The 72,089-nt window shown below is 33.9% G+C and overlaps 3 protein-coding genes across 3 annotated transcripts; all 3 read right to left on the reverse strand.

Moving 5' to 3' along the window:
• Positions 1-17,079: 17,079 nt before the first annotated feature.
• Positions 17,080-19,427, reverse strand: LOC115696472 (uncharacterized). The gene is made up of 2 exons (XM_061118927.1): positions 18,348-19,427; positions 17,080-18,178 (listed from the first exon to the last, which is right to left on the reverse strand). Exons 1-2 carry the CDS (start codon positions 18,642-18,644, stop codon positions 18,050-18,052), a joined length of 426 nt encoding a protein of 141 aa, XP_060974910.1. The 5' UTR covers positions 18,645-19,427; the 3' UTR covers positions 17,080-18,049.
• Positions 19,428-20,316: 889 nt separating this feature from the next.
• Positions 20,317-22,416, reverse strand: LOC115698199 (berberine bridge enzyme-like 8). The gene has a single exon (XM_030625389.2). It carries the CDS (start codon positions 22,197-22,199, stop codon positions 20,595-20,597), a length of 1,605 nt encoding a protein of 534 aa, XP_030481249.1. The 5' UTR covers positions 22,200-22,416; the 3' UTR covers positions 20,317-20,594.
• Positions 22,417-31,965: 9,549 nt separating this feature from the next.
• On the reverse strand, positions 31,966-32,628 carry LOC115696473 (uncharacterized mitochondrial protein AtMg00310-like). Its single transcript, XM_030623375.1, has one exon. The coding sequence runs from the start codon at positions 32,626-32,628 to the stop codon at positions 31,966-31,968; it is 663 nt and encodes a 220-aa protein (XP_030479235.1).
• Between the last annotated feature and the right edge of the window lie 39,461 nt (positions 32,629-72,089).

Here is a 72,089-nt window from a genome sequence, read left to right on the forward strand (position 1 = left end):
ATTTCAAATTTCAGTAGAAACTTGATTTCTCTTTCATGTTTACAGTTGCAACAATATAAATTGAATTTTTCGAGTTTTAATGTTATTATTTTTCGTAATGATATTGAAATTTGTGTTGCATCTATAGAACAAGGGTGTAATGACCGCTCTAGTAATGTGGATTAGAAAAGGCAATTAGTACTAATTTTTTTATTATTTTATTATTATTTGTGAATTAATTTTAAATGTGGACCCCAATATTTAGAAATAAATATTAGAGTTATAATTTCTCAATTCCGGAGATTTTATTAAACTCTAGGGGTATTATTTAGTTTATATGTGAAATATGTTAATTTTGTAATTTTGCTCGGCGACAACGGAAAATGCGATGGATGGCTAGATTGATCACATGGGTAAGTTTAGAACCCTATTTCATAGTAGGAAATAATTTAGAGAAAATAATTATCGGGATTGAGCGGGGTTATGGAAATTGACCATTTTACCCCTAGCTTTAGAAATACCCTAGTTTTAAGTCTAAGGGCATTTTAGACATTTTGTTAATGGTGGATTAGGTGGCTGTCCCTCTAGTTGACACCTAGCACATGATTTTTCAGCAATGAATTAATTGAGGAAAAACCATTTCATTTGAGGAAAAAACAAAGGAAAAACCAAAAATTCAAGAGAAGCTCTTTCTTCTCTCTTTCTCTCTTCGAAGGCAGCAAGGGCAAGGGATTTTGGGAGCTGAATTCTTGTGTTTTCAGCAAAGGATTCAAGAGGAATCAAGGCAAGGTAACCCTAGTTCTTCTCCCCTTAAGTTTTTGAAATTTTAGTTTAGTTTCACTATGAATTTTTAGGTTTAGTGGCTGTTGGGTTTTAAATTGCTTAGGGTTCGAATTCTGGGGTTAGGTTGAGTTGATTTGAGTCCCTAGCTATTGTTTTTGATGCTTGAGAATGGTTTTAAGCAAGCTTGAGTTTTGAAACTCAAGCTTTGAGCTTTAATGGCATAATTTGAATTATTGGTTTGTTCTGTGATTTGTTGGTTGGAAATGGATGTTTATGCATTGTATAGGTATACTGGAGAGTTTGGTAAGGTTTGGGATTGATTTGAATTAAGGGGGATGATTTTTGGTTCCCGGCGGAGAAGGAATTCGGTTACGGGAGGCCAATACCAACCGGTCGACCGGTTGGTGACCCGAAACCGGGATGCGGTTGGGAGCCGTGCACTTTGTTGGGGAATTTCCAGAACCCTAGTTTTGGCCAATTTTGAGATATTTAGGGTATTGCCAAGAGGTTTATCGATAGGGAAACTTTTAGTTTCAAGTTTAAAGTCCTGGAAAGTGATTTAGCGAGTCACTCATCTGTATTGCTATTATTGTGATTAGGGCATCCATCTAGCACGTGAATTCCGTTCAGGTCGGCCAGCACACTTGAATTCGGAAAACAGGTAAGAACTGTGTATAATGTATGATGTGATTATCTGAATGTGTGTATATATGTTTATATATGCATGCTTGAATTATGTTAAACACTACCAACACTTGTATGAATAAGTTATAGAGTGTATTGGTACAGTGATTGTTGTGATTGTGAGTACGATACAGTGATACCAACACAAGCATGGGAAAATGCTAAGGTGTGTGGTACATCACTCAGTGTTACTCAGTGATCGGGATAAACCCTACCAACACTCGTACAGTGAGGTACGATGTGTATGTGGTATAGTGGTTGTACCCTGGTATTGAACGTTCATACTCATACGGTTAAGCTACGTAAATAGGTGTATGGGCGCCTATTTACGGGTCGGAAATTATATGGTATGTTATATGCATTTCTTGCGAGTACGGTGACTCACATTTTCTGCTTCCATGTGTAGGTAAAGGAAAGGCGAAGGCTGAACAGGAATGAACCTGAGCTCGGGTGAGATTGTACATGTCAAGCGGCGCGACCTGGAGTGTTCGGTCTCGGGACATCTGGGAGTTATATTTTGAAAGTCGCTGTGCGACCTGGAAGTTATATATTTTGAGATGTAAAGTTGAATCAGTAAATTTTTAAAAGCTTGAAATCGGGATCCCGGGATTTGTAAATAATATATTATATTACAAAGTTTAATATTTAAAGCAAAAGTTTTAATTTGACACGTTTTTCGAGAAATTTCTTTGATTAGCAAAGATTGCACAATAATTGAAAAAGCACTGTAGCGTGCCTTAGCATTAGGGCGTTACAATTTTGGTATCAGAGCCGCCAAGTTTGTCTACCGAAGCTTGCTATGACATGTACAATCTTCATCAGAGAAAGCTCGGTTCACGGTTCAGTAAGCCCGTACTTGTTTAGTATTTTAAATAAGTGTGATGTGAAAGCATGTTAGGAAGCATATTAGATTTAAATTAAATATATTTTTTTTTTAAAAAAAAAGAAGAAAGTGTGTTGCCTTTAAGTTATTATTATTAAGAGCGGTGTTAATTTTGATCGCTGTCTAACCTGCCTGGCTTATGGATTCGCAGGCTAAGTCCTATTAAATGGACGCCCCGCGAAATACAAGAAGTCAAGGTGGCATGGTTGAGACCGAAGGCGGTCAGGGGAATCCTCAAAATCCTCGTGGTCGCGGCCGTGGCCGTGGCAGAGCTCAGGGTGGTCGCCCTGTAAATCCACCTCAAGATCGTCCTGATTAGGAGCAAAGATTTGCTGAGATGCAAGATAGAATCCTCCAGCAAGATGAAGAGATCCAAAGGTTGAGGCAGCAGGGTCCTCCTACCGTGCCTCCTCAAGTGGTTCAGGCTGTTGCAGTTCCTGCGGTGCCAGCAGAACAACCTGTTGTTGGCAACCGTATGGAACCGTTGTACGAAAGATTTCGAAAACAGGCACCTCCAGTGTTTCTGGGAGGCCCTGATGTGATGAAGGCCGAGCAGTGGCTTTCAATGATTGAACGCATCCTTAATTTTATGGGAGTGGTTGGAAATGACCGGGTGACCTGCGCCACTTTCCAGTTTCAGGAAGATGCTCTCGTATGGTGGGAGTTGATAACCCTCACTCGGGACGTCACGGCCGATGACACAGGAAGAATTTAAGGAGTTATTTAACTCCAAGTATTACAACGAAGCGGTCCGCAGTGCAAAGCGGAAAGAGTTCACTGATCTAGTTCAGACTGAGGGAATGTCAGTCACTGAGTACACAACGAAGTTTGATCGGTTGGCTAAGTTGGCAGCAGGAATTGTGCCCACTGACTTCAGTAAGAAAGAAAAATATTTAGTGGGTTTGAGTGCAAAGATCCGGCATGATCTGGTTATTACCACTACTGAAGCAACCACGTATGCAGATATGGTTGAGAAGGCTTTGAGAGCCGAGGGTGCAGTAAAATTTCTTCAGGAGCCCCGGGTGACTCCGAGTGTTGGTGGAACCCCCACTGTTCCTACTCCTGTTTATGGTAGGGATGGTGGTGACTCCACCACTGAGCAGAAAAGAAAAGTTGTTCTAGCTTCTGGTGGCTCGGGGCAAAGCAAGCGGTGGGAACCAAGGCAGAGGAGGACGCCAGGGTTACTCTTATCCTGAGTGTCCAAGGTGCAAGAAACATCATCCGGGAGAGTGTAACCGGAAGACATGCTTCCTGTGTGGCATGGTGGGGCATTTCAAGAAAGATTGCCCCCAGGCAAAGAAAGAGGAGCCGAAAGCTGAGGTGAAACCGGTTCCTGCTCGTGTGTTTGCCATTACCCAAGCCGATGCTGCGGCCGGTCCTTGTTGTGACGGGTCGGCTTCCGTCAACAACTTGTTATTTACAGTATTATTTGACTCGGGAGCTACACGTTCATATGTGGCTACAAGAGTGATTGATCTTTTGGGTAGGCCTTGTGATATTTTAGAAAGAGGGTTTGGAACCCTAATGCCTAGCGGGGAATTGGTTATCTCTAATAGGCGCATTAGGTCTATGCCGATTAGGATCGAAGATAGGGAATTGAGTACTGACCTTATAGAATTGAAATTAACTGAGTTTGATATTATACTGGGAATGGATTTTCTATCCAAGTATTCGGCCGGTATAGATTGTAGGCGTAAAATGGTGACTTTTCGTGGGAAGGTGAAGATCCATTTGTTTATGTTGGATCGGTTCGGGGGTCTCGGATCCGGTTATTTCGTGTTGAGAGCTAGGGATTTACTATGCAATGGTTGTGTAGGATTTCTAGCGGTAGTATTTGACTCCGGCGGACACGAAACATTTGGGCTCGAGGTAGTCGGGTGGTGAAAGATTTTCTTGATGTGTTTCCCGAGGAGTTACGGGATTGCGCCACGGCGAGAGATTGACTTTGTAATTGATTTGGCACACGGAGTCGAACTCCGTTTTTAAAGCTCCATATAGGATGGCTCCGGCGGAACTCAAGGAGCTTAAGTTACAACTTCAGGGGATGCTTGATATTGGGTTTATTCGACCTAGTGTATCGCCACAGGGAGCTCAGGTTCTTTTTGTGAAAAAGAAAGATGGTTCCCTCAGAATGTGTATTGATTATCGGGAACTAAACAAGCTGGCGATTAAGAATAAGTACTCGTTGCCCAGGATCGATGATCTGTTCGATCAGCTTCAGGGAAAGACAGTGTTTTCAAAGATTGATTTACGGTCGGGTTATCATCAACTCGGAATTCGGGAGGAGGACATACGAAAGCTGGCATTAGAACCAGATATGGGCACTATGAGTTTCTGGTAATGTCATTCGGATTGACTAATGCTCCTGCAGCCTTTATGGATCTCATGAATAGGGTGTTCAAGGATTTCCTCGATAACTGCGTTATAGTGTTTATCGATGACATTCTTGTATACTCTCAGTCAGAAGAGGAGCACGAGCATCATCTTCGAATGGTGTTACAGCGACTTAGGGATCACAAGCTGTATGCCAAGTTCAAAAAGTGTGAATTCTGGTTGTCCGAGGTGTCCTTTACGGGTCATATTGTTGGGAAAAATGGAATTATGGTCGATCCAAACAAGATAGAATCGGTGAAGAATTGGCCGAGGCCCAAGTACGTGACGAAGTTCGAAGTTTTCTCGGGTTAGCAGGGTATTATCGACGTTTCGTCGAAGGATTTTCTAAACTTTCTATGCCCCTAACCGAATTGACCAAGAAAAATCAGAGATTTGTGTGGTCAGATAAGTGTGAATCAAGCTTTCAGGAATTGAAGCAGCGTTTGATAACAGCTCCGGTGTTAGCTTTGCCATCAGATCAAGAGAAATTTGTTGTTTATTGTGATGCATCCAGACGAGGTGCAGGATGTGTTCGATGCAAGGCGACGAGTCATAGCTTATGCCTCTCGTCAGGCGAAGGATTATGAGCGGCGTTACCCAACTCATGATTTAGAGCTCGGCTATTTGTGGTTTTTGCTTTAAAGATATGGCGACACTATCTTTACGGTGAAAAGTGTGAAATTTATACTGATCATAAAAGTCTTAAATACTTTTTCACCCAAAAAGATTTGAATATGAGGCAGAGAAGGTGGTTGGAGTTAGTTAAAGACTACGATTGTGAAATACTGTATCACCCTGGGAAAGCCAATGTTGTGGCCGATGCTCTAAGCAGAAAAGGTCCCGGTCAAGTGTGTACTGCGGTTACGATAGCTCCTCAACTAGCCTCGGAAATGGTTAGTGCAGCAATTGAGTTCGTGGTCGGGAAATTACATAATTTAACCCTCCAATCTGATCTGTTGGAGAGAATCAGAAAGGCACAACTAGAAGATCCCGAGCTAGTTAAAGTTCGAGATGAAGTAGTGGCTGGTCGGCCTAGAGGTTTTTCAGTCTCGAGCAGTGGAATGTTGTTATATAAAGCTCGAGTTTGTGTCCCTAGTGTTGATGAGCTTAAGAAAGAGATACTTGATGAAGCTCACACCACGCCTTATTCGTTGCATCCGGGAACCACCAAGATGTATCAGGATTTGAAACCCTACTTCTGGTGGTATGGGATGAAAAGAGATGTGGTGGACTATGTGTCCAAGTGTTTAACCTGCCAGCAGATTAAGGCTGAACATCAGAGGCCGGTAGGGTTATTGCAACCTTTAGTCCTTCCAGAATGGAAGTGGGAGGACATCGCAATGGACTTTGTAACTGGTTTACCTAGAACTACAGGGATGTATGATTCTGTATGGGTCATTGTGGATAGATTTACAAAGTCGGCTCACTTTCTACCAGTGAAAGTTACCTATTCAGTGGATCAGTATGCTGAATTGTATGTGAAGGAGATAGTTCGTCTCCATGGAGCCCCTAAATCTATTGTATCAGATAGGGATCCAAAGTTCACATCGAAGTTTTGGGTGAGTCTTCAGAAGGCTATGGGTACCAAGTTAAAGTTTAGTACAGCCTTTCACCCTCAGACTGATGGTCAGTCAGAAAGAACTATCCAGATTTTGGAAGACCTATTGCGAGCCTGTGTCATGGACTTTGAGGGTTCATGGAGTAAGTACTTGCCTTTAATTGAATTCTCCTACAACAACAGCTACCAAAGTACAATAGGGATGGCTCCCTATGAGATGTTATATGGTAGAAAATGTCGTTCTCCTATTCATTGGGACGAGACAGGAGAAAGGAAGTACCTGGGTCCAGAGTTAGTGCAAAGGACCAATGAAGCTATTGATAAGATCAAGGCTCGGATGCTTGCTTCTCAAAGCAGGCAGAAAAGTTATGCTGATCCGAAGCGCAAAGATGTTACATTTCAGGCAGGGGAACATGTTTTCCTGCGGGTTTCACCAATGAAGGGTATTAGGCGCTTCGGGAAGAAGGGTAAGTTAAGCCCTAGGTTCATTGGGCCATTTCAGATACTCGAGAAGGTCGGGCAGGTAGCATATCGGCTAGCCTTACCACCAGCATTATCAGCTGTTCATGACGTATTTCACATCTCAATGTTAAGGAAATACGTGTCAGAATTGACTCATGTCTTGAGTTATGAAGCCCTTGAACTACAACCAGACTTATCCTATGAAGAGCAACCTGTTCAGATTTTGGATAGAAAAGAAAAAGTTCTTCGCAACAAGACTATTGCACTAGTTAAAGTGCTCTGGAGGAACAGTAAGGTGGAAGAAGCCACCTGGGAATTGGAGTCAGATATGAGGACTCAACATCCAGAGCTATTCAGGTTAGATTTCGGGGACGAAATCCTATTAACGGGGGGATAATTGTAATGACCGCTCTAGTAATGTGGATTAGAAAAGGCAATTAGCACTAATTTTTTTATTATTTTATTATTATTTGTGAATTAATTTTAAATGTGGACCCCAATATTTAGAAATAAATATTAGAGTTATAATTTCTCAATTCCGGAGATTTTATTAAACTCTAGGGGTATTATTTAGTTTATATGTGAAATATGTTAATTTTGTAATTTTGCTCGGCGACAACGGAAAATGCGATGGATGGCTAGATTGATCACATGGGTAAGTTTAGAACCCTATTTCATAGTGGGAAATAATTTAGAGAAAATAATTATCGGGATTGAGCGGGGTTATGGAAATTGACCATTTTACCCCTAGCTTTAGAAATACCCTAGTTTTAAGTCTAAGGGCATTTTAGACATTTTGTTAATGGTGGATTAGGTGGCTGTCCCTCTAGTTGACACCTAGCACATGATTTTTCAGCAATGAATTAATTGAGGAAAAACCATTTCATTTGAGGAAAAAACAAAGGAAAAACCAAAAATTCAAGAGAAGCTCTTTCTTCTCTCTTTCTCTCTTCGAAGACAGCAAGGGCAAGGGATTTTGGGAGCTGAATTCTTGTGTTTTCAGCAAAGGATTCAAGAGGAATCAAGGCAAGGTAACCCTAGTTCTTCTCCCCTTAAGTTTTTGAAATTTAAGTTTAGTTTCACTATAAATTTTTAGGTTTAGTGGCTGTTGGGTTTTAAATTGCTTAGGGTTCGAATTCTGGGGTTAGGTTGAGTTGATTTGAGTCCCTAGCTATTGTTTTTGATGCTTGAGAATGGTTTTAAGCAAGCTTGAGTTTTGAAACTCAAGCTTTGAGCTTTAATGGCATAATTTGAATTATTGGTTTGTTCTGTGATTTGTTGGTTGGAAATGGATGTTTATGCATTGTATAGGTATACTGGAGAGTTTGGTAAGGTTTGGGATTGATTTGAATTAAGGGGGATGATTTTTGGTTCCCAGCAGTAGAACCGGAATTCCGGTTCTGGGAGGCCAATACCAACCGGTCGACCGGTTGGTGACCCAGGCTTAGGGATGCGGGTTGGGAGCTGATGCACTTTTGTTGGGGGAATTTCCAGAACCCTAGTTTTGGCCAATTTTGAGATATTTAGGGTATTGCCAAGAGGTTTATAGATAGGGAAACTTTTAGTTTCAAGTTTAAAGTCTCGGAAAGTTATTTAGCGAGTCACTCATCTGTATTGCTATTATTGTGATTAGGGCATCCATCTAGCACGTGAATTCCGTTCAGGTCGGCCAGCACACTTGAATTCGGAAAACAGGTAAGAACTGTGTATAATGTATGATGTGATTATCTGAATGTGTGTATATGTGTTTATATATGCATGCTTGAATTATGTTAAACACTACCAACACTTGTATGAATAAGTTATAGAGTGTATTGGTACAGTGATTGTTGTGATTGTGAGTACGATACAGTGATACCAACACAAGCATGGGAAAATGCTAAGGTGTGTGGTACATCACTCAGTGTTACTCAGTGATCGGGATAAACCCTACCAACACTCGTACAGTGAGGTACGATGTGTATGTGGTATAGTGCTTGTACCCTGGTATTGAACGTTCATACTCATCTGTTAAGCTCTGTAAATAGGTGTATGGGCGCCTATTTACAGGTCGGAAATTATATGGTATGTTATATGCATTTCTTACTGAGTCTGCTGACTCACATTTTCTGCTTCCATGTGTAGGTAAAGGAAAGGCGAAGGCTGAACAGGAATGAACCAGAGCTCGGGTGAGATTGTACATGTCAAGCGGCGCGACCTGGAGTGTTCGGTCTCGGGACATCTGGGAGTTATATTTTGAAAGTCGCTGTGCGACCTGGAAGTTATATATTTTGAAATGTAAAGTTGAATCAGTAAAAAGTTTGAAATCAGGATCCCAGGATTTGTAAATATTATATTATATTACAAAGTTTAATATTTAAAGCAAAAGTTTTAATTTGACACGTTTTTCGAGAAATTTCTTTGATTAGCAAAGATTGCACAATAATTGAAAAAGCACTGTAGCGTGCCTTAGCATTAGGGCGTTACAAAGGGTTTATGTTCTTAGACCAGATGAACCATTTTACGCTTAATACAAACTGTTTAAGATAGCTAAACCTAGAAACCACAAAAGGCAAAAGATCGATAATAAAGACGAAACATATCTATGGCACTTACGTCTTGGTCATATAGCCTATGATAGACTTCACAAGTTAACCAAATGCGTTCCATTGAAAAATGTCACCTTAGGTGAATTATCAGTTTGTTAATCTTTCCTAGAAGGCAAAATGACAAAACGTTCTTTCTCTGCAAAGCGAGAGCGTGCCAAAGAACAACTAGGAATAGTGCATTTAGATCTTTGTGGACCACTGAATGTCAAATCTAGAGGTGGTTATGAGTACTTTGTTACTTTTATTGATGATTACTCTAGATATTGTCATATTTACCTTATGCATAAGAAATTAAAAACATTTGAGAAGTTTCGAGAATTTCTAGCATTGGCTCAAAACCAATTGGGTAAAACTTTAAAGACCTTGTGAACTGATAGGGGTGGAAAATATATGGATATGCAGTTCAAAGATTATTTAACTGAACTTGGAATTGAATCCCAACTGACTGCCCCTAGCACTCCACAACAAAATAGAGTTATAGAGAGAAGAAATCGCATGCTTTTGGAAATGGTTAGGTCCATGCTTAGCTATTCAACTCTACCTATGTCCTTCTAGGGATATGCTATTCAGATGGCAACTGACATTTTAAATGTTGTTCCATCTAAATCAGTCCCTAAGACACCTATTGAATTATAGAATAGTCGTATACCCAGTTTACGCCATTACAGAATCTAGGGGTGCCCTGCTCATCTCTTAAGAAAGAAAGATGGAAAACTAGAAAAGCGAACTGAAGTTTGCATGTTTGTTGGAATTTCTAAGGAGACTAGGGGTGGACTATTTTACAGTCACAAGGATGATAAAGTATTCGTTTCTACAAATGCCACTTTCCTTGAAGATGACTATGTTAAGAACTTTAAGCTGCAAAGTAAAGTAGTATTAAAGGAAATGCTTTCAGAAATAACTCCAACTAATGTTCCATCATCTTCTTCTCAAGTAGAGGATTATCCCACTCCCTTGGTTGAACCAATGCAAGTTTATACAACTGAGAAATCTACCACCAATGTTCCTATTCAGAAGGTCACGACTCCTCATCGTATTCCCTGGTTAGTCATCCTAGGATTTGTGGGATTTTCTTGGACATTTTCTCTAGCACGGGCTTCCTCATTCCTCCTAGTTCTCAACATTCTAAGCCTTCCCCAAGACTACCTCGTGGATGTGTTTGGTTTAGTGAGAGGTGCATCACTGCGTGTCGCTCTCGCAATCGTAGCCTCGCACTCTAATTAAGTATTTCTCCGATTTGATTCTGCTAGTCTCTATCGATCTATTTTCAAATTCCACCAAAGGAACGTATCTCGTTGGATCATATGCATCCTAGGTACGCTTTTTAGGGATCTCGTCATCAGTTTGTTTGAATCCCCATTCAAAAACTGTTCTCCCCGAGTGTGGTTTCTTAGCTGTGTTCGTTCCCTGAGATTCCTGAAGCTCTTTCCCAAGACACTGAGTTATTTCTCTCAGTTGATCATTGTCGTCTTGAGTAGTATTTTCCATGGTTGGAAAAAAAGAAAAGACTTGAATGTTATTTAGGGTACATAGATGTGTCTTCTGAGTTTTTTTTTTTAAAACAAGACTCTCGATGGAAGCACCAAACTGTTAACACTAATTTTTTTTAATCGATAAAAGAGCCTAAATTTAATAAATATACTTTCAGAATGATAATAATAATGATAATAAATACTTAACAAGAAGATTTTTACATAGTTTAGAAGCTAATTCTTCATAGTCTATGAGCCCATCTTAAAATCAAGATTTGATGAATATATAGAGTACAAATAATATTTTGTATATTCTCTTAGGATTTAGAATTTGGTCGTCCTTTAGTCTGGGAATTCTTCCCCTATTTGTAGGTGTTTAGGGGTGACAAATATTCTCTACTAATCTTATCTTTATAGCTATTCGTGAAACGTGAATAACTCCCACGTTTCATATATACAGCACATGGATAAAGGAAATAATTGATATTAACTGCTTTTGTATTTATCCAAAACGGTTGTGCTGACTACGTTTTGTCGTGACGTGGTAGTACATCTTGTTTTATGTCTCAAAGTATACTACATGGAATGACTTTGACGAGCTCTCTTTGGCCTTCTTCTTGCATTAGCTAATGAAGTCTTTATATAATATTTATAAATAACTTATGATAAGCCTTTTGAAAGTGTATTTATTGTGCTCCTTAGGTTAGAGAGCTGCCTCATCTATCACATAAATTATCTTGTCTTGCGTATCCTTTATTCTGTACTTCTTGAAATGAGCTTGTACTGTTAGGGCCTGGTTTATGTGCGATGGGGAAAAGCAAATCGTGTCTTGTGGGAAAAAGCAGCTGTAGCATAACTGTGGAAAAAAGCTGAGCTGAGTGTTTGGTAAATTATAATTTTTAAAGTGATGGGAGTTGTTAAAATTCTATTACAATAATGATAATATTTTAATCTAGTTCATTATAATTACAAATATATATAAAAAAATATGTTATATAAATTTTTTATTTTTTTATATATTTTTAATTATTTTTTTTATAGTATAAATTTATATGCATTTGATAAAAATAATTTTTAATATTTTTAAATTATATTTTTATCACTTGCAAAAGATAAAATTGTAGTTTATAAGAAACATAAATTGATATTATTTGTTAATAATAAAAATATCAATATAAAATATTTTTTAAAATAAAATAAAAAATTAGAAATTTAAATATTATTTATTTTTAAATATATTTTCATTTAAAAAATATTTTTATTTTTTATAATATATAATAAATAATTAAATAAATTTTTAGTAAAAATAATTTATTATAAAGTCTTTTAATCAAAACAGCTTTTTCTAAAAGTTGGGTTGTACCAGCTTTAGCTTTTAGCTGTAGTTTATCCATAATTTCTTGATAAAATTTGTTTTTTAATCGCTTGCAAACACCTTTTTGTCACAGCTTTTTTGAAAAGCAGCTTTTAGCTTTTCCAAAAGCTGTGCCAAACGGGCCCTTAGTTTTTTTTTTAACTTCTTGGTCTTACAAAATGACAGTCGGTATTTATAACTCTCCTTAATTTATTAGGAAGAGATTTAAATACGTTTACAATTTGTATTCTCCGAGGCGAGTTATTTAACATATTTATTTCTTCAATATTCGAGCACGTTCGTTTTTGAACCTTTTAACACGTGTCGTGACCATATTTGTTACTCGAAATATGGGATAACAGAAAATTACAACATTATAAAAATAAAATAACACAACACCTCTTCTAGAAAAACTAAACCGAACAAATATCAGTGTTGTTCGCATTAATATTAAAGCTCAAAACCAAATTTAATTTGAAGAAAAGAATTTTAAATTGAAATCTCAAATAAGTTTTCTCGTTTAGTCGCAAAGAATGAAGATATCTTTCCCAACACTGATGTTGAGCAAATTTGAAGCTACCATCTACGCCAAAAAAAAGGAGCTCTTTCTCTTTTAGTCCTATCTACCATTAACGCTTAAGAGAGAATTTTAAAAATTTGTGAGGGAGGAGACCGAGTGCATGTTTGGCATCATAACTAAAAAATTGTTTTTTGTTTTTAAAAACAGAAAATTGATTTGGCGTGTTTGGCATTGTTTTTTGAAAACAGTTTTCAGAAAACAAAGTTATAAAAAACAAGAATTTTGAAAACAACAAAATGTTATTTTCTGTTTTAAAAACCAATTCACTTTTGGTTAATATTTTTTTTTTTCAAAACACTAACCAAACGTGACTTGTGTTTTAAAAACTTCAAAAAGTGTTTTTTGTTCTCATTTCTAAAAACAATTTTTTGAAAACGAAAAACAGAAAACAATACCAAACATGCTCCAAGCATGTGGGGACTCGATGTAACTCATAGAGATTCAGAGGACTAGAGTTGGGTATATATTTCTTTAACTGTTGCAACCTTCAACTCCTTCTCAAATATTTTTTTTATTTATTTAATATATTTTTTTCAAATGAAAAGTTTTTTTTTATTGTTTTAATATATTTTTTTTTTTGTATTTTGAATTAATTTTTTTTTTTTTGTAAAAGAAATAATTATTTATTTAGCACGTTTATTTTAAAAGAAGTAGAAGTCTATTTTTTTTTACTAAAATAAAGTTTTATTACAAATATTATAATCAGATTGTTCACGTCTTAAAAGTATTATAATAAGAATTTAAAAATATAAAAATAAATTATATGTAAATATTAATTAATTTTCTTAATATAGTTATTTTATTTATAATTAATTTAATCAAAAAAAATCCTTATTAATAATCTATTATTACAAATTTAAAAAATTATTAATGTACTAATATGATAACATTAAATATATAATTATTAAATAATTATTTGAGATTTTTACAAAAATATTAAATTTGAGACAAAAATTTACAATTTTAATGTTATATAGAAATTTTTATACAAATATTATCTTTTTATAAAATAACAAAACATAAAATTAAATCAACAGTAAAACAATTAAAAAATAATAGTAAAATAATAGTAAAAACTTAACTCAATATAAAACTTACATTATATTTTTTTTAAAAAATTTACTCCACAATAAAAAAAATAAAAAAATTAAAAATTATAATATGTGGTGCATAACAATCAAAGTACGGCCACGAAAATGTACACACTCATTAATTTTTTTTTTTTTTGGAAAGAGGTACACACGCATTAATTGAATACACAAAATGGAGCCGGACACTCTGTCATATTTTCTTATTTAATTTCCTGTCCAACCAATGAAAAGAAACCAGGCCAGATAATGAATTAACACCAGTAACTCACCACTCTTATCTTCTTTCACCCTCAACTCTAGTAACACTCTTATGCTAATGAATAACTAATTGGGCCCACCTATTTTTTGTCCACAAATTTCTCTTTATTACTATTTGTTTTTTGTTTTATTTTTATGGGCTATTTACAAAAATATGGAAAAATAAAGATAAGTTTTGATATATATGGCATAAAAACTTAATTACACTAAATATGGCATTTTTTAAAAAAACTTACAAATATGGGAAAAAGTCTTGAGTAATGCCATAAAAAACTTAAAATTTGTGTTTCTTTTTATTTATTTTTTCTTTTTTAAAAAAATAAAATACTAAAATAAATAAAAAATGATCTCAACTATAGATATTATTTTTTTTTTTTACAGAAATTAAACTTGTTTTTTTTTTTTATTTAAACTACTATTTTTTTTCTTTGTTTTTTTGTTAAGAGCTAATTATTTCATTAAAAGCAACAGAAAAAAAAAAACCAGTTTCATCAACATCATCCTGAAGAAAAAACAATATAAAAAATTATAATCTAAAGATAATATGAACTTTAAAAATCAATTTCATCAACATTGAAAGAAACTATTAATTTCATTAAAAGAATAAAAAAAATAATTTCATTATGTTATTAGAATTTTTTTTCAAGTTACTTTTTTATTATTTTGTTTCTAGGTTGGAAACTTACACTTATATTTTGTTATTAAATTATTGGTAGACATTATGTGTTGTTTTGATTATATTTGTGATTAGTATTTTTTTTTTTTGTATATTTGTGTGTGTGTATGTTTTTATTTGATTGTCTGATGAAACTAGTTTCAATTAACTTTATTATTAACATTTGTATTTTGTTATGATTTTTTATAACGTCAAAACTGGTTTCACATGTCGAAACTGGTTTCACATGTTTTAACTATTCTGTAATGGGGTTGCTCAATTTTTATGATATTATTATATATTTTTTCGTTTGTATAAAACCAGTTTTATTATTGTATGATATTTGAACAACAATTTTTATTTTATTTTAATTAATCAGTTTCTGACATACATATTATTTTATTATTTTCATAACTGGTTTTTTTAAGTAATTAATTTTTTTTATTGTTGTTCATAATTGAGTTTTAATCAATTTTTTATTAATTTATCTCAAGAAACTGGTTTTTATTTGTTTGTTTTTATTTTGGTTGTTTTACTAACTGGTTTCTCACATTCCACTGTTTTTTTTTTGTTATTCTTTTATGGTTTTTATTGCACTTTTGTCTCTTTAATTTTCTTTGTTTCTTTTTTTTCTCTTTGATTTTAATTTGTGATTCTCTTTGTTATATTTGCTGCATATTGTATGTTTAAATTAACTCTAATTTTTGAGCAAGCAAATAAAAAATTAAATGCCAAAATAAAGAATGAAGTTAGAAGTTTGATTATTAGGTATTGATATAAATTTTATATGTTCGAAACTGGTTTTTAAATTTAGTATCGTTAATTTGTAAAAGTTTAGTTATTAGGCATTGTGTATTTTTTATTATGTTATTGTTGAAACTATTTTTTTTTTTTTTTTGACTTTTTTAATGAAATAATTCGTTTATTTGAATATTGATGAAACTGGTTTTTAAAGTTAGTATCGTCTTTAGATTGTAATTTTTTTCATTATCTTGTTGATGAAACTATTTTTTGTATTCTTTAAATGAAATTATTAGTTTCTTTCAATGTTGATGAAACTAGTTTTTAAAGTTTGGATTCTTTTTAGATTATGATTTTTTATATTTTTTTTTCGGGATGATGCGATGAAGCGGTTTTTTTTCTGCTGTTTTTAATGGAATAATTAGTTTTTAACAAAAAAAACGAATAGTAGTTTAAATAAAAAAAACAAGTTTAATTTTTGTAAAAAAAAATGAAATATAAAAATGTACACTTATTATATATATTAAGAGAAAAAAATTAGGTTGAGAAAAAGAGAAATTAGAAAAAAAAAAAATAGAGAGAGATAAGCGAAAGAAAGAAAAAAAAAAGTAGCAACTGACTTAAAAGTTGAAAAGAAAAAAGAGAGCCAAAATTGACTAAAAAATATATAAAAAAGACAAAAAAAAAAACTTTTTGAAGTTTCAATAAGTAAAAAAGAAAAAAAAAATTAATAAAAGTATAAAAGTAAAATGTTCTTGTCAAATTAAAAATGTAATGTTTGAAAAAAAAATGTAGTATTTGGTGTAAATTTTTCAAATAAAAAGAAACCCTAAAATGTAAGTGTAAAATAAATTAAAAAAATAAATAAAACTAATTAAGCTAAAAACAAAAACATAAAATATGGGATTGGATAATAAGTTTATAAAAATATGGCATATCAAATACCATAAAAAACTTAAATGTGAAAAAATGCCATAGAAAAGTGGCAAACCTAAAAATGCCATATTTTTCTAACTTTGTTATGAAATCCCATATTTCATGTAATTTTCACTATTTTTATCCTTATAGTTTTATAACGAGTAGTTTGTTGTTTTTTCGGAAGGAACGATTTTTTTTTAACTTCAAATTCCTCTGTCTTAATAAATTGTTGCTCTACTCCCTCCCATGGCAGATTCATATAAGTATAACAAAATTTTTGCTATAGTTTTACTTCTGGTAAGGTATCTGTATTTATAAACTTTTCATGTATTACATTGGTAATCATAAAAATTTGAGTGATAGTGATATCTAATTAAGCTGAGCCACTAATTTTTTGTTGAGAAACTTACAAAAATACTAGTTTTGAGCAAATTTTTACAATTTTACTGTCACAAGGTAAAAATAACATTTATACGGTCTTATTTTTTTTTTCTTTTATACTGTTAACACAAAAAAAAAAAGAGACTTCCATCTTCTACACCCACAGACAAAATTACTACACAGCAACACTATAACAACCAAAAAATAATTATTAATTCCAACGAGATGAAGCAGAAATATTAAACTATTAATACTGGGACTATCATGGTTTTTTTTAATGTTGTTTTTAGGTTGTTCTACTGTTGTTTCATATGTTTTAACAAATATTGGTTTCAAATTACACATGTTAAACCAACTACTAGAATGAAAAAATCATGGACAGTAATAGTCTTACTTTCCATTAAAAGGGTGAAATCTACAAAACCAAAAAAACAGATAGAAGTTGGCTAGGAAAAGAAATAACATAACAAATACAGCAAAAAATGGGGAGCTGAGACACAATAAGAGAACATACAAGAGAAGACATCAAAAATGAAAAGAAGTAGAACAACTAAAAATCAACAGTGGAACAACACGGAGGAAAACTGAATATATATTGGAGCATAGGATACTAAAAAAATAACTTACACACAAATTTAATTATTTTCCTATTATTATTAAATATAGAGCAGTACAATAATATTTGAAAAAATGTAATAAAAACAATGAAAGAAACAACAGTAAAACAACATTAAAATAATAATAAAATAAACTAGTAACAGAAAATGGTAAGTTGGAGAAAGATGATGGACTTAGAAGTACGGTAGAGATGGAGCCAACGTTTTGAGACTAAAGAGACTGAAGAACATGAACTTTTTTTTTTTTGAAATAAAGCGTTTATATATTAGAAGAACAAAGCAGTTAGACCTCACGGTCATTACAAAAGATAATATTCGGAATAGTAGAAACCTCTACCATACCAGAAACATTATTGGCAAAAGCCCATTTGGCCACATTATGTGCCGCAAAATTACAGTTTCTAGAAATAAAAGAAAAATTACAGCTAGTGAAAAAAGTAGAGAGATGCTTGCATTGTCTTGTGTAGTTCTCAAGCCTCCAAAAAGATTCGACACCTTTTAGGTTCTTGACCACCATCTCGGAATCACTCTCCACCATAACAAAAGAATGATGCAGTTTGACTGCCGTCTCCAATGCTAACATACAAGCCGCCGCTTCCCCGATAAGAGGGTCAAAGAAGTGAAGCTTGTTTGTTGCCACCCACAAAATCGACTCCGTATGATCTCTCGCAATCACCACCGCACACATGGTTTCCACTCTGACTCTAACATCACAGTTGATTTTGACCCAATCCTCTGGCGGGGGAGACCAACCCAGAGTACCATCAACCTGGTGAGACTTGAACAAACTGGATCCATAATCTGCATAACAATAATATATAGAGTCAATATAATGTTTCAAGCTACCCAAAGTGTTATTATGAACCTTGTCATTTTGAGCCCTCCAAATCGTGTCAACCACGATTGAAGCGCAAAGAAATAAACCATCAGTATCCACTCCTCTGGTCCTAAGGTTCCAAAGAAAGCTAACCCAGTCCCACATGCGGGCCCCAGACTCCACAACATGCATAACCCCCCAAGGGGAAGATCTCCAAAGGTGAGACGCCAGATCCCAGTAGAGAAATAAATGCTCCATAGTTTCATCACCATTACCACAAAAGGGGCAAGAGATCTCATCAATAACCATTCTCTTAGAAAGGATAGCCCTTACAGGTAGATCATTCGAGAGGATACTCCACCAGAGGACTTTGTGACACTCCAATTTTTTTGAATTCCACAGCTTGTTCCATAAGTTCGGAGCTACATTACACAAAGGAGCCCGTCCCATGACTTGGATGAGATATGCTGATTTAGTAGAGAACCTACCATTAGAGTTCTACAAGAAGCTCGTCACAAAGCAAGCTCTCAATTTCTCTCTCTCACACACAACCACACCTTTATCTTTCTCAAATCTTCTTCTTTTTCCTACTTTACATACTCTTTTTTTTAGTTACCCACTACAAAAGGAGAGGGTTAGTTTTTCTTTGGTTAATGTTGTAGACATAGAAAAAAAGAAGAAGAAGAAGAAGATGAACAGGGAAGATAAAACTCAAAAATAATGAAAAATAAAATAAAGAGTATTTAATTATTTGCTTAAAAGTAATATATATGTAAGCATCTCCAAAGAAATACTAAATTTAGTGTTACACTATCACCAAATTTAGCGTCAAAAAATATTTCTACTCCAACCACAACACTAAAACTTACACTAAAAAAATATTCCTTATTATTATATTAATTTTTTAATAAAATAAAAAATAAATTAATATCATATTAATTAACAAAAATTACCACAATTGTTATATTTAACTAATTATTTAAATAAAAGAAACGCGACAAAAAGTTTGAATTTTATTTTCGGTGTGTTAAATTTTTTAAAAATTTTCAAAATTGTTCAGGATGTATTAAATAATTATAATGTACACGACCATAAAAAAAGACTAAACAAGTCTCCCGAATGCCGAAACAGGTAGGAGTATATCATTGCGCCACTTTTAAAACAGTGCATTATTTTCGACGTATTAATTTTTTAAATTTTACAGGATGTTTTAAATAACTATAATATACACTACTATATATAAAAAAAATAGACTAAAAAAGTATGTTGGGTGCCGAAACAAATAGGAGTAGTTTCATACATTACTTTTAAAAATATGCATGGTAAAATTTCCCAAAAAATAATTCTTCATTTTACAAATCAAATAATATAAATATATATAAATATTAATTAAATAATAAAAAAAATTAAAAAAAAAACAATGCCGTGTCTACAGTGCACGGCATATATGCCGTGCAACTACAAAATGCTGCAAGAAATGCAACCTCCTTGGAAGATATATACACGACATACAAATTTTTTGCAATCTCCTTGGAGCTGTTCTAAATACATAAATACTATATAAAAATGGGAGTTCACGTGAGTGTGCACAAATTTCAAGAAAATAATAAAAACTAAAAAAAAATTTGGTGGCGTTTGGTAATACTTTTTTAATCAGTTTTCTGTTTTTAAAAGTGAAAAAATGAAAATATTTTTCAAAAACATGTTATATAAAACTGTTTTTACTTTTCAATTTTATAATTAGAAATCAAAATTTTAAAAACAAAAAAAAATCACTTTCAATATTTTTTTAAACAATTTTTTTTTCTTAATCAATCTTTTGGATTACGACCAGAACCGGACCCAAATCCCCTTACCATGGTCCTGGCGCTGAACCCGACTTCTGACTTGAACCCGAATCCGACCCCGGACCTAGACCCGACTTAAATAAAATCAAAAAATAAAAATAAAAATGAACTTTACAGAACACACTTTTGTTTTCTGTTTTTAAAATTAAAAAACAAAAGTGGTTACACAACGTATTTTTGTTTTTCAAAAATAAATTTTTTAAAAACAAAAATTTTACTTCCATTTTGTGATTAAAAAATTAAAAAACAAAAGTGTTACCAAACGGCACATTTAGTTTAGTAATTTACATTTGGTGAGAACTTTTATTGTTTTGTTTTCGTACACCAATCGGTACAATCTTCTCCTTGTTTAATTACTATCACTAGAAAATAGTACCACTCACTTATACATGATTAAATCAAACCAGTGGCTCTTATAAATAGGTACTGACCAACTAAATTACCACTATTTTATTCGGCAAAATTATAATTAAATACACTTTTCAACCGATAATACTTTGTAAAACCATATGAATAATAATAATAATAAAAAATCACTCAATAGTGTTCCAATTCATATACGAGACTCAAGAAAATGAACCGAACCAAGCTTCTCCAATGAAATCACAGGAATGCTCTGTTCATTCCTGAAAAAATTTGTTGGATCTACCCTTCTCTTTATCTCCACCAATCTCCCAAAATTCTCCTTAAAATAACTAACCCCAAGAGCATTAGCAGTTCGATAATTATTAGTCTTCCAATCGTGATGGTTGATTCCCAAATCAAGATCTCTGTAGTTCAGGTAAGACTCTCTGGGGTTGTTTGACACGTACGGAGTCATGTGGTCGTACAGTTTCCTCATCAAACCAATGTAGTAACACGAAGCCTCTATTCCCGATTCCTCCCAATTCAACACATACTGAATCTTTGCTAGGTTCAATCGATGTGGAAACGGCGTCGCATTGGGTGCAATCTCAGCCATTCTACCACCGTAAGGATTGAAAAGCAGAGCTGGATATTCTAACTCCACCATTTTCTTGAAGATTTCGTTTAGACCATATTTGGAAATTGGTTTCTTCAAATAATCAGATTTTCTTTTCAAGTGAACTAGCTTCTCTGGTTTTCGACGGAGCAAGTACTCTTCGGGAGTCCCCATTGGAATGTCGGAATAGAAAAAAATGGATTGGACCCAATTTGTTTCAATACAGTCAGACTTTCTCAAACCCATTTCTGGAAAACTATTTCTCATAATAGAGATCAGTCTGTCTGAGTCTCCGAGAAAAAGAGCAACGAACGAAGCTCGGAGAGTCTTTTCTCCAGTTTGACTTGATTTGACCACGTCTAAGATCATTCTAATGAAAAGGTCTTCGTCTAGCTTAGGTGCCACCTCCTGCCAACGGAAAACGACGTCGTTAACCGCGTTCTGTTCTTGAGTTCTCTCAACTCTGAAAACGGTCACCGTTTCTGGGATACGAACGAGGTTTATCTTGTAAGCCAAAACAACGCCGAAGCTCGCTCCTCCCCCGCCTCTAATGGCCCAAAACAAGTCTTCCCCCATTGACATTCTGTCAAGAACTCGACCTTCCACGTTGACTAACTGAGCGTCAACGATGTGGTCAACGGTGAGCCCGTACTTTCTCATCATGTTTCCGTAACCAGCGCCGCTGAAGTGGCCACCGACACCGACAGAAGGACATACTCCGGCGGGGAAGCCGTGAACTTTGCTGTTCTGGGCTATCTTGTAGTAAAGTTCGCCGAGTGTAGCTCCAGTTTGAGCCCAAGCCGTTTCGGTAGCCATATCTAAATCAATGGAGCAGAGCTTCTGCATGTCTAGAAGAAAGAAGCGCGTTTCTGTGGAAGAAGTGTAAGAAAGGCCTTCATAGTCGTGGCCACCGCTTCGGATCTTCATATGCAGGTTGTGCGTTCGGGCAGATATGACAGCGGTTTGGATGTGGGAGACATGGGTTGGAACGACAATAAGGAGAGGCTTTCGTGTCGTTGAATTATTGAAACGGAGGTTTCGAATGTGGGATTGAAGAGTCTGAGTAAACGACGTGTCGTTTTGAGTGTGGATTAATGCTTTGGATATTGGGTGAGAGGAGTTGGAGTGTTTGGTCAACAGTGTGTTGATGAAGGCTGAGGTAAGTAAGGCATCGTTGTCCTCCATGTTTTTCAGCATTGGAGCTTTGGAATTTAAGTTGAGATGTGATCACATGAAAGAAATGAATAAATGAAAATATGCCTGTGTGTGCTCATGTATAGTGTGTGTGCCTTTTATGGATATCAAATAATAACAACCATACTTTCAAAATATAATAATAATGTACCAAATAAATTTGAATGTGAGGGAATTCATCAAACTAACTTTTTTAAATAATTATGGATGAGGCAGCTTTCAATTATTGGGGCCAATGGCCAGGTTGAGATGTAAAATAGTTTTAAATTTAAAAATTTAGTAAATGTTTTTTTTTTTTTTTTTTTTAAATAAAAGTGACCAAATATAATAAATGAGTAAAAAAATTATAAAAATTTATTTATTATATATATTATTTTTTTTAAAAAAATATATAATAATTAAATTAAGTTATATAATTTTTTTAATATCACATATTATTATATTGTGATAAAAATAAATAAATATGTTAGATCATTAAATATATACAATAATATTTAATATATCGTATCACTGAAAATTAATATACCTTAATAATAAAATTATATACCACAAAAAAATTATAACAATACTAAATTAATACTCAATATATATATATATATATATATATATACTAGCAAAAATTACGTGCAATGCACGTATATTAAATTTTATGTTAGTTTTTTTCTATGTTATTTGAAAGTGATACAATTAACAATTAAAAAAAAAATATTATTAGTTATTAAGTGAGATTATTATTATGTGTATCTAAATATTATAGTTTATAATGTTGTCAATTAAAAGTGAATACCGAAGGCAATATATTAGTGTTTAAGAAAGCTTGATGATTTAAATATGTTCTTAAGTTAATCCAAAAATAAATTAAAAATTGATGTTCCAATACTTGAAGAAACATTACTTAAATGGGTGTAAGATAAAAAGAAAATTAAAAATCAATCTCTAAATTGTTGATAATTGAATATAGCATTTGTCTAAAAATTGTAGATAAAAAAACTAATGATAGTCATTGGTGGATTTCAATCTGCATTTGCTTCGATAGAGACAATAGTGTAATTTTTGTATTTTGCACTTTTCATTCTAGTCGGGTCCGCATATATGTGGATTGTCTATTTTTTCGTTGATAAATTGAATATGGTAGTGTCGACAAAAAGTAAAAACCATGTTTAACAAAAAGTGATAGTATTCTATAACAAAATACTATTAAATTATTTGAATTTAAATTATTTTAAAATACTATATTTTATTAAAATAAAACTCTATACCATTAAAATTTCATATTTATCTTTATTCAAAAAGAAAAAAAAATTGATAAAAAAAAGAAAAAAAATGAAAAGTTTCTATTATTATCTCTACTGTCTTTCTAGATGTGAATAATGATCTCTTCTTTCTTCCATATTCTTCTTTATTTTTTGTATATTGTGTTTGTAGCATATATGTAAATTATTGCGTAACTTTAAAAAATTTTGCTCCTGAAAACTAATGCATATGCCGAGCACTTAGAATCATTTGTTAGCTGTAAACTTTGTTGGATTTTTTTTGCCATTGATGCTTGGTTTTGTGAACTTTGATAAAAGTCAAGTTTCTTTTTTATTATTATTAAATTATTACTTATATATTTTGTTATTAAGTTGTGAAGAAGAAAAAAGAAAAGTGTGGATTGGAATATTATATGTGATTACATGGGAATTTCCAAATTGTAATAGGAAAAAGAATACAATAAATAATTAAAGAAAACCCAATCGCATTTTTTTTTATTTAACAGGATTTATTTTATTTATTTTATTATATATAAATAAAAAAGTGATCCATGAATTTCTCATAAACTATTTTATTTTTAATAATAAACCATTTTATTTTTAATATAAATTAAAAGTCATCCATGAATTTCTCATAAACCAAGAATTCTGTTATATAGACACACTTTATATAGAATAGATATATATCATGCCAATAAAATTATATATACTACTATTAAAATATGGATACATATATTCCAATCTTCCAATTTTCTTTCAAAATTACCTCTCTTTTCAATACCCCCATTCTCTCTAGCTCCCTTTTTCTATCCTTTTTCTTCTCACCAGTGCACCATACTAGACGAACCCTCGAACCCACGCCCCTCCCCATCGAACCTGCCCCCCTCCCCCTCGCCCACCCCTGGCCCCCAGAATTGAACCCACCAATCCACCATTCGAACCCACACAACCCACGACAACCCTTCCAACCACTCTCGACCCAAGCGACCCACGAGACCCCCAACGACCGACAAGACCCACGAGACACCCCAGATCGAGTCTCTAATCACCTTCCTCGCCTTCGTCCACGACACCAACTCCGAACCAAGTTTGTTTTTTTTTTTTCTTTAATTTCAACTTTAAAATTGCAAAGTTTGATTAAATTGAAATGTTCTGATCGATTTATAAACTTTTGTGTTTGGGGATGAATTTGGGTTTTAGGATATAGCTTTTTTTGGAATTTTCTTTGCTTGTGTGACATTATGTAATGTTGAGGTCCGGCTGAGGTCGTGGTGAATGGTGGTCTAGCTAGTTTAGGTGGGTGGTGGGAGAGAGGGGGTAATTTTTTTTTAATTTTTATTGAAGGATATTTTGGGAATGAAAATAAATTAAAAGTACAGTTTAAATACTACATTATATGGTTGTATAATATCACACCATGTGTAATGAGTCCAACCACCCTTCGCCTGTCGTGCTCCGCCTCTGCTTCAGGCGGAGATGCGGTGTCCAGAGAAAGATGTACAGAAGCAGATGAAGTGCGTGTAAGAGAGTATCGATAGAGGAGGAGGAAGAAGAGTCACAGGCGCTGGTGACGGAAGAATGGGTATCAAATTTTGTAACCATTTTGGAGAAACAAATGTGATCTTTTGCTTTTGGGGTTCCATACGAAGGCGATGTATCAGATCATAATTACAGGAATTTTTGTTGGACGACACTTCAAGTTTTAACTTATTCACGCTATAGTCAGACATAAGTTTTCATTATCTCTTTACTTTCATTTTATTGGGTTGGTCTTATTAGTTTTTTGAGTTATATAAGTTTTTGGGTAAATACTATTTTGGACCCTGTGTTTTGTAAAAGTTACTGATTGGACCCTGTGTTTTGTTAAATGACAAAATGAACCCTGTATTTTTCAAAATAGTGAAAATAGGACCCTGAGCTTAATTTTTGACAATTTTTTTTTTAATATAATCAACTTGAAAACAATTCCTAATACGAACAGATACAGAAAATATAAACAATTTTGTGATAATACTTTTAGATCGGATTATAATTAAATTTTATTTTGATAAAAAAATCAATTCAGGGTCCTATTTGTACCATTTTAGAAAATACATGATCCATTTTGTTATTTAACAAAACAGATGGTCCAATTGATAACTTTTGCAAAATATAGGGTCCAAAATGGTGTTTGAATTCTTTTTTAAGTTTAACGTTTATGAAGTTTTATTTTGGAAATTGTAATCATGTTAGAATGAATTATTTTATTTGAATTAGGGATATGATACATATGACATTTCAGAATACTGTGGATTCGAAACTTCTAATATGAGACAATTTGGCTCCAATGTCCAAAGTGTTTTACCAATTCTCAGTTTTTCCATGAAGTGGAGACGATTGATATGGTAGTTGGGCTTTGGTTGGTGATGGTGACCCTTGTGAATCTTGAGTATTCGAATATTGCCGCATATCATGTAATGTCTTCCTCCGTTAATTATTTTGATTTTATTTAATTTATAAGTCAATTATATAATCATATTAATAGGTTTTAATTTATTTATTCTTTTTATATTTTAATTAGGCAATATAGCCGCTCTTCGCGCGACTATTTTAATTTTATTTTAGTATAATAATTTAACAAAAAATTACTTAAGAAATTAATAAATAATAACTTAAAAAATTAATCTAATATATAATAATATTAAAATTATACCATCGAATTATTTATTAGAAATAAAATTTGAAAAATTCTATTTTATTTATTAAAAAATTTAAAATTTATATGAATAATGTATACATAGAATTTTAAATTTCTGTATTAAAAAAGTATTAATATAAAATAAAATAAATAGGGTAGTATAAAGAAAAATTAGATTATTATTATTATTATTATTATTTAAGTAAACAGTCTTTCCCGCAATCAATATTATAAATTATATCTCAATTATTTAAAATCGTTGTCAATTAATTATTGTATCTCACCAGTTGCCATCACCATATTCCACTTATAGTCGTCACCATTATTATCCCTAATAGATTTAATCAATACATAATAATACAAGTAAATAATATAATGAAGTGCTAATATAGATGAAAAGATTAAAAGTTAAAACAAAAAAATTAAACACTACAATGTCATATCCATAAAAGTAAGATTAATAAGAGATAGTGTAAAAATTTTATAGGGAAGAAAAGATTAAAAATTGAAAAAATTATAAAGAAAGCACTTAAGATTAAGAGATCTTTATTATTATTAATAAAAAATTTATTAAAATATTAAAAAAAAATAAACAAAATAGTTTGACTCTCAAATATGTGGTTAAAAAATTTATAGTTATGTGTAAATTAAAAAGAATATATATTTAGATTTAGTATGATTAATTTTTATTTTTTTGTGATCTAATTAAAACACAGCAGCATATTGTAATATATAATTGATTATGTTAATATTTTATTTATTTTTTTAAGGGAAGTTTGCAGCAAAAATACTTATTTTATTTAATTTGTTGCTAATAAATACTCAAATTCTAATAATTGCGGCAAAAATACTCAAAACTAACTTCCTTTAAATCTGTAGGTACCTTTTTTAACAGATGTTATAATTGCTCTCAAAATGTCACATGCCAATTTCTAATTAGTCTAGTTATTTAATAAAAAACTAATTAAATTAAAATACTTAAAATTGAAACTTTAGTATTAAAAAGAAAAACAAATTTTTTTTTTAATTATTTTTCTCTCCCCACATTTGCTTCTCCTTCACTGTGAGCCACAATGTTCATCATTCTTTTCTTATTCTTCTAAACCCAGAAAATGAATTTGTTCGATCATTCATGATTTATTTTGCCACAATTTTAAAATTGGGGCCAATGGTTGAAATATTCTCCACTCCAATTTCTTAAATGCTATTGCTATAGCTACAGTACTCTTTGTCGGTAATAAGATGACCTTATAAAATTGAAACCCCCATAAAAAGAAAGGAATCATTGTGGCTCTACTCCATATATTTCAGAAAAATATATATTTTCCAGAAACAAAGAATTATTTTAAAAAAATAAAAATAAAAAGGGATGTTGGCGGCTAAACCACTCGAACTTTATAATTTATAACACTTAACTACAAAAACCGAATTTTTGGCAGTTAAACTACCTAAACCCTGGTTCCGTTTTGGTCTGCACACCTCCGTCCAAAAATCACAGTTAAGTGACACGGTGGTGTGCAGACCAAAACCGAATAAGGGTTTAGGTAGTTTAGCCGCCAAAAATTCGGTTTTTGTGGTTAAGTGTTACAAATCGTAAAATTCGGGTGGTTTAGCCGCCAATATCCCTTATAAAAAAGAGGCAAGAAAAAACATAATCTTTGCCTCCTTCTATCTACATCAACTCTTGTCTCTACACACACTAGCAATCAACCAATAACAATCAATATAGATACCGATTATATGAAGAACATTAAACACTTAATTTTATATATATTTGAAATAAAGTGTTCTATGAGATTAAGTGTTTATTGTTCAGAGAGGTGATTGACTCAAGAAGATTCACGTTACTCAAATACAACGATTGTGGCCCACAGGGAAGGAGAAGCAAATGTGGGGAGAGAGAAATAATTAAAAAAAGTTCTGGTTTTCTTTATAATATTAAAGATTTAATTTTAATTATTTTAATTTAATTAGCTTTTTATTAAATAATTAGACCAATTAGAAATTAGCATGTGGCATTTAAAAAGCAATTATAACATCTGTTAAAAAAAGTATTTACATATTTAACGAAAATTAAGTTTTGAGTACTTTTGCTGCAATTATCAGAAATTGAGTATTTATTAGCAACAAACCAAACAAAATAGGTATTTTTGCCGCAAATTTCCCTTTTTTTAATTACGATATATATATAAATGTTAAATTTTAATTTTATTATGTAACATATATCATTTAAATATAAATAATTCTTACTAATGAATAAATCATAAATAATTCAAAGTTATCGACAACGGTGAAGTCATCGATTATAAAAAAATTATACTTCTCCAACTTATCGAGAAATATTTTGATGAGTGAAAGAAAGATTGTGAATCTATATATATAAATCTATATATATATATAATAGAAAAAAAAGTAAAGAGAATATTGACAATAATTTGTAATATACAAAGAAATATATTATAAAATATAGAGAAAAGAAATGCTAATAGAAAATCGATGTTTTGATGTTGCTCATTGATGTCACAGCTACTGCTCATTATTTGTCAAGAATTAAAAGTTGGTTAAACTCTTTAACACACAAAAAGAAAAAGGTTGTAATATATCAAAAAATATATTATAAAATATAAAGAACATAAATACCAATAGAAAATCAATATCTTGATGTTGTTCATTGATGTTACTGCTATTGCTCATTATTTGTCAAGAATTAATAGTTAGTTAAACTCTTTAACACACACAAAAAAAAAAAAAAATTAAATTTGAGAAAGATGGAGAGTTGGCATTAAAAACAAAAATAAAAAAAAAATAAAAGAAAAAAAAATGCATCGAGAAAAAGAAAAAAAAAGATATAAAATTAATTTTAGGTTTAGGGTTATATATTTAGGGTTATATAAGGGGAAAAAAAGAGTTACGAAAATACATTAAAAAGAAAAAAAAAGATATGTTTTAGTTATTTATTTTTAGTGTATTTTCGTTAGTTTTTTTCTTCTTCTTTTTTTTTATCTAAAAGATTAAATTAAAAATTTCACGTAGGATGGGTTTTTTTTTTTTTTTTTTTTTTTTTTTTTTTTAATAATATAGGAAAAACTATAAATGAATTACTTAATTGTTTTTAGAAATTTTTATTATTATGATTTTAGATAATTAATATTTATAAACCTATTAAAAAATTAAAAAATGAGAGAATTAAAGAGTGAATAGAAAAAAGCCATTTAGAGTGATTTGAGAATGTCACATCACCGTATTATACTTCTCCTTTATATATAGATTTTATTTTTGTAAAGTTTTTCTAATTTAATATGTTATATGTGATTATAAATATAGTATTAATAATTTTATTATGTGGTTATTAGGATTTCATTTAATTAATTTTTATATGTGATGTTATTATGTAATTATATTACTTTGTTTGTCACTCATTATTTATATTATATATTATTTTTTCTTTTTTAATGCGTGATTGATTTCAACTTTAATTTTTAATTTTTTATTTAATATTAATTATAAATGATACTCATTAAATTATATTAATTGAAATTCATTTCACACACTCATTTAAGTTATTTTAATCATTCTTACCATTTATATTTACATGTAATATTTTAGATCTTCATACTACTATTTTTCACTTAAAATTTTATTATTTTTTCAAAAAGTCTAATGTTATTTTTATGATATCTTTTGCATTTATTATCCATTAGTTATTTAGCACCATAATTAAATTTTTTAAATTTGTTATATTTTTATATATTTGTTTTTATATTAATATTTAATAGTTTTTATTAAATATTTTATTATTAACTTTGAATATTTTCAAATGTTAATAAATACTACTTAATCAAAATGTATTACCAATAATAATCAACAACAAATCATGCTCATATAAGTTTTTGATAGTTTTAATGTTTTATTTTATATATTTTTGTACCTTTTATGGCATTTCTATCATTTATTATGGCTTGTCCCTATTCATTTAGGGTGGTTTGGTGGTATGGTGAATGGGCATAAGAATTGATCCATTTTATGCTCATGTTTTCTATTTAAATGACTTTTTCACTTTTAACAGATAAGTATTTTAAGTCTATTTAAGCCTTATCATTAATATGGTTTGGTTTACCATCGCTTCTTTCATATTACCTTTCCTCATTATATTGTGTAGTAATAGATTTTTATTTTTTGTTATTTTGTAGGTTATTTTGTGAAGGGTCTATGATTACAGAAAATTTATCGATAAGTTAAATTTTAAATATAATCTATTTGATATTAATTTTCAACATTTTTAAATTAGGGGGTTTCTTATTATTACTAGCCAAAGGGTAATACATTTGGCTAGTTTTTCTTATAAATTTTGTTAGTTTTTTAGTTATTTTGAGTTGTGATATGGGTTGTGTGTTTTATTTTGAGTTTGTATATTAACTTTTATTTTAAAATTGTCATTATAATATAATGTGGTTTTGGTTTGGTGTTGTGATGTTTTTTCAGTTTTGCTAACTCTGGCAACAACTATTAATAAAGGGAAAGTATTTTTCAATGTGATGGGGTGCTGATTGAAGATGTTATAGCTTTATTGTCTATATTTCCGGGGGTAGTTTTGTCCCAAGTGGCTCGCAATTAATATTCTGCAGCTCATGGTTTGACAAAACATGCCCTTCGATTAGACAATGAGCTATCCTGGTTCGAGAAGATTCCACTGCCGATTGTGGTTTGCTGCATTGTTAATCATGTGTGACTTTGTTTCACCACGTCCAAAAAAATATGGATACATATAAATTTTTATATATATATAGATATATATTTTTTTTTTGAAAAGAACCTGTATCCATTAATAAGAACATCAAGTACAAGATACATGATACAAATAAGATTGGACAGAAGGGTTCATCCAGAAAGCTTCCTGCTCTAAGCCCAAAGCTGTCTTAGCTAAACAATGGGCAGCATGATTTGCCCCTCTTGGGATGTAGCTAAGAGAAACATTAGAGAAATAAGAGAGCAAGCTCTTAATCTCAATGACAAATGGGTTAAGATGCAGATTATGAGTATCATTTTTACAAATATAATTGACTAACATATTACAATCTGAAACAATACTATCCGGATAAAATGAGTGTTCATGGCACCAAGCTAAAGCTGAATGAAGTGCTTGTGCTTCCATAAGTAAAGGTGCAGTGATTCCACTTCTAGGCTTGGCCAAATTTAGGAGAACTTCACCTGTATTGGAATGGATGGTCATGCCAAAGCCCATTTTGAGGAGTTGGGAATCTTGGGCAGCGTCCACGAAAAGCCGATGATGGAATGTTGGAGAAGATGTGCGGCTATCATTGGGTATGAAATGATCATCATGGGCTGGAGAAGGTGTTGGAATCTTCTTGGTGCAGATCTTGTATTGCTCAAAGTAGGTGGAGGCTTCACGAATAATCTGATCTGGGGAGAGGGATAGACCCTCATGTAGCCAAGTATTCCTGCAGTTCCAGAGCTTCCACAGCAAACAAACAAAGAAATGATAATGTCCAGTAATAAATTCAGTGGCAGCAAGATATAATAAATCCATACAGTTAAGTGAAGAGTGTGTAGAAATAAAAGCATTAAAATCAGTTAATTTCCATACCTTCTGGGCAGCAGGGCATCTGAAGAGAGCGTGTTCTAGGGTCTCATCGTGATAGTGACATCGGCTGCAATGGGGAGAGTATAGAGTCTTTCTGTTGAATAGGTTTCGGCTAGTAGGGAGTATATCATAACAGACACGCCAAAGGAAGTGTTTAACTTTAGGAGGCAAAGGGAGGGTCCAAAGATTTTTCCACCATTCATTTGAGGACTTGTAATCCGAGGGGCTAGGTTAATTTTAATGAAGCTGTCTATGGGCAAGGTGGTAACCTGAATTGACCGTGTATGAACCATGAGGGGTGAGGGACCAAAAGTGTGTGTCTGGAGTGGAAATTGAAGGAAGGGGAATAGCCATTATAGCTTGTGTAATGTCTGTAGGAAAGAGGGATTGGATAATGGCATGGTTCCATTGTTTGTTAGGTGTGATAAGATCAGCCACTGTCATATTGGCATTTGAATGATATCTTAAATAGTGCAGTTTGCCATAACCAGGAATCCAAGCATCATTGTAAATGTTGATGGTAGTACCCTCACCAATTGACTTCTTAAGGCCTGACTGAAGAAGTTCTTTGCCCCAAGTAATACTAGACCAAACAAGAGAAGGTCTATGGCCCTTGCCAGAATGAAGGAAGCTAGTGTGTGGGAAGTATCGAGCTTTAAGGAGTGTGGCCACTAGTGAATGAGGATATTGGAGTAGCCGCCAAGCTTGTTTGGCCAACATCGCCTGATTGAAAGCTTTCATAGAACGAAACCCGAGACCACCATGGAATTTTGAATAGCAAAGAAAAGACCATGTTTTCCAATGGATTTTCCTGTTGGTCTCAGTGCTGCCCCACCAGAACCGAGCCATAAGGGATTCAATCTTAGAATGGAAAGATGCAGGAAGCTTAAAGCAAGCCATGGCATAAGAAGGAATGGCTTGTACAACTGATTTGAAAAGGACTTCTCAACCACCTTTGGAAAAGAATTTAGAATTCCATTTATTTAAGTGAGACCAAACATGATCGTTAATGTAGTTGAAGGCATCCTTTTTAGATCTTCCAAATGCTTGAGGAAGACCCAAGTACTTATCCATCATCTCACGAACGGGGATGCCAAGAAGGGTCGCGATTTCATGGTGAAGCACAGGAGTCGTGTTTGGAGAAAGATATAAGGCCGATTTAGTGAAGTTAACCAGTTGTCCAAAGGCACGGCTGTAATCGCAAAGAATTCTATGGATGGTGGTCGCAGCTTCAACAGAAGCTGAGCTAAAGAGGAGGCTATCATCACCGAAAAAAAGATGTTAGATGGTTGGGGCTCGCCGAGCAATTTTAATGCCAAGGGAATGACTCCGAGGTTGGCGCTGCTGGGTTTTATAATGGATGAGCGAAGAAAGACCCCCAGAGCAGAGAAGAATTAAATATGGGGAGAGAGGGTCTCCCTGGCGAATGCCTCGAGTAGGCTTGACTATTCCAAGAACTTGTTGATTAAGGGAGAAAGAGAAGGTAGCAGTGGAGACACAAGCCATAATTAGTTCAATGAAACGCCTGGGAAATAAAAATCTTTCCATAACCTTGCGAATGAAAACCCATTCAACCCGATCAAAGGCTTTGGCCATATCTAGCTTTAATGCCATCCAACCCAACCGACCGGATTTACGATGAGAGAGAGAATGCATAACCTCCTGACCGATGATAATGTTATCCGAGATTAAATGGGAAGGAAGAAAAGCACTTTGTGTGGGAGAAATGATACGACTGAGAATGGGCTTAAGACGATTGACCAAGACCCTTGAAATGATTTTGTAGAAGGTGGAGCAAAGACTGATGGGTCGATAGTCAGTTATCTGCTCAGGATTTGTCCGCTTTGGTATAAGAACAATGAGCGTCTGGTTGATGGCCGCTAAATCTGCATCCCCGTTGAGGAAGTTGAGAGCAACAATGGTAACGTCATGACCCAGTAAGTGCCAATTCTTTTGGAAGAAACTGCCACTAAAGCCATCTAAGCCTGGAGCTTTATCATGAGCGAGTTGGAATGTAGCAGTTTTAACTTCATTAGCCGTAAAAGTGGCCTGAAGAAGGTCAATTTCAGCAGGGGTAAGACTCTCAGAAATGCCTGAAAGAACATATTCAATGACTTCATTGTCAGGCGATTGACTTTGAAAAAGGTTAGTGAAATATTGTTCAATGGTTGCCAAAATGGATGGCGTATCAGTAGCCCAGGAACCGTCCAGTCGTTGAAGGGAAAGAATTTTATTGGTGGTTCGTCTCATGGAAGCCATACGATGGAAATAACGGGTATTTTTATCACCCAGTTGGAGCCATGTGACTCGAGATCGTTGTTGCCAGTGTACTTCCTCTTTTTGCAATAAGCCACTCAACTCTTCTTCAAGCTTTCGACTCTGCTCTAATTGATCATTCGTAGGTTTGGGTAAAGAGTTAATCAATTTGAGCTGGGATTGGACAGTACGGATTTGAGTAGTAATCGGGGGGCCTAGAGACTTCTTCCAATGTTTGAGTCGAGAGGAACAATTTGTTAGTCTTTCATTGAGACCAATTAAAGGATTGGAGTGAGCATTTGAAGTGGTCTGAGTCCAAGCATCGCGCAAGCAATCCTCGAATCCAGGTTCAGACATCCAAAGCTTATCAAAAATGAAACGGGGGGAAGGGTTGCGATGATCGCTCGTATGATGCAAGGTGAGAATAAGAGGGCGATGGTCAGAACCAAAAAAATCGCCATGATTTAGACGGGAAGCCGGAAAGATGGCATCCCAAGCATCATTGGAGAGGCACCAGTCAAGCCGTTCCTGAGTGTGATTTTGTTGCTTTTGGCGATTAGTCCAAGTGAAGAGATTACCTAACGGCGTGAGAGGGTGAAGTTCATGATTGTCTATGAATGATTGAAATTGCGTGGATGGAGCTCGAGACATATTACCCCCAATTTTGTCTGAAAGAGACAGGTAATCATTGAAATCGCCCATAATGAGCCAAGGCTGGAGCCGAGAGTTAGAACCTAGTCGATCTATTAAATGCCAGGAGTGCAATTTATTTTGAGCGTGTGGTGCACCGTAGAAAGCAGTAAAAGTAAACTCAGTAAAATTAGGAAACTTAAGATAACAGTGAAAATGACTTATATTATAGGAAAGCAAGGTTACATCCACATCATGTGTCCAGAGCAACAAAAGACCACCACTAAGCCCGACACGTGGGACCTCTAAACCATTAGGAAATTTAAGACTCGAAGCAAACTTATTTAAAACTTCAACAGAAGGGTTTAGACTCCATTATATACAAAAGTGTTGGGCGGTTTTGCTTCACCAACAGGGAGAGAGAACGGAATGCTCGTTTACTCCCCAATCCACGAGCATTCCAGCTGATGATGCTCATGGCTCTAGGCGGGTAGGCTGAGCGTCAGCCGCCTCTTCAACAGTCTCTTCCTTAAGGGACTTGGCTAGATTGCGTGTGCGTTTGAGCATTCTTCGAAATTCAGCAGCGTTCAGGCAATCGGGACGCTGAGCCTTGAACTTCCTAGCCCTTGAGGAACTTGGAGCTGGGTTGGTAGAAGAGCCCACAGCGAAGCGAAGTGGCTGAGATGGGTTCAGGTCCGCTAATATGGTAGAAAAAGCTTGGGAGACCGGCACCACATGTTGAGGGGCCCCAGTGGTGGCCACAAGAGCCTCGGGAGAAGTGGAAATGGGCCTAGGAAGTGGTGTTGCAAGTTGTTCAGCAATGGTGATGGGTGGAAATGGCGGTAGGTTAGGTGGAGCAGTGTTATTTGGTGAGATAGCAGGGGAGTTAGCTTGTGAAGGAATGGTTGCTGTAGCAGCAACAGTTTGGTGAGCCGGCCAAATAGTGGTAGTGGGGGGGGGGGGGAATGATTGAGATTGAAATGGGGTGAAGAGAGATTAGTGTGTAATCCCATTAGTGTAGTTTGTGGCTGGCTGAGATGTTGTACTCCATAGGCTGAGGTAGGCTCATTGAAAGGGCCTTCAATGATAACGGGGGCTTGGTGAAACCGGTAGGGAGGATGTGGAGCCAAAGAAGCGGGATTGGCTATATGAGGCTGCAGTCGGGTGCGGGAGCAGGCAATATAAAAAGGATTGGATGTAATCCGAATTTTGGCTCCTAGGGATTGATCATAGTGAAGCAGAGGAGGAGCTGAGGAAGAATCACACTTAGCAAGAAACTCATGGCAATGATTCACAATGTGGCTAAGTCGACCACAGTAATGACAAAAATCAGGTAAGTTTTCAAAACGGAATTCAAGCCAAACCGGGGCAGCCATACCATGAAAATGGAAGCCCGTTCCACGCGGGAGTGGCTGAGTTACATCCATTTCAATTCGGACTCGGAGATAAGGAACCCAAGTCTCTTTGAGGGATGCAGTATCGACTTCGATAAATCGCCCCAGGATTTCACCGAGTCTTTGTGCAAGAGCACGGGACCGTTTTAAGAATTCTGAAACTTGAATCCAAAATGGGGTGGTAGTGAGAGCTTCAGCAGTGACCGTAGAACCGGCTTCCAATGGGGTCATGACTATGAGTTTATAGTCAAAATGCCAAGGTTGGCCAATGAGAACTCTGCGTCTATCCCCGAAGCAGCCAAATTCGACAGTATAGAAGTTGGGCTCTTTTTCAAGAACATTAATGGAAAATCTTTCAGGCCACATCTGCTTGAGGCGGTTCTTGAAAGCTTCGGAATTGAAGTGGCGAGTGGTCAAGAGCTTGATGGCTAAGAAGGCAGAAGGCAGAAGGCTTTTATATATATATAATAAAATAGAAACTAAATATTATCTTAAATAAATAATATTGACCTCGCTTTTAGCCAATGACAGTGAGTCTAATTTAGTAAGCGACAAGTAGTTTATATCGATTGAAATATAATAAAGTAATATAAAGACACAGGAATTTTATAGATGTTCAGCCCCGAGCAGTTCTGTAATAGCATAATCCTCGTTATTTGTATTGACTAAAGAACATGGAGAAATGTTCCTTTTCTTATAGCTCTTACAATAGTATCTTTGAATGTGAATTCTTAGATAAAAACTCTCAACTAGAATGTTTTTTCGACCCTTTGCCCAGTGAATATGGAGCACTATATATAGGGCTATGAGCTTGGACAGGAATTATTTACCTTCTCGTTACAATTGATTTAAGCAGAAAGATTGCATAGTAAATACAGAATACACTGATCGTGGGATTTGGACAGCTTGCCATATCTCTGTAATTTGATCCCCAAGTTAAAGGGATTTCCTTGATGACTCACGATGCGAAAGCTGAATTCTCTAAGTGTCTGTCGTTCTACGCGGGTTGCTTACTGTTTCGTCTTGAGCAAGCATATGAGGTATCCTGTACGGCATGTATCTTGCGAGAAGATACGCGGAGTCGATTTCACGTGTCACCATCATGTGATGCCACGTCAGAGTGCAAAAATTGGGATAATATTTGCCCCCAAGTCTATACAGGACTTCCGAAGTTGCGTGTAGACTTCATCCGAGTTGTCTTTGCGTTTGAATGGGTGACATGTGTCAGGCGCGTCTGTTCGCGACTCGATGTGAGGCTGACTGGGCGTCCCTTTGGTTTTTGGCTAATAAATGCTCTGATGCAATTAATGTTTCAAAATCCGATTTTCTCTCACCACATTTGACGGCTACACTTGATTGCTTTTGATTTCCCATATTCGATTTTGGGGGGAATCGAGGCGTCTGAGGTTCTTTTGAAATGATTACCTATTTTTGTTGTTTGCCTATAAATACCAGTGAGCATTTGTTCACAAACTCACTTTCACCAACCTTCTTTGCTAAGTAAGTTCAGAGGGAAAATAGAGGTTTTTAGCTTCGAGTTTGCTGAAGTGTTTTCACAAAAACTGCTCATTTAGCTTGGCGTAACTTGAATCTAGACGTTCGATCCTTGAGTAAGTTCTCGATTTCTTTTACGTTTACTTTGCACATTTATTTTCTGAATGGACATTTAACTTCACTGTAGAAGATATGTAGGAAACCCTATGTTTTAGAAACTCTGTGTTTTTCCTTTGTAACGATCCGTGCTATTTCATCGTCCATAATGCTTGCTTTTTGAACTGCATAATGCCTGTCCTTCATCTTGCTTATTCTAAGCTTCATGAAATTTTTGGCCCTAACTCACGAAAATTTCAAACTTTTTAGCTTTAACTTTTCGTCGAATATTCTCATTTTTTAATCCGTTGAGTACTCCTGGTCGGCATATTTGCTTGTTTTAATGTTCGATATTTCGACCAAACACTCATCTTGTGAGTTGTCTTTTGTAGATGAACCCAGGCGAGTTTTGGGGAAGCGAACACAAAATCGACCAGTATCTACTTCAACTCTTGCACGAGGATCATCCTCGTCTTCATTCTAGTCCAACCTCTTCGAGTAACGAAACTTTTAGCTTAAATCTCCCATCCAGCCTTAGGATGATGGCTCGTACGAAGAAGATAATGCATAGAATTTATGCATCTGACCCTCAAGTGGCCTGGCATGCCATCTTAGCCAGTGCCGAACAAGATCCATCCGTCCAGGAGGAGGAGGATCATGAAGGGGACGCCGAGGTCCAGGAGATTGTAGAACAGGACGATGTTCGTCCTAGCAGTCCTTCTGAGGCGGAGGAAGAGGATGAGGTTGCACCCCCAAACTTTTGTTGGATATATTTTACCAGGATCTAGATTTACTAACAAGTATGTTTCATTAACATCCTAATATGAATTCTAAAACAATGAAATAAACACATATAAAGTTTAGGAAACCTTACATTGGGTGCAGCGGAATATAATGACTCCTTCCATTTAGATCTCTAGCCCTTGATTCCTTTCTGTAGCAGAGCATCACCAAGATCTGAACCTGGATCTGTTTCTCTCCTTCCTTTGATGCTGATTCTCCTTCTTGTTTGTTGATTTTCCACAGTCTTACACACTATGATTGAGATACCACTTGATGTGTGTGGGCACTCACTCATTCACTCAAGGATTTCGAAATTTAGAGAAGAAAAGAAGAGAGAAGAAGGTGGTGGCTAGAAGAATTTCTGTGAAGGACTGAGATGTATCATCTTTTTCTGAAGCCATCACTACCTATTTATAGGTAACCACCTAGGTTTAAGTTAGAATTATTTGGCATTAAAATAATGAAAAATAAATTATAAAAGCCTACAATAGTGGCCGGCCTGGGCTTTAGATAATGGGCCTCACTTATGCAATTTTGCTGTTTTATCATTTCTGCATCTCATTTTCTCAAAAACACCAATTTTCAAATTCTACCATTTAAATGCCAATTCTAATTATTTAACAACTAAAATTAATTATTAAATAATATTGTCATTTAATGTATTTATTAATTAGACATATAAAGTCTCTTAATTAATAAATAAACCTAAAATCTCTTTTCTTTACAATTTCGCCCTTGCTTAGTGAAAATTCATAGACTAGACATAGTCTAACTTTAGAATTATAATTGATTAATCAAAATCAATTAATTGAGTCTTACAAGCAGTATGGTCTCAACTAGTATGGGGACCATGGGTCTATATCTTAAATTCACTGACTTATTAATTTTTCGTTGAATCCACGCGTAGAACTTAGAATTGCACTCTCAGTATATAGAACGCTCTATATGTTCCACGATATAGATACGTCATTACCATTGTTATAATCCTAATTTGATCAATGATACTCTAATAGATGATCTACATTGAATAGGCACTAGGTTACCGTTACACGTTCAATGTATTTTATCCTTAAAACACTTAGCTCCGTATAAATGATATTTCAGCGAAGTGAAATGAGATCTCCACCATTTATCTCTGTTTAGCCAAGCTCAAAGGATATCATCGTTTCACTTCTAAATTCCTATAGAAGTTATAGATTCCATATTTATGTTAGCGCTCCCACTCAATTATACTATTATGTTCCCAAAATGTACGTATCACCCTACCCAAAAGTAGGCTTAACTAACAAATCAAAGAACATGTATAATACTCTTGAGATCGAACCTAAACATATCAGGATTAAGATCATTTGATCTAGGATCAACGGGTGATATTGAATTGAATAGATATTACGGTAAATTTTAATATATCTAATCAAAGTTCAATATCGGTCCCTTCCGATGTATACTCCATACATCCGATACTGGTAAACTTTGCCAATGCCCTGGAAAGGACATACCACTTATCCAAGGTGTAAGAATACCTATTGCTGATTATCATGTCAGTCTAAATCCAGTGAACTGACAAATCAGGGAATAAACTTTCGAACATATAATTAAGATTATATTCCATTGTGTTGACAACACTATAATCATTAAAAAATTGATATGTTCTGGACTTAAATAGAATTCATACATGTAAATAATCATGTGAACCATGCAACATTAAATGTTATTTCTGATCTTTATTAATAAGTAAATCTGATTATATTGAAATGAGTTTTATTTAGGGCATAAAACCCAACAATTTTGCGGGATATAATGAGGCTGGGGAGCCAGTCGATGCGGATGGCGACGTCCTGGTTGAGGGCGTGGACTATGCCAGTGAGAAACTTACTGCCTCGGTTTCTCATAGAAGGCAAGGTGCCTTGGGTGCCAGGTCGATAAGCCCTCCGTCCAAGGTCACTGAGGCACGCTTACAGGATCTCGATCATGATGGCTACCTGGGCGAGTTAGACTGCTATATTCCCGATTACAACAATCGAGCCACAAACCCTGAGAGGGGAATGTGTGCCTAGTTGGGCGCTCATGCCAGGCAAGGGGCATTGCTACCTTTGCACCCATACTTTAGGAATGTGGCAGACTTCTTCTGCCTATGTCTGTCCCAATTCACTCCCAAGGGCATTAAGTATCTGTCTGCCCTCTAAATTCTCTACACTTCCCAGAAGTGGGATATGCCTTCTCCCCACAAGGTTAGCTGGTTTATTGACTTGAAGTCTACCCCTAAGCAAGGCAGATCGGGGTACTTCTATTTTTCTCAGCCAGACTTCAAGTGGTTGACGGGCACCGGGGATAAGGCCATTAGCAAAATTGGGCATTTTGTTGACGAGTACGTCATGGTGGAAGGAATGGGCATCACCTACACTCGGTTCTAGCAGATCCCCACATATCACCGCCCTCCTTTCACACTTGCCCTCTAGGATAGAGCTCAGAAGCTTACTATGCTGCCGGGTGCTGCCCGGGATATCACTCTGTTGACCTCCAAGGACAACTTTGTGGAGTACAGGCTTTACCTGAAGGATTTCATTCCTCGGCCTGTGAAGGAGAAGAAGAGGAAATCCAGTGCTGGCCGGGCTGTAGGAGCTCATAAGGAGAATGAACTCATTCAACTTAAGCGTGAAGCTAAGTTGAAGGGAGGTGCAACGGCCAAAAAAATATGCTCATGAGCCTTTGGATCCTCAAGATGAGGCTGAGGAAGAGCAGGGGGCTCTGCTTAAAAGGAGGAAGAAACTTCCGGCCTAGCCCAAGCCTGTTGAACATGCCATTCGAATCAAAGAGCCTTGTTTACCTGCTCGGCCACCCTCCCCCGTACCAGGAAAAGGGAAGGTCGTCCTGGCGGAGATAAGAGAGTTATCAAGTGACGATGATCTTTTGAGTCTTTCTCGGACAAACGCTTCGCAGGATATTGTTGGGTTTTGTGCCCTAAATAAAACCCATTTCAATATAATCAGATTTACTAATTAATAAAGATCAGAATTCATTTTATATTGCATGGCTCACATGATTTATTTCATGATTATAAATTCTATTAGGTATAGAACATATGTATTTGTACAAGATTATAGTGTTGTGGGCACAGTGGAATATAATCATGATTATATGTTCAAAAGTTTAATTCTCTGATTTGTTAGTTCACTGGATTTAGATTGGCATGATAATCAGTGATAGGTATACTTACACCTTGGATAAGTGTTATGTCCTTTCCAAGGTATTGGCAAAGTTTACCAGTATTAGATGTATGGAGTATACATTGGAAGGGACCGATATTAAGCTTGGATTAGATATGATTAATTTACTGTAATATCTATTCAATTCATTATCACCTAGTTGATCCTAGATCAAATGATCTTAATCTTGACATGATTAGGTTCGATCTCAAGAGTGTTATTTGTGTTCTTTGATTTGTTAGTTAAGCCTACTTTTTGGTCAAGGTGAAACGTACATTTTGAGAACACGATAGTACAATTGAGTGGGAGCGCTAAACATAGATATGAAATCTATAGCTTGTATAGGTATTTAGAAGTGAAACGATGATTTCCTTCGAGCTTGCTAAATAGAGATAAATGATTGAGATATCATTTTAGTGATTATATTAATTCACTAAAATATCATTTATAGAGTGTTTTAAGGATAAAATACATTGAAAGGGTGTAACGGTAATTTTAACCCTATGCAATGTAGATCATCTATAGAGGATCATTGATTATTGGGATTATACCAACGGATAATTAATAGCGTATCTAGATCGTGGAACATATAGAGTGTTCTATGTAACTGAGAGTGCAATTCCAAGTGTAATGCCTTAATTCTAAGGCACGCTACAGTGCTTTTTTCAGTTAAAGTGCAGTCTTTGCTAATCAAAGAAGTTTCTTGAAAAACGTGTCAAATTAATTTTTTTTATTAATTAATAAACTTTATAATATACAAAACTATTTACAAGTTCCGGGATCCCGTTTTCAAACTTTTAAACTTAATACTTCAAAATACATATAATCTAGGTCGCACAGCGACTACAAAATATAACCCCAAATGTCCCGACACCGAACACTTCAGGTCGCGCTGCTTTGATATGTACAACTTCATCCGAGCTTAGCTTCACTCCTGTTCAGCTTTCTCGTTTCCTTTACCTACACATGGAAGCAAAACTGTGAGTCGACAGAGTCAGTAAGAAAAGCATATAACATATCATATAATTTCCGACTTGTATTTAGGCGCCCATACACCTATTTACAAGGCTCATCAAATGAGTAAGAACGTTCTATACTAGGGTATAGCCTCTATACCACATACACTACGTACTTCACTGTTCGAGTGTTGGTAGAGTTTGTTTCATACCCTGAGTACCACTGGGTGATATACCACACACACTCAGTACCTTCCCGTTCCTGTGTTGGTATCACTGTAATGTACTCTCAATTAACATTTACTATACCAATGCACTCTATACCTTAACTGTACAAGTGTAGGTAGTGTCACTAACAATTTAAGCATGTATATACACATAACATATACATACACTCAGATATTGATATCACACATTATATATAGTTCTTACCTTCTTTCCGAATTCAAGTGTGCTGGCCGACCTGAACGGAAAGTCTCGTGCTAGATGGATGCCCTAATCACATTATGAAACCAGGTAAGTTACATGATTAAAACCCTAATCCCAGGAAATCCAAAACCATAACCCTAGGTTCTGTTATACTTTCTAGGGGTTAATCTAACTCTGAAATAGGGAAACACCCAACCACGGCACGGAATGGACGAAAATTGAGAAAATGAAAGGCTCGGGAAACCCTGCCCAAATCGGCTAGCCAGTTTTAGACGTACGTGTAAAACCGGTTACCCGGTTTGCACCAGTTCACCCAAGAAATTTCATTTCTTGCTCAATCCTCCACCAAATGCAATCAAACCTTCCAGTGTACCTAATTAGGGTATACACAATATATTTCAGCCGGTATTTCACAGACAAATCCAATGAAACTCAACTTGCCATTAATGATCAAAGCTTTGAGTTCAAAGCTCAAACTTGCATAAATTCAACACAACACCACTAAATCAGCTATTAGAAGTTAAAACCAATCTAAATGAATCCTAAAATTCAAAACCTAAACATCCCAAGCCCTAACAGCCACTAACCCATGAAATCACATTATAAAACCAATTAAAACCTTGAGAAAACTTAATTAAAAATGTCTAGGGTTACCTTAGCTTCAAGGGTGCTTGATTTCTTATCTTCAAACCAGCCAAACACCAAGATTTGAGGGTGATTCCCTCTGGTTTTGTCCCAGCCGAAAGAGAGAGAGAGAGAGTTTCAAGAGATATGTATTTTTTTTCTTCCTAATTTTTGATTTTTCCTTCAAATGAGAAAAGGGTTTCTCTAATTAATTCTTTGCTGAATAAAGGAGGCCACATGTCACCTCCGTAGGCAGCCACCACACTACCCCTTTAAATGACTAAAATGCCATTTAGGTTAATACTTAAATATTTCTAAAGCTAGGGGTAAAATGGTCAAATTTCATAACCCTGCTCAACCCCGATAATTTATTTTCTCTAAAATATTTCCCACTAAGAAATAAGGTTCTAAACTTACCCATGTGATCAAACTAGCCATCCATCGCATTTTCCATTGTCGCCGAGCTAAAATTACAAAAATTGGATAATTCACATATAAGTCAAATAATACCCCTAGAGTTTAATAAAATCTCCAGAATTGATAAATTATAACTCTAATATTCATTTCTAAATATTGGGGTCCACAACTAATTAAATTCATAAATAATTATAAAAATAACAGAAGTTAGTGTTAATTACCTTTACTAATCAAAATTACTAAAGCGGCCATTATAATTATCCCCCCGTTAAAAGGATTTCATCCTCGAAATCTAACCTGAGTAGCTCTGGATGTTGAGTCTTCATATCAGACTCAAACTCCCAGGTGGCTTCTTCCACCCTACTGTTCCTCTAGAGCTCCTTAACTAGAGCAATAGTCTTGTTCCGAAGAACCTTTTCTTTTCTATCAAGAACCTGTACAGGTTGCTCTTCATAGGATAAGTCTGATTGCAGTTCAAAGGCTTCATAACTCATGATATGATTTCGGTGTTACACGTATTTCCTCAACGTAGAAATGTGAAATACGTCATGAACATCCGATAACACTAGTGGTAAGGCTAGCCGATATGCTACCTGCCCGACCTTCTCGAGTATCTGAAATGGCCCAATGAACCTGGTGTTGGGTTTTGTGCCCTAAATAAAACCCATTACAATCTGATTAGTTATCAATACAAGAAATTTGAAGTGATTTATGTTTGCATGAATTTTACATGCTTATGGTTTATTATGTTTAATATGTTTATACAAAAAACCTGTTAAGTCCAGATCATATATTTATTCACAATTACAGTATTGTCAACACAGTGGAATGTGATTGTGATTATATGATTCAAAAGACTAAGTCCCTATTTCATCAGTGTTTTGGATTTACACTAATGTGATAATCAGCCATGATGTGTACTTACACTTGGAGTAAGTGTTATGTTCTTTCCAGGACATTGGTAAAGTATACTAGTTTCGAATGTATGGAGTATACATTGGACTGGACCGATATTGAACTTAGTTAAGATGTTATAAACTTACCGTTGTATCTTTCCAAGTCAATATCAGTAGTTGATCTTAAGATTAAAAGAATCTAAATCCTGATATGCTTAGGCTCAACTCAGGAGTACTATTCATGTTCTTTGATTTATTAGTTAAGCCTACTTTTGGGTGAGGGTGATACGTATATTTTGGGAACATGATAGTATGATTGAGTGGGAGTGCTCAACATAAATATGGAATCTATAGCTTCTACTGGTGTATAGAAGTCAAGTGATGATTCCCTTCCAGTTTAGCTAAATAGAAGTAAATGGATGAGCTCTTGTTTAAGTGACTATTTCTTAGATCACTAAAATATCATTTACAGGTAGCTAAGTGTTTTAAGGGGCCAAATACATTGACGGGTGAAAACGGTACATTATCCCATCTCGATGTAAATCATCTATATAGAGGATCTTTGATCACAATATGATTATAACAATGGTTAAATGAGATAGCATATATATATCGTGAAACATATAATATGCTCTATATAAGTCTGAGAGTGCAATTCTAAGTTCTAAGAGTGGATTCAACGAGAAATTAATAAGTAGGGATTTACTTAGTAAATTCGGTTCACTTATTGGAAGCTCAGCATATAGATCCAAGGTCCCCATTCTAGTTGAGACTATAATACTTGTAAGACTCAATAATTGATTTGTAATTAATCAATTATAATTCTAAAGTTAGACTATGTCTAATTTGTGAATTTTCACTAAGGAGAGGTCAACATGTAAAGAAAAGAGATTCTAGGTTTATTCATTAATTAAGAGAATCTATATGTCTAATTAATAATTAAATTAAATAACAATATTATTTAATAAACTATTTTAGTTATTAAATAATTAGTTTTGGCATTTAAATGGTTAGAATTGGAAAATTGGCGTTTTTGAGAAAATAGAAATAAAAATTGTGAAAACTGCAAAATCCAAGTGAGGCCCAATAACACATGTGGCCGGCCACTTAGTGAGCTTTTTCTAATTAATATTTTTATTATTTTAATGCCAAATAATTACTAACCTAAACCTAGTGGTTGCCTATAAATAGAAAGTGATGACTCGGTCAAATAACAAGTTTTTCAAGCCTTCTCTCAGAAAATTACTTTTTTCAGAAAAACTGAGCCTTCCACTTCTCTCTCTATAGCCGACCCTACCTCTCTCTCTTTTCCTCTTCACAATTTTGAACCCTTAGTGATAGAGTAGTGCCCACACACAACAAGTGGTACCTCAATCATAGATTGGAAGACTGTGAAGTATCACACACAAAGAGAAGGACATTCGGGCTCAAATCTTGATAATACTCTGCGACAAGAAAGGATACAAGGGTTAGAGATCTGAGTGGAAGGAGACATTATTCCGCTGCTACCAATGTAAGGTTTTCTTAACTTTATATGTGTTTACTTATCGTTTTAGAAAGTTCATATTTAGCGTGTTAAACAACATACTTGTGAGTAGATCTAAGATCCTGGTAAAATAAATTCCAACTTCAGGTATCAGAGCCATGGTAATTGATTTGGTTGCAAGAAATTTGGACTTAAAACGATTTGTATGTGATTTGGATGGTTTCATGTTGTTTTGTGTGTTATATGATGATTGATGTTTGTGAATTTTTGTGAAAAATAATTGAAATTCCGTTTCTGGAATTATTTTTATTGGATAGTTTCGAAAAAATTAAGCAATTTACTTTTTTTGCTGAACTCAATTTCGATTTTATTTGAATTAGTTATGAATTTTTGAAAATCAGAAAAATATCGGGATGGAGCAACTGCCCCACGCGCGCGGAACCAAGTGATCCTCGGTCAGGTGCGTGTTCGGACAACATTTTTTCCGAGCGACACGCCCACGGGTGTCTGAAACCCCTGATCCTCGCGCGGAAATGCTGCAATATGCTCCTTGCGCCGAGTTTTCTCGGTCGTGCAACTCCCCTTGCGCGCTGCATACTGTCCGTACAGCTCGCAAATTTTTTCGTTTTCTTCGATTTTTCATGCTATTTCATGGAATTAACTTCCGATTTTTTGTGTAGTTTTGTATTTTGATTTTATTTTTCAATTTTCAAATCTAATATCAGAAATAAATTAATTTGAATTTTTTAAAATTAATCTTAGATATTAGTGTAATTTGAATTTGAAAACAAGTAAAAATCTATCTTTTTGCTTAATTTTTTGTCTTATTTTTAAATTTAATTATTTTATCTAATTTTTTTTTATATTTAAGGTCAGATATTAAATTTAATAAATTAAATATATATATTTTTTTTTAATAATTTGACCTTATTTAAATTTAAATTAAGATAACTATAATCATGATATTTTGAATAGAAATAAGATATTTTGCTAACTTTTAAATTTTGTTATTTTATTTATTTAAATTAAATTATAAAATTTGAAAAAGATATTTATTTATCTTTTTAATTTTTATTGAATATTTAATTTATAAAATAACAATAAATTTTTTAAAAGTAGTTAGCAAATTTTTGAAATGATATTTAGGTTAGTTGAAATCTAATTTTTCAAAATTGTAGGTTTAATTTTAAATATTTTATTTTATTTTATTTTTTTTAAATAAATCCGAAATATTTTTTTATTTATCATTTATTTTTTTTCGAAATTATTATTTAAAATTAAATAAGTCCTACATCCAACTATGTAGTTCATCTTGTTGCAGGAGTATGTATTTTAGCTTATGTGTAAGTTTTATAAAACCTATTATTGCTTGATCTAAATTTCCATGGTTAACTTGTTGACAGATCCAATGATCTGATTTTAACCCATGGTTCAATTGTTAATAGGTCAAGTAAATAATTTGTAACAGGTAAATTTTATAATTTTCTTTCATCTGTGTATGACCTAGCAACATGATAGGATCCATCCAAATGTGTGCATGTGTGAGCCTATATGTTTATTTTATTATAGATGCATATAGGTTGTTGCTAAATAAAATATTACACCATGATAGATTTTATTTAGGTCCATTTAGTTGTTGGACCTATTCAATTAATAACAGTTATTTATTTTAAGGTTAAATTCATCTCTTTTGGGGCTTGTGTGAGAGTTGGGGGCCAATAGAAGTGGGTACGACATACTGAACCCAGCTCCCCCTCACATGAACTACCCCAATTGTGAAGGCCCATTTGCCTGATTTGAATAACTGTGCTAGGTTAATTAAATTAGTTTAACCTAATAAAATTGATTAGCAACATAATTAACTTTTAAAATATATAAATTTATTTTCATTTTAATATTTTAAAGTTAATTTTAAGAAAAACACTCTTAGGGCTCGTTTGGAACGCCGTATTAGATCGTATTGTATTGTATTGTATTGTATTATATTGGATTATATATCATATTTTTATATAATACTATGTTAAACTTTAATTTATACTAAAATATTATATATTTAGGTGTCCATAAAAGTTAATACCACATATAGTTTTACATAAAAATATTGCATAAAATACAATTTAATATAATACAATACAATACAATACGACCTAATACGGCATTCCAAACGAGCCCTAAGTTTTAGATATTATTTCTAGACAAACTATTTGTATTTTTCTTGTATTTAATTAAATAAAGAATTTTAACTAACTAGATTCTTTGTGAAGCTTATTTATTAAATATTCCTATTTAAGTTATAAATTAGTTATTTTAACTTATTTTTCTTATCTAACTTAAATTTGAATATTTTTGAATTTAAAACTAAGTTGAGGAATTCTAGGAATTAGTTATTAAAGATTCTTGAGATATTTTTTAAGTTAGTTTTAAACTTAAAATGGAATATTTTTCAAATTAAGTAGTTACAACTTAATTTTGATATTTAATTAAATTTAAATTTGAAAATATTTAAGTTCTAGCTTTTTTTCTATAACAACTTAAATTAGATATTTTTCAAATTTTTGTTGAAAAGATACTTAGTTGAAATAATATATTTTCTAGATAGTTATTTCTAGACTACTTATTATTTCTAATATTAAATAGGAAAATATTATACATTGTGAAATTAATTATTTAAATAATTAATTTTGGTACAATTTAAGTTAAGAATATTTTTCCTTGTATTAAACTAGAGATTAATAATTAAGTCTTCTCTACACTTAATTATTTATTTCTTGAATTTAATACATTTAATTAAATTGAAAAATTAAATATCTAAGTTGATTTTCATCATGATACTTAAATATTTTTTTTTCATGACACTTAATTAAATAGAAAATTATTTTAAGTTGAAATTTATTTTTTCAACTTAAATTTAAATAATTTTCAAAATATATTTTCTTTATTTTATTAATCAATTTCGAAATTACATTAATTTATGCAAGATGATTTTGAATTTATCTTGAAAAATAGATTAAGTTGTAAATTAATTATTTATTTTAATTAATTTTGGACCAACTTAAATCAATGATTTTTTTTATTTAATGATTAATTTAAAATAAATGAATTAAAATATATTATTAGAAATTGAATTAATTAGTCCAAAAGAAAATCTAAATAGGTGATATTTTATTTGCTTGAAGGATTTTTTCTAAGTAATTATTATTTAAGTATTTCGAAATAGTATAGTATTATACTTTCTTTTTCAAAATACAATAAATATATTCTCATGAAAATTTAAATGTTAGTTGCAAATTAATTTAAATTAATACAACTTAAATTAATATTTTCTTAATATTTATTTGAAAATTACTACTAAGATGGAGATAATTCAATTTATTTTAATCACCATCTAAGTATAATTTTATAAATATTAAATTAAATTCTAATTTAGAATTTTATTCTAAATTTGATATTTAATGAATATATTTTGTTATAAATAATAAAGAAAATACATTTTTAGTAATGAGCTTTATTATTATTAAGATATTCGATCTCCATTGTTGGTTTTACATAGCTTTTGTTTTAGTGAGTAATCCTCCCTAATGGAGGAACGTTCATTAGCAAGTTAGCACCGTTTAATCTCGAAAGATAAGTAGTTTTGTAAGTGTTTTATATGGTATTGATCACCCTAATGGTGGCGACTGTATTTGACTTACAAAATATGAAACAATGGTAGAAGTTCATAAGATAGAATAGCCTTGATTCTCGCCTAAACGGGACAACGCTGGATTCCAATCTTGATCGAATAAAAGGTTGCTAGAATGTTTAACATTTTAGATGAGCTGACAACTCTATTCAATAGATGGTAGCTTTGACTCTCGCCTAAACGGGACACTGATATCAGTTTGTTGAAAACCTTGGAAATTATTTAGGATAGTATTTTTTAGTATTTTCTCTTATCATTCCTACATGCTACGTGCTTATAATTTCTGAATTGGATTTTGTGTTAAACCATTATTGATTTCTATTTATTATTTTGTAGTATCCTGTATAACCATGTCGAATCCCATGTTATCACTCTTGACTGAAAATAAGCTAAATGGATCTAACTTTCCAAAATGGAATGAGAACATTAACATTGCTCTCATAGGAGAAAGTGCCTTGTTTTTGTTAACTGAGCCGTCCCCTGATCAGCCGGGTGACAATGCAACCAAAGCTGTTAAAGAGAAGTATGAGCGTTGGCAGAATGCTAACAATAAAGCTCGATACTTCATGCTTTCCAGCATGGTTGACACCCTTAAAACTCGGCTTGCAAAAACCGAAACGGCTGCAGAAGTTATGACGAAGTTAACTGAGCTATTCGGTATGGCATCTATTTAGTCTCGCTTTGACGCGACTAAGAAGTACATCAATGCACGAATGGAACCCCATCAGAATGTGCGTGATCATGTACTCCTAATGGCAAGTTATTTCCAAGAAGCCCAGGATCATGGTGCTGAAATGGATCACACTACTCAAGTAAGCCTTATCTTGAATAGTCTGACTCCAGCTTTTCTGCCCTATACATCAAATTATGTTATGAACAAAAAGGACGTAGACTTTCATGAGTTAGTCAATGACCTTCAGACATATGAAAATTTAATTGGAGGACCCAAGAAGAAAGGGGGTAAACCTCACAATTCTGGCAATGGTAATGGGACGGTTAAACCGGAGGCACATGTAGCCTCTACTTCAAGACCCAAATCTAAGAAGAAGTGGAAAAACACCAAGAAGTGAGCCAAAGCTGTGAAAACAGTTCAAAACAAAAAGGCTGCTGCTAGTGGTGATGCACTAAAAGGAAAGTGTTTCTACTGCAATGAGAAAGGGCATTGGAAACCCCAATGTCCTAAACTTCTTGCGAAGAAACAAGGTATTTATTTCTATAAACTTGATGAGTTTTAGTGAATTATTATCCAATTGGATTTTTGATTCTTGACTAACTTTGTTTATTTGTTTCTTCTTCTTATTATAGGCCAAGCTACTTGACTCAGATGCTATCTTAGTGAGTTGGATCGGAAAGCTGGACAACAGGGTGAAGATCGTCCAAGATGAAGATGAAGCTCATTTATTTATTTTTTGAATTAATGGTTTTAGTTTAAAAACAATTTGGATTTCAAATTTTAGTTTGGGATTTTTATCCCTGTTTTTCTCATAATGTTGCAATACATTTTTTTTATTATTAATAATATTTTATTTTCTATTACAAATAAATTGCAATTTATGAGATTGAGCTTCATTTACTTTATCTTAAACCACAATTACCAAATTATATTTACATGTTTGTACCTGTAAGTGTTTTTATTATTGGTACAAATTCTATAATATTTACAACTCTTCATCGAGTTATATTAAATAAACACAAGAAATTATTTCTATGCTTATAAATAATTGTTAATTCTAATACAATTATTAAGAATTTGTTTAATAAAAGAATCTTTTGATCTGATAGGGGTGGAGAAAAGTTAAGAAAACTATGCAGTTCAACGATATTTTATATCTAATGAACTTTGGATTGTATTCAACTCCACATAATCTCTATAACACTTAGAGAATCATGATCTTTATAACCTTTAGGGGTGGATCATAATCTCTATATACTTAGGGGTGGATTTTTTTAAAAATCCACAATACCCTATGTAACACATATTTTATTTAAACATGGAAGTAATATAAGGAATTAGCTATTATCAGTATAAATCCTTGATCTTGATTGTATGTTCCAATTTAGTTTTACTGTTGTAGTAAATAATGATACCTATAAAAGTTCTTTGATAATGTATCACACTATCTTAATTGAGTGGGAGAATTTTAAAATTCTTTTCCCATCTTCATTAGGTTGACACTCGTGATAGGAACTTAAGAACACTACTGAAAGCAAATCTAACCATTCATGTGGATAGACATAACTTATCAGAATTATGAGAATAAGATAAAAAAATTCTAGCATAGTCTATTCGAATGACATGAGTAAAGATTTCTAATCCTCAAAACATTTTTATGGTATCTTAATTTGATTACTTAATCCCTAGCAAGTATTTTTTTTTCACTTCAAATACTAGTTTGCTATGTTGATGATTTAGTCTTAAAAGAAACTTATAGTTTCAGACTAATACAATAAGTCACAACTAGATATCTCTCCAAACAATAAGAGAATAAAAGTATAGTTTAACCAGACATCTGCTATTGAGTGGGAGCTATCTGAAAATCAAATAAGGAACATTATGAGATATTCAAGAAAGATTTATGAAAGTGATCTATATGTTAGATATTAAGGAACTGAATCCAACTCATTCAAGATTTTGAGATGGTGGTTACTCTGGGGGTGGAGGGGTTGTTCTATAATAATTCAAGCTCTACAAGAGAAGATTTATAACTTTGTAAATTCAAAATTACCAGAAAGTTATTTTACTGAAGAAAATTCTACACTGTGTTATCTCAATTCCATATTTTAAAATATGAGAGATATGTCTTCTGTTTATTCAGATGTACTTTAAGCAGTAAGGATTTCAGTATCCCTTGATGAGTAAAGCATATAGTAAAGGATGTTTCATAATGTTTTTATGAACCTATTTCCAGAAGTTTGGGTGGATTCAAATATACTACACTTGATCTGAAGATCAAGACAACAGATTGATTAAAATGCACAGTTTGTTTTATGTTAGTGCAAGTGGGAGTTTGTTGGGTTTTGTGCCCTAAATAAAACCCATTACAATCTGATTAGTTATCAATACAAGAAATTTGAAGTGATTTATGTTTGCATGAATTTTACATGCTTATGGTTTATTATGTTTAATATGTTTAGACACAAAATCTGTTAAGTCCAGATCATATATTTATTCACAATTACAGTATTGTCAACACAGTGGAATGTGATTGTGATTATATGATTCAAAAGACTTAGTCCCTATTTCATCAGTGTTTTGGATTTACACTAATGTGATAATCAACCATGATGTGTACTTACACTTGGAGTAAGTGTTATGTTCTTTCCAGGATATTGGTAAAGTATACTAGTTTTGAATGTATGGAGTATACATTGGACTAGACCGATATTGAACTTAGTTAAGATATTATAAACTTATCGTTGTATCTTTCCAAGTCAATATCAGTAGTTGATCTTAAGATTAAAAAAAATCTAAATCCTGATATGCTTAGGCTCAACTCAGGAGTACTATTCATGTTCTTTGATTTATTAGTTAAGCCTACTTTTAGGTCAGGGTGGTACGTATATTTTGGGAACATGATAGTATGATTGAGTGGGAGTGCTGAACATAAATATGAAATCTATAGCTTCTACTGGTGTATAGAAGTCAAGTGATGATTCCCTTCGAGCTTAGCTAAATAGAAATAAATGGATGAGCTCTTGTTTAAGTGACTATTTCTTAGATCACTAAAACATCATTTACAGGTAGCTAAGTGTTTTAAGGGGCCAAATATATTGAGGGGTGAAAACGGTAAATTATCCCATCGCAATGTAAATCATCTATATAGAGGATCTTTGATCACAATAAGATTATAACAATGGTTAAATGAGATAGCATATATATATCGTGAAACATATAATATGCTCTATATAAGTCTGAGAGTGCAATTCTAAGTTCTAAGAGTTGATGCAACGAGGAATTAATAAGTAGGGATTTACTTAGTAAATTCGGTTCACTTATTGGAAGCTCAGCATATAGATCCATGGTCCCCATTCTAGTTGAGACTATACTACTTGTAAGACTCAATAATTAATTTGTAATTAATCAATTATAATTCTAAAGTTAGACTATGTCTAATTTGTGAATTTTCACTAAGCAGGGGTGAAATTGTAAAGAAAAGAGATTCTAGGTTTATTTATTAATTAAGAGACTCTATATGTCTAATTAATAATTAAATTAAATGACAATATTATTTAATAATCTATTTTAGTTATTAAATAATTAGTTTTGGCATTTAAATTGTTAGAATTGGAAAATTGGCGTTTTTGAGGAAATAGAAATAAAAATTGTGAAAACTGCAAAATTCAAGTGAGGCCCAATAACTGTTGGGTTTTATGCCCTAAATAAAACTCATTTCAATATAATCAGATTTACTTATTAATATAGATCAGAAATAACATTTAATGTTGCATGGTTCACATGATTTATTTCATGATTATATGTACATAATGTATAAATTCATCTGAAACCCTTTTCACATACTTAATCCTGTTTATTGTGCTGTCAACACATTGGAAAGTAAACATGGTTATGTGAATAAAGTTTCCTAGATTTATCAGACACAGGGTTTTACTGATATGATAATCTACAACAGAGTTTACTTGCATTTGGAGAAATGCTATGTTCTTTCCAGAGCATTGGTTAAAGTAAAGCTCAGGTTGGATGCATGGAGTATGCATCGGAAGGGACCGATATTGAACTTTGACTTAGATTTGTTAAACTTACCGTAATATCTATTCAAGTAAATATCGCCTAGTTGATCCTAGATCAAATGATCTTAATCCTGTTATGATTAGGCTCGATCTCAAGAGGCTATTCGTGTTCTTTGATTTGTTAGTTAAGCCTACTTTTGGGTTAGGGTGATACATACATTTTGGGAACACGGTAGTGCAATTGAGTGGGAGCGCTAACATAAACATGGAATCTATAGCTTCTATCTGGCGAATAGTAAGTAAAGGATGATCTCCTTCGAGCTTGACCAAACGAAAATAAATGGTGGAGATCTCATTTCACATAAGCTGAAATATCATTTATACGGGGTTAAGTGTTTTAAGGATAAAATACATTGTAGGGTGTAACGGTAATCTAATCCCTTTACACTGTAGATCATTCATATACAGGATCATTGATCAAATTAGGATTATAATAATGGATAACTAATGATGTGGTTATATGGTGGAACATATAGAGCATTCTATATACTGAGAGTGCAATTCTAAGTTCTATGCGTGGATTCAACGAAGAATTAATAAGTTAGTGAATTTTAGTAATAAATTCTTGATCTACTTATTGGAAGCTCGGTTATATAGACCCATGGTCCCTGCACTAGTTGAGATAATATTGCTTGTTAGACTCATATAATTAGTTTTGATTAATCAATTATAATTCTCAATTTACACTATGTCTATTTGTAAATTTTTCACTAAGTAAGGGCGAAATTGTAAAGAAAGAGTTTTAGGGGCATATTTGTTAATTATGATACTTTATATGGTTCAATTAATAAATATGATAAATGAAAATATTATTTAATAATTATTTATAGTTATTAAATAGTTAGAATTGGCATTTAAATGGTTGAATTAGAAAATTGCCGTTTTTGAGAAAATCAGATGCAGAAAAGATAAAACTGCAAAATTGCAAAAAGTGAGGTCCAAACCACATGTATAAGGCCAGCCACTTTTGTAGGGTTTTCCCTCTGATATTTTCATTATTTTAATGCCAAATAATTCAAACCTAACCCTAGTGGAATGCTATAAATAGATAGTGAAGGCTTCAGGAAATTTATACTAAATTTCAACACTTCTGATTCAGAAAAAACTGAGCCTCTCTCTCTCCCTATCTTTGGCCGACCCTTTCTCTTTCTTCTTCTTCTTCAATTTCAAAAATTACGTAGTGTTAGAGTAGTGCCCACACACAGGAAGTGATACCTCAATCATAGTGAGGAAGATCGTGAAGAAAGACTTTCAGCAAGAAGGAGTTTCAGCACTGAAGATTCAGAGAAAGAGACCCAGGTTCAGATATTGATAATGCTCTACTACAGAAAGGAATCAAGGGCTAGATATCTGAACGGAAGGAGTCATTATATTCCGCTGCACCCAATGTAACGTTTCCTAAACTTTATATGTGTTTATTTCATCGTTTTAGAAAGTTCATATTTAGGGTGTTAATCAACATACTTGTGAGTAGATCTAAGATCCTGGTAAAATAATTTCCAACAATAACACCTGTGGCCGGCCACTTAGTGAGCTTTTTCCAATTAATATTTTCATTATTTTAATGCCAAATAATTACTAACCTAAACCTAGTGGTTGCTTATAAATAGAAAGTGATGGCTCTGTCAAATAACAAGTTTTTCAAGCCTTTTGTTAGATAATTGCTTTTTTCAGAAAAACTGAGCCTTCCACTTCTCTCTCTATAGCCGACCCTACCTCTCTTTCATTTCCTCTTCACAATTTCGAACCCTTAGTGATAGAGTAGTGCCCATATACAATAAGTGGTACCTCAATCATAGATTGGAAGACTGTGAAGTATCACACACAAAGAGAAGGACATTCGGGCTCAGATCTTGATAATACTCTGCGACAGAAAGGATACAAGGGTTAGAGATCTAAGTGGAAGGAGACATTATTCCGCTGCTACCAATGTAAGGTTTTCTTAACTTTATATGTGTTTAATTATCGTTTTATAAAGTTCATATTTAAGGTGTTAAACAACATACTTGTGAGTAGATCTAAGATCCTGGTAAAATAAATTCCAACACTTGGGGCTCAACTTACCCTTCTTTCCGAAGCGCCTAATACCCTTCATTGGTGAAACCCGCAGGAAAACATGTTCCCCTGCCTGAAATGTGACATCTCTGTGCTTCAGATCAGCATAACTTTTCTGCCTGCTTTGAGAAGCAAGCATCCGAGCCTTGATCTTATCAATAGCCTCACTGGTCCTCTGAACCAATTCTGGACCCAAGTACTTCCTTTCTCCAGTCTCGTCCCAATGAATAGGGGAGCGACATTTCCTACCGTATAGCTTCTCATAAGGAGCCATCCCTATTGTATTCTGGTAGCTATTGTTATAGGAGAATTCAATTAGAGGCAAGTACTTACTCCACGAACCCTCAAAGTCCATGACACAGGCTCGCAATAAGTCTTCCAATATCTGAATCGTTCTTTCTGACTGACCATCAGTCTGAGGGTGAAAGGCTGTGCTAAACTTTAAGTTGGTACCCATAGCCTTCGGAAGACTCACCCAAAACTTTGAAGTAAACTTTGGATCTCTGTCTGAAACAATAGATTTAGGCGCTCTATGGAGACGAACTATCTCCTTTACATACAGTTCAGCATACTGATCCACTCAATATGTAATTTTCACTGGCAGAAAGTGAGCTGATTTTGTGAATCTGTCCACTATGACCCTCACTGAATCATACATTCTTGTGGTTCTAGGCAATCCAGTTAGAAAGTCCATTGCAATGTCCTCCCACTTCCATTCAGGAAGGACTAAAGGTTGCAATAACCCTGCCGGCCTTTGATATTCAGCCTTGATTTGCTGGCAGGTTAAGCATTTGGACACGTAGTCCACCACATCTCTTTTCATCCCATACCACCAGAAGTAGGGTTAAGATCCTGATACATTTTGGTGGTTCCTGGATGCAGTGAATAAGGTGTGGTGTGAGCTTCATCAAGTATCTCTTTCTTAAGCTCGTCAACACCAGGAACACAAACTCGAGTCTTGTACAACAACATTCCATAATTTGAGACTGAAAAGTCTCTAGGCCGACCAACCATAACCTCATCTCGAACCTTAACTAGCTCAGGATCTTCTAATTGTGCCTTTCTGATTCTCTCTAACAGATCAGATTGAAGTGTCAAGTTGAGCAACCTTCCAACTACAAACTCAATCTCTGCACTAACCATATCAAAGGCTAATTGAGGGGCTATCATAACCGTGGTACAAACCTACCCGGGACCCCTTCTACTCAAAGCATCAGCCTCAACATTGGCCTTCCCGGGGTGATACAAAATCTCACAGTCGTAGTCTTTAACCGATTCCAGCCACCTCCTCTGCCTCATGTTCAAATCCTTCCGGGTGAAAAAGTATTTGAGACTCTCATGATCAGTATAAATCTCGCACTTCTCACCATAAAGGTAATGCCGCCATATCTTTAGGGCAAAAACCACAACAGCAAGCTCTAAGTCATGAGTTGGGTAGTGTTGCTCATAATCTTTCAATTGACGAGAGGCATAAGCTATGACTCTGTCAACTTGCATCAAAACACATCCCAGACCCTGTCTGGATGCATCACAATAAACAACAAATTTCTCTTGATCTGATGGCAAAGCTAACACCGGAGCTGTTATCAAACGTTGCTTCAACTTCTGAAAACTTGTTTCACACTTGTCTGACCACACAAATCTTTGATTTTTCTTAGTCAATTTGGTTAGAGGCATAGAGATTTTAGAAAATCCTTCGACGAAACGTCGATAATACCCTGATAAACCGAGAAAACTTCGAACTTCCGTTACAGATTTTGGCCTCGACCAATTCTTCACTGACTCAACCTTGGTCGGATTAACCATAATCCCATCCTCTCTAACAATATGTCCCAAAAAAGATACCTCAGACAACCAGAATTCCCACTTTTTGAACTTTGCATACAACTTGTGATCCCTAAGTCACTGCAATACCATTCGAAGATGATGCTCGTGCTACTCTTCTGACTGAAAGTATACAAGGATGTCATCGATAAACACTATAATGCAGTTATCGAGGAAATCCTTGAATACCCTATTCATGAGATCCATAAAGGCTGCAGGAGCATTAGTCAATCTGAATGACATTACCAGAAACTCATAGTGCCCATATCTGGTTCAAAAAGCAGTCTTTCGTATGTCCACTTCCTAGATTCTAAGTTGATGATAACCAGATCGTTGATCGATCTTCGAAAACACTGTCTTTCCCTGAAGCTGATCGAACAAATCATCGATTCTAGGTAATGGGTACTTGTTCTTAATTGTCAACTTGTTTAGTTCCCGATAATCAATACACATCCTGAGGGAACCATCTTTCTTAATCACAAATAGAACCGGAGCTCCCCAAGGCGATAGACTGGGTCGGGTAAACCCAATATCAAGCATCCCCTGAAGCTGTAACTTAAGCTCCTTAAGTTCTGATGGAGCCATTCTCTATGGAGCTTTAGAAACAGGTTCGGCTCCAGGTGCCAGATCAATTACGAAATCAATTTCTCGTTACGGTGGCAATCCCGGCAATTCCTCGGGAAACACATCGAGAAAGTCTTTTACCACTCTAACTACCTCAGGCCCAAATGTTTTGGGTCTGTTGGAGTCAATCACCAACGCTAAAAATCCTACACATCCATTGTGTAGTAGATCTCTAGCTCTTAATACAAAAATAACCGGGATCGGAGACCCCTGAACTTATCCAACATAAACAAATGGATCTTCACCTTCTGGCTGAAAAAGTCACCATTTTTTGCTTACAATCTATACTGGCAGAATACTTGGACAGAAAATCCATCCCAAGCATGATGTCAAACTCAGTTAATTCTAGTTCTATAAGGTCAGCACTCAACTCCCTTTCCTCAATCCTAAATAGCTAGACCTAATGTGCCTATTAGAGATAACCAGTTCCCCGCTAGGCATTAGGGTTCCAAACCCTCTTTCTAAAGTATCACAAGGCCTACCCAAAAGATCAATTATTCTCGTAGCCACATATGAGCGTGTAGCTCCTGAATCAAATCACACTATAAACAAGGAGTTGTTGACAAAAAGCTGACCTGCAACAACAGAAGGACTAGCTGCGACGTCAGCTTGGGTGATAGCGAATACTCGAGCAGGTACCGCTTTTACCTCTGCTTTCAGCTCTTCTTTCTTTGCCTGAGGGAAATCTTTCTTGAAATGCCCCACCATGCCACAAAGAAAGCATGTCTTCCGGTTGCACTCTCCCGGGTGATGTTTCTTGCAATGTGGGCACTCAGGGTAAGAGTAACCCTGGCGTCCACCTCTACCTTGGTTTCCACGAAACTTCTTACTTTGCCCTGAACCACCAGATGCCGAGATAACCTTTCTATTCTGATCAGTGGTGGAGTCACCGCCATTCCTACCACACACAGGAGTAGGAAAAGTGGGGGTTCCACCAACACTCTGAGTGACTCGGGGCTCCTGAAGGAATTTTACAGCACCCTCGGCTCTCAAAGCTTTTTCAACCATTTCAACATATGTGGTTGTTTCAGTGGTAGTGATCACCAGATCATGCTTGATCTTCACATTCAAACCGGCCAAGTAGTTTTCTTTCTCGATAAAGTCAGTTGGCACGAAACCCACAACGAGCTTGGCCAGACGATCAAACTTTGTAGTATACTCATTAACCGACATCCCCTCGGTTTGCACCAACTCAGTGAACTCAATCTGCTTAGCACTGCGGACGAATTCATTGTAATATTTGGAGTTAAACAACTCCCAAAATCCTTCCCAGGGCATAACTGTGACGTCCCGAGTGAGGGTTATCAACTCCCACCACACGAGGGCGTCCTCTTAGATCTGGAAAAAGGCGCAGGTCACCCGATCATTACCAACCACTCCCATAAAGTTGAGAATACCTTCAATCACTGTGAGCCACTGCTCAACCTTCATCACATCAGGACCTCCCAGAAACACTATAGGTGCTTGTTTACGGAACCTTTCATATAGCGGCTCCATACGGTTGCCAGCAACACGTTGTTCTGCTGGCATCGTTGGAACTGCAACGACCTGAGCAACTTGCGGAGGAGGCACGGCAGAAGGACCTTGCTGCCTCAACCTCTGAATTTCTTCATCCTGCTGGCACATTCGATCTTGCATTTCTACAAACCTCTGCTCCCAATCCGGAGGAACTTGTGGTGGATTTACTGGACGACCACCCTGTGCTCTGCCACGACAACGACAGGGACCACGGGGATTCTTGGGATTTTGATTTCCCTCACCGCCTCCAGTCTCAACCATGTTACCCTGACTTCTTGTATTTCGTGGGGCGTCCATTTTATAGGACTTAGCCTGGGAACCCATAAGCTAAGCAGGTTAGACAGCGATCAACAACTTAATACTGCTCTTATGAACTTAAAGGCAACACACTTAAAACAAATAATTATAATCTAATATGCTCCTTGACATGCTTTCATAATCATTTAAAATACTAAACAAGTACGGGCTTACTGAACCGTGAATCGAGCTTTTCCTGATGAAGATTGTACATGTCTTGGCAAGCTTCGGTAGACAAACCTGGCGGCTCTGATACCAAAATTGTAACGCCATAATCTAATATGCTCCTTGACATGCTTTCATAATCATTTAAAATACTAAACAAGTACGGGCTTACTGAACCGTGAACCGAGCTTTTCCTGATGAAGATTGTACATGTCTTGGCAAGCTTCGGTAGACAAACCTGGCGGCTCTGATACCAAAATTGTAACGCCCTAATGCTAAGGCACACTACAGTGCAATCTTTGCTAATCAAAGAAGTTTCTAGAAAAACGTGTCAAATTAAATTTTTTATATTAATTAATAAACTTTATAATATACAAAACTATTTACAAGTTTCGGGATCCCGTTTTCAAACTTTTAAACTTAATACTTCAAAATACATATAATCTAGGTCGCACAGCGACTACAAAATATAACCCCAGATGTCCTGAGACCAAACACTCCAGGTCGCGCTACTTTGACATGTACAACTTCATCTGAGCTTAGCTTCACTCCTGTTCAGCTTTCGCGTTTCCTTTACCTAAACATGGAAGCAGAACTGTGAGTCGACAAACTCAGTAAGAAAATCATATAACATATCATATAATTTCCGACTTGTATTTAGGCACCCATACACCCGTTTACAAGGCTCATCAAATGAGTAAGAATGTTCTATACAAGGGTATAGCCTCTATACCACATACACTACGTACTTCACTGTTCCAGTGTTTGTAGGGTTTGTTTCATACCCTGAGTACCACTGGGTGATATACCACACACACTCAGTACCTTCTCGTACCTGTGTTGGTATCAATGTAATGTACTCTCAATTAACATAAACTATACCAATGCATTCTATACCTTAACAATACAAGTGTTGGTAGTGTCATTAACAATTTAAGCATGTATATACACATAACATATACATACACTCAGATATTGATATCACACATTATATACAGTTCTTACCTTTTTTCCGAATTCAAGTGTGTTGGCCGACCTGAACGGAAAGTCTCATGCTAGATGGATGCCCTAATCACATTATGAAACTGAGTAAGTTACATGATTAAAACTCTAATACCAAGAAACCCAAAACCATAACCCTAGGTGCTGTTATACTTTCTAGGGGTTAATCTAACTCTGGAAATAGGGAAACACCCAACCACGGCACGAAATGGACGAAAATTGAGAAAATGAAAGGCTCGGGAAACCCTGCCAAAACCGGCTAGCCGGTTTTACACGTACGGTTACCCGGTTTGCACCAATTCACCCAAGAAATTTCATTTCTTGCTCAATCCTACACCAAATCCAATCAAACCTTCCAGAGTACCTAATTAGGGTATACACAATATATTCCAACCAGTATTTCAAAAATAAAATCCAATGAAACTCAACTTGCCATTAATGATCAAAGCTTTGAGTTCAAAGCTCAAACTTGCATAAATTCAACACTACACCACTAAATCAGCTATTAGAAGTTTAAATCAATCCAAATGAACCCTAAAATTCGAAACCTAAACATCCAAAGCCCTAACAGCCACTAACCCATGAAATCACAACATAAAACCAATAAAAACCTTTCGAACACTTAATTAAAAATGTCTCGGGTTACCTTAGCTTCAAGGGTGCTTGATTTCTTAGGTTTAAACCAGTCAAACACCAAGATTTGAGGGTAATTCCCTCTGGTTTTATCCCAGCCGAAAGAGAGAGAGAGAGAGTTTCAAGAGATATGTATTTTCTTTTCCTAATTTTTGATTTTTCCTTCAAATGAGAAAAGGGTTTCTCTAATTTATTCTTTGCTGAATAAAGGAGGCCACATGTCACCTCCCTAGGCAGCCACCACACTACCCCTTTAAATGACTAAAATGCCCCTTAGGTTAAGACTTAAATATTTCTAAAGCTAGGGAAAAAATGGTCAAATTCCATAACCCCGCTCAACCTCGATAATTTATTTTCTCTAAAATATTTCCCACTAAGAAATAAGGTTCTAAACTACCCATGTGATCAAACTAGCCATCCATCGCATTTTTCGTTGTCCGTGAGCTAAAATTACAAAAATTGCATAACTCACATATAAGTCAAATAATACCCCTAGAGTTTAATAAAATTTCCGGAATTGAGAAATTATAACTCTAATATTCATTTTTAAATATTGGGGTCCACAACTAATTAAATTCATAAATAATTATAACAGAAATTAGTGCTAATTGCCTTTACTAATCCAAATTACTAAAGCGGTCATTACACCAAGTTCTATGGTGGATGCAACAAGGAATTAATAAGTTGTGAATTTATTTTGTAAATTCTAGGTCTGCTTATTGGATGCTCGGTTATATAGGCCCATGGTCCCCATACTAGTTGAGGCAAACTGCTTGTAAGACTCAGTTCATTGATTTTAATTAATCAATTATAATTCTAAAATTAGACTATGTCTAGTTTATGAATTTTTCACTATGTTATGGCTTGATTGTGAAGAAATAGTGTTTTGGGGTTTATTTGTTAATTAAGAGACTTTATGGAGTCTAATTAATAAATATTATAAATGACTATTTTATTTGATAATTATTTTAATTATTAAATAAATAGTTTTGGCATTTATAGGTTTGAATTGAAAAATATGGTATTATTGAAAAGAAGAATAAGTGGTTGAAATAAAGTGGCAAAATTGTAACTAGAGATTGGCCCTTTGAAGTGTACTGCCAACAAGTTATTTTTGTCTAATATTTTATTCTTTTTTAATCCATATAAATCAACCCTAACCCTATTGAAGATAGTATAAAAGGAAGGTTATGGTCTCTTCATCCAAACTAATGCCTCCAAAGCTAAAAACCTAGATGAGACCTCTTCCTTATTCTTCCTCTTCAATTTTGAAAAACACTAAGCCTTTCTTCACAAATAATATTCAGCCATTAGTGATAGGGTGAGTGCCCACACACATCAAGTTGGTCCTCAATCATAGTATGTAAGACTGTGAAGAATCTAATCAACAAGAAGCAGAGAAAGAGATCCAGGTTCAGATCTTGATAATGCTCTACTACAGAAAGGAATCAAGGGCTAGAGATCTGAACGGAAGGAGTCATTATATTCCGGTGCAATCAATGTAAGGTTTCTCAAACTTTATATGTGTTTATTTCATTATTTTAGAAATTTATATTAGGATATTAATGAAACATACATGGTAGTAAATCTAGATCCTGGTAAAATAATTCCAACAACTGGCCTCAAAGCCATGGTAATGATTTACTTTCATGAAATATGAATTAAAACGATGTTTATGTTGATTTGGATGGTTTCATGTTGGTTTATGTGTTAATTGATGAATATATGTGATTTACGAAATTTTTCCATGAAAATAATTTTATTTTATTTCTAAAAATCTTTTATTTCGATTTCTTGTAAAAAATTAAGCAATTTTGGTTTTTACGGAACTCGATTCCGATAAAAATTGAGGAAGTTATGGTGGTTTGAAAATCGGGTGCCATGGCTGCCGAAGCTTGGTGTCGCACGCACGAGGAGCTTCAGACAAGGCACACTTCCGCGCGCGGAGCTCAGACAAAATCCAGTCTGAAGCTGGGTTTCCTCGCACGCACGCTGTCTTCAGACAACTCGCTCGCCCGTGTCACATGCTGCAGGCGTCGAGATGTGCCACACACAGGACCCTGCAATGCCCCTGTTCCGCACGCGTCCGAGCCCATTTGCAGCCTCCTATGGCTGCACGTGCAGCCTGGGCAGCCAGCAACACCAAAATTCGATTTTTGTGGGATTTTTTTCCCAAATTTCGATTTTTGTAATTTTCAAACCCTAAAATTTAAATAAATATTATTTTTCATATATTTAAACTTAAATATCAATTTTACATTGATAATATTTATTTTTTAATAGATTATTTTTAATTTTTGATATTTTGATCTTTAAATTTAAAAATTGATTATTTTATTTTTTAAATTATGGTTAGATTTAAAAATTTGGTAATTTATTTAATATTTATATTATTTATTTTTAAGGTTAGATTTTTTAATATTATATATATTTTAAATTAAAGATAGCAATATCTTTTTAATTTGAAATATTATATTAAAAATTACCTTATATGATAAATTAAATAATTAATAAATTTGAAATTAACTTAGATATTTTTATAGATATTGTAACCATAATATTTTAACATTCAAAAATTTGTTATTTAGTTAAATATTTTAACTGTTTATAAAATATAAGTTTGAAAAATGATATTTTACTATTTTATATCATTTTACTTATTAGAAATTTATAAATATATTTTAAATATTTAAATAACTTAAATATTTTTGTAGAAATTTGAATAATGCTAAAGTTGAGATATTTTGACGTATGATTAGGATAATTATTATTTATTTATTATTTTATTCTTAAAATAATAATTGTCTAACCACATCTATTTTAAAATTGGTTTATTTTATTATTTTAATTTTATTAAATTATGAGAATAGAAAATGATATTGAAAATATTATTTTTCAAATCATTTATCTTATTTGATATTTAATTTAATTTGATAAAATAATTTAAATAAACCTAGATATTTTAAACCAGTTTTCATTTTTGAATTTTAAAATTTTGATAAGATTTTTAAGGTTGGTTTTAACAACCCTAAATTTTTAAAATTTAGTTGGTTAGTTTAAAATAATAATTTAATTATATTAATATCTTATTTCACAATCTGTTACATGGACATTGTTTGTTTATTTATATTGTTTATTGATTTTTTTTTTTAACAAACCTATTATTTATTTGATCTAAATTATTATGATTAACTTGTTGACAGAACCAATGATCTGATTTTTATCATAGTCCAATTTTCCATAGATCCTATAAATAATTTGTAACAAGTAAATTTTGTACTTCTTTCATCTATGTAAACCTAGTAACATGATAGGGCCCATCCAAATCATTTGACCTGTGTGAGCCTATATGTTTGCTTTTGGGCTTAGATGCATATAGGAAACCCATTTAAGTTTTAAGTAATTAAATGGATTAGGTTGCTAAAAATAAAATTTCACATAAGTAATTTTATTTAGGCCCAATTAGAATTGGACTTATTCAATAAATAACAATTATTTATTTAATGGTTAAATTCCTCTCCTTTGGGCCTTGTGTGAGAGTTGGGGGCCATAGAAGTGGGTACGACATACTGAACCCAGCCCTCCCTCACATGAACCACCCCAATTGTGAAGACCCATTTGCCTTATTTAAATAATTTTATTAGGTTAATTATATTAGTCTAACCTAATTAAAATTGAATTAGCAACATAATTAACTTTTAAAATATATGGAATTTATTTTTTCATTGAATATTTTAAAGTTAATTTTAGAAAAACACTTAGTTTATAAGATCTATTCTAGTTAGTTATTTCTAGTGACTAGTTATATTTTCTAATATTTAATTAGGAAAATATTTTAAGTTGAAAATTAATTATTTATTTTAATTAATTTTGGACCAACTTAAATTAAGAATATTTTTCCTAGTATTAAATTAGAATTAATAATTAAGTTTCTTTTATACTTGATTATTTAATTCTTGTATTTAATACATTTAATTAAATTGAAAATTAAATATTTAAGTTTATTTCATTCTTGATACTTAAATATTATTATTTTCAGAATATTTAATTAAATAGAAAATTATTTTAAGTTGGAAATTTTAATTTCAGAACAACTTAAATTTGAATAATTTTCAATATATATTTTATTTTATTTTATTAATATTTTTTTTTAATTCCAAAATTGCATTTTTTATTTAAATGCAAAAAATTTTGATTTATTTTGAAAAATAGATTCAAGTTGAAAATTATTTATTTTAATTTTAGACCAACTTAAATCATTATAGTTTTCATTTAAATCATTAATTCAAATAAATGAACTAAAATATATTATAATTAGAAAATAAATTAATTAGTCAATGAAAGTCTAGATAATTATTGTCTGTTTGCTTGAAGTATTTTTCTAGTGATATTTAATTAAATAGAAAATTAATAGTTAAGTTGATTTTCATCAAAATACTTAAATATATAATTAAGTAAGAAAATTATATTTATATTGTTTTTTTTTTTTAATTTTGGACCAACATAAAATTAGAATAATTTTCAGGATTTATTTTATTTTATTTTATAGAATTTTAAAAAAAATTGTATTTATTTTTAAATACATTAATTTTTGAAATGCAATATATATTTATAGAAAATTAAATTTGAGTTGTAAATTAATTTAAATTAATTTTGATACAACTTAAATTGAATAATTTTCTAAATATTTATTGAAAATTATTACTAAGATAGAAATAATTCATTTTATTTTCATATCCATCTAAGTATAATTTTATAAATATTAAATTAAAATTTATATTTAGAATTTTATTCTAAATTTGAAATTTTAATTAAATAAATATATATTTAAAATAAATAGATTAAAATAAATATTAGTAGAAAATACAACTCTTTAAAATAATGAGCTTTTAGTTATAAAGATATTCGATCTCCATTGTTGGTCCTACATGATTAATATGTTTTCAATATAATCTCGAGATGCTAGACTTCGTCCCCCTAATGGATGGTTATTCGTTGAAGCATTTAACAACGCAACGATCTCTTATGATAAGTATTTTTTAAGTTTTCGTCTCTATTAGACTCTCCTCTACGGTGACTACTTAGAGATAAATTTATGAAATATGAAACAATGGTGGAAGCTCATAAAATAAGAATAACCTTGACTCTCGCCTACCGGGACAACGTTGGATTCTTGTTTTGATCGAATAAAAGGTTGCTAGAATGGTTTCCATTTTAGATGAGCTGACAACTCTATTCAATAAATGATACTTTGACTTTCGCCTACCGGGACACTATATCAGTTTATTGGAAACCTTGGAAATTATTTAAGATATGATAGTTTTGTATTTTCACATGTCTTTGTTATTTGCAAAATGCTTAATAATTTCTGAATTGTGTGTGAATTTATATTGAACCATGTTGTTTTCTATTATTAATTGTAGTTTAATTTTGAATCTTCATTGTTGGTCTAACTTGGCTTGTTGTTTTTAATGGGACAATTAGACAAACATAATAGTGTTAGATCTCAATAGATAAATATTTGTAAATGCAACATCTAGCTGTTCATCAATTGATGACACCTTAGACAAGTATTTACAATATGAAACAAGAAGTTTATAAAATAAGAATAACTTTGACTCTCGCCTACTGGGACATCGTTGGATTCTTATTTTAAATCGAAATTATCCTTTAACTTTTCCTCTTAGCTTATTCATTTCGAATTAGCTTAAATAATATATCATTGGATGAATTGTTTATAAATCATTTGCTTATAATGTCATTCTATTTTCTCTTAGAAATTGAATGGCGCATATGATTATATTCCCGACATTCTATCCCGAAATGATATAAATCCTCTATCTTAGAATCTATTACTTATATATGCTTACTTTTGGCAAATTAGACTTAGAGTTAGATTAGTAGTGGTGGTCCAAGCTAGAATCAAAACTCATTGTACATTTGGTATAAATTTAAGTCTTTGACTTTAAATTTTAGACTCCAAATAGAAATTTTATACTTTTGTTTCCAGAATACAATACACTTAAACTTTCGCAAGTGTTTAATATCCATTTTCTGTCAATGGATTCAAACTGTTTGTTAATGTATGGAATGTGAGTTTAGTATTCTATGACCAAAATCCACTTGGACTATTCTAAGAACTCTTTATTGTAACTAAACCTTAGTCATCAAAAGACCACAACCACATTTTGTGTCTATGGCATTTGTATCTTGTTCATAGTGGTTTTGACAAGATCCTTCTCTACAAAGAGTTTGTTATCCCAATTTTTGCACTTTGACGTGGCATCACATGAATGTTGACACATGGAGTCCACTTGGAACATCTACTTGGGAAGCATAATCCAAGCAGGATGCCTCGCTGGCCTGCCCAGAGCAAAGTATTCAACAATCCGCGCAGAGCGACCAACACTTAACGAATTCAGCTTTCGCATCGTGAGTCATCAGCACAATCCCTATAACTCAGGGATCAAGTTACGTGGATATGGCATACACACGATCCCACTATCAGTGTATTCAACCTCAATCCCACGATCCTTGCATTCAGCATTGATCCCACGATCTTTCTGTTTATACGCATTGTAACGAGAGGGTAAAGTCTTCCTCCCCAAGCTTACTAGCCCTATAAATAATGCATATTCACTGGGCAAGAGATCGGTCAAAAAGCAGTTGGGGGGCAACACCTGCACCCTGCAGTCAAGTTCAGATTCAAAGCATCTAACAACGAGGTCGAGTACGAAGCTCTAATCACTGGGCTAAGACTAGCCCAAGAAATGAAGGCCGAACACATCAAAATCTGTAGTGATTCACAGCTGGTGGTAAATCATGTATTCGGAGAATATGAAGCTCGGGGAGAAAAGATGATAGCATATTTGAGCAAAATACATGGTCTGCTCGCACAATTCAAAAGCTACGGTCTCAGACAAATTCCAAGAGAAGAAAATACAGCTGCAGACGCGTTAGCTCGATTGGCAAGCAACAATGTAAGTGACAAGGCAAACTTGGTTCCTCTCCAGTTCCTCGAAGAGCCTAGCATCACTGGCACGGAAGAAATCAAAATGATTGATACATCCCCAAACTAGATGACACCAATAGCGGCCTATCTCGAGTCCGGGAAACTCTCAGATAACCCAAATGAAGCTTGAAAAATGAGAAGGAAAGCTGCACAGTACATCATAGTAGAGGGAGTCATGTACAGTAGAGGATTCTCGATGCCATTGCTTAGATGTGTCACTCAAGAAGAAGCTGCACGACTCTTATCCGAAGTACACGACGGATTCTATGGAAATCATGCCGCCAGACAAAGCTTATCCAAGAAAATTCTAAGGCAAGGTTACTTCTGGCCAACGATGATTGAAGATTCAAAAGCCTATGTGAAGAAATGTGACAAATGCCAGAGATTTTCAAAGATACAAAGAGCTCCACCCAACGAGTTAACACATATGCAAAGTTTGTGGCCCTTTGCCATTTGGGGAATTGACCTGATCAGATAATTACCCAAAGGTAAAGGTGGAGTGCAGTATGCAGTGGTAGCGGTTGATTACTTTACTAAGTGGACTGAAGCCGAACCACTCGCAACCATTACGTCAAAGAAAGTTCAAGACTTTATTGTGAAGAATATAATATGCCGGTTCGGACTACCGTATAAAATAGTCTCAGATAATGGCAAGCAGTTTGACAACCAATCCTTTATTGATTTCTGTGCGAACCATGGTATCATAAAAAGTTTCTCCGCAGTGGCGCATCCTCAAGCAAATGGTCAAGTTGAGGTAGTCAACAAAACCTTGAAGGATACACTGAATAAAAAACTTGAAGATGCCAAAGGAAACTGGCTAGAAGAGCTTCCTGGAGTCCTATGGTCATACCGTACAACTGAAAAAACGGCAACCGGACAGACACCATTCGCAATGGCGTACGGTTATGAAGCTATGCTACCCGTCGAACTCGAGCTACCTTCCCACAGAAGATTGACGTATGATCAAGGTACCAATCACATACTCCTTACAGAATCACTTGATGAAATCAAAGAAAGACGAGCAACTGCAAACTTAAAGTTGACGGCCCATCAACAAAAAGTAGCTTCGTATTTCAACAAACAAGTGAAGGCTCAAAAATTCTTCGTGGGAGATATGGTCCTGAGAAGAGTATTCCTAAACACCAAAGACAGTACGACAGGTGTACTTGGACCTAACTGGGAAGGACCATATCAAGTGGTCGAAGTTCTCGACTCCGGAGCATACAAGTTAGGTAAGTATGACGAAAAAATGCAACTCATTCTAGTACCACGGTATTGGAATGGAGAACATTTAAGAAAATACTACCAATAAAGTACCAGGTCGGATGACCACTTTAAGTACTAAATGAACATTTGCTTTTAAGTGAATGGCCTTCTAGGCGGACTACACTCAAAGGTTTCGATAAAAAAAATAAAGTACTCAGGTCGGGTGACCACTTTAAAGTACAGTTTCTTATGTCTGCAATTTGTTTTATCTCATGTTAAACTAAAAGATCAGATTAGATCAAATAGCTCTGATGTAAATTACTACAGTAACAAATACACTTTTCGATCAATAAATGAATAAAGATAGCTATTTCAAAATTCAGATTGAGTCGAAATTAGCAACATGTTTCTAATTTACCATACAATGCGTAGAAAAGGTTTGGTCAAAACCAAAACACCAAACTGATAAACAATATATTTGTAAAAGACAAGTGACTAAGAGTCATACGTCTGCTCGGTCACTTGGGGGCACCTATACCTTTACAAAGCATTTGGTAAAAATAAAACAATCGCAATGGCACGACAATTATAAAACAGAGAATGAAATTCATTGAGGACAACAAAAGCACGTAATACCGAGATTAAAGCTGCCCGATCAGCCTGTTGTCCAAAAAATGAAAAATAATTCCAAGTTTAAAGACTGCTTGACCGGTAATGATGTCTTAGAAAAGGCCCTGAGGCCGAATAAGATATATAAAATAAAGAGATAAAAAGAGAAGTGTTTAAGTAGTTGGAGTCCCAGGCTCTTGGTTCGGTTCTTCTGCGCCAAGCGGAGCAGGGGGATCTGTTGTTTGAACAGGAGGTACATCAACAGTCTGACCGGAGGTTGAAGCTGCTGCCTCTGTTTTGCCATAGGCCACTTGGGAC

This window comes from Cannabis sativa, chromosome 7 (genome assembly GCF_029168945.1).
Source record: "Cannabis sativa cultivar Pink pepper isolate KNU-18-1 chromosome 7, ASM2916894v1, whole genome shotgun sequence".
NCBI lineage: Eukaryota > Viridiplantae > Streptophyta > Magnoliopsida > Rosales > Cannabaceae > Cannabis > Cannabis sativa.

Excerpts from the sequence above, each read along its gene's own strand:
- LOC115696473 (XM_030623375.1), bottom strand. The coding sequence starts at position 32,628 with ATGGCTTGCTTTAAGCTTCCTGCATCTTTCCATTCTAAGATTGAATCC.
- LOC115696472 (XM_061118927.1), bottom strand. The coding sequence starts at position 18,644 with ATGGGACGGGCTCCTTTGTGTAATGTAGCTCCGAACTTATGGAACAAG. Across the intron at positions 18,179-18,347 it reads GGGCCCGCATGTGGGACTGG|ATTATGGATCCAGTTTGTTC; the intron begins GTTAGCTTTCTT and ends ATTGTTATGCAG.
- LOC115698199 (XM_030625389.2), bottom strand. The coding sequence starts at position 22,199 with ATGCTGAAAAACATGGAGGACAACGATGCCTTACTTACCTCAGCCTTC.